At 41.0% G+C, this 56289-nt stretch overlaps 3 protein-coding genes across 3 annotated transcripts; all 3 read right to left on the bottom strand.

Moving 5' to 3' along the window:
* Nucleotides 1–1961: 1961 nt before the first annotated feature.
* Nucleotides 1962–14085, bottom strand: LOC134644784 (serine/threonine-protein phosphatase PP1-beta catalytic subunit-like). The gene is made up of 8 exons (XM_063497844.1): nucleotides 13985–14085; nucleotides 9926–10057; nucleotides 4956–5186; nucleotides 4777–4881; nucleotides 4582–4653; nucleotides 4150–4301; nucleotides 3298–3432; nucleotides 1962–3207 (listed from the first exon to the last, which is right to left on the bottom strand). Exons 1-8 carry the CDS (start codon nucleotides 14034–14036, stop codon nucleotides 3103–3105), a joined length of 984 nt encoding a protein of 327 aa, XP_063353914.1. The 5' UTR covers nucleotides 14037–14085; the 3' UTR covers nucleotides 1962–3102.
* Nucleotides 14086–15005: 920 nt separating this feature from the next.
* Nucleotides 15006–31898, bottom strand: LOC134644643 (phospholipase B1, membrane-associated-like). Its single transcript, XM_063497730.1, has 38 exons — nucleotides 31851–31898; nucleotides 30481–31320; nucleotides 25626–25691; nucleotides 25461–25526; nucleotides 25322–25377; nucleotides 25146–25203; nucleotides 24939–25046; nucleotides 24786–24827; nucleotides 24335–24403; nucleotides 24118–24195; nucleotides 23956–24016; nucleotides 23805–23863; nucleotides 23174–23247; nucleotides 23049–23092; nucleotides 22634–22742; nucleotides 22476–22527; nucleotides 21575–21655; nucleotides 21000–21065; nucleotides 20820–20920; nucleotides 20653–20734; nucleotides 19905–20009; nucleotides 19696–19791; nucleotides 19509–19580; nucleotides 19326–19403; nucleotides 19142–19202; nucleotides 19004–19062; nucleotides 18322–18389; nucleotides 18189–18232; nucleotides 17948–18047; nucleotides 17796–17847; nucleotides 17598–17678; nucleotides 16726–16791; nucleotides 16474–16568; nucleotides 16070–16151; nucleotides 15859–15963; nucleotides 15615–15710; nucleotides 15430–15504; nucleotides 15006–15340 (listed from the first exon to the last, which is right to left on the bottom strand). Exons 1-38 carry the CDS (start codon nucleotides 31896–31898, stop codon nucleotides 15083–15085), a joined length of 3753 nt encoding a protein of 1250 aa, XP_063353800.1. The 3' UTR covers nucleotides 15006–15082.
* A 10466-nt stretch (nucleotides 31899–42364) lies between these two features.
* Nucleotides 42365–52468, bottom strand: LOC134644964 (phospholipase B1, membrane-associated-like). Its single transcript, XM_063498166.1, has 18 exons — nucleotides 51833–52468; nucleotides 51668–51733; nucleotides 51529–51584; nucleotides 51353–51410; nucleotides 51146–51253; nucleotides 50993–51034; nucleotides 47464–47532; nucleotides 47247–47324; nucleotides 47096–47156; nucleotides 46945–47003; nucleotides 46638–46711; nucleotides 46513–46556; nucleotides 46099–46207; nucleotides 45941–45992; nucleotides 43206–43286; nucleotides 42713–42778; nucleotides 42533–42633; nucleotides 42365–42453 (listed from the first exon to the last, which is right to left on the bottom strand). Exons 1-18 carry the CDS (start codon nucleotides 51908–51910, stop codon nucleotides 42366–42368), a joined length of 1290 nt encoding a protein of 429 aa, XP_063354236.1. The 5' UTR covers nucleotides 51911–52468; the 3' UTR covers nucleotide 42365.
* Between the last annotated feature and the right edge of the window lie 3821 nt (nucleotides 52469–56289).

Raw genomic sequence — 56289 nt, 5'->3', positions numbered from 1 at the left:
AAGGAAAGTTAGTTAGTGCAGAGGATGAGTGAAGGGAAGCGAGGCCAGCTATGAAGAGGAAGAAGAGTAGGAATGATGGTTGATTCAGATGACATACTTGTGGAGGTATGAAGATGTCTTGGATAGACTTGGAGAGAGAGCAGTGGACTTTTTTTCCAGATTGTTTTTTGTTTGGGATGGAGAAGTGTGTTAGCACTGACTTTCAAGAAGAAGCACGATGTTCAGACCTGTAGGAACTAAAGAGGGATGATAAGCTATTTCATGAAGCCATGGGAAAGAGTTGATGAAGCTTTGTTAAGCAGAGGTGGTGATCAGTGAGCAGCAGCATGGCTTCATGCTGAGAAAGAGCACCACAGATGTGATGTTTACTATGAGAGTGCTGATGGAGAAATACAGAGAAGCTCAGGGGTTGCACTGTGTATTTTTGTAGATCTAGAGAAAGCATTTGATAGGGTGCCAATAGGAATTCGGGAGTGGCAGTGAAGTATCTGAGTGTGGTGGAGAAGATGTATGAGCACAGTGAGACAGGGGTGAGGTGTGTGGAAGGCGTGACCATTGAGTTCAAAGTAGGGTTGGGATGACATCTGGGATTGGCTCTGGAGGTTTTCTGGTTTGCAGCAGTGATGGACAGGCTGAAAGATGAGTTCAGGCAGGAGTGGACAAATATTAATGTTTGCAGACAACATTGTGATCTGTAGTGAGAGGAGAGAGTAGGTCTAAGAGAGACTAGAGAGGTGGAGGTATGCTCTGGAGAAGAGAAAGGAAAGTCAGTAGATGCAAAACAGACTACGTGTGTGAATGACAAGGAGGCAGGTGTAACAATATAGATGCAAAGAGCAGAGGTAGTGAAGGTGGAAGAGTTTAAATACTTGGGGGTCAAATGTCCAAAGCAATAGATATTAGACAAGAGAGGTGAAAAACAGAATGCAGCTAAGGTGGAGTGGGTAGAGATGAGTGCCAGGAGTGATTGGTGACAGGAGTAAGAGGAAAGGTTTACAAGAGGGTAGTGAGGCCTGCTATGATGCATGGTTTGGAAACAGTGCCCTTGACAAAAAAAAAAAAAAGATATACTGCACAAAGGATGTTGAATATTGACCTGCCAGGCAGGAGTAAAAGAAGAGGGAACAGACAAGATTCATGGATGTAGTGAAGGAGGGCATGAGACGGTTGGTGTGACAGAGGATGTTAGATATAGGGTGATGAGGAGGAGACAAAATGACCACGCAAATGTGGACCTTCTCTTATTGAAGCCAGGAGAATATAAAACACTAACTATATATTGTGACAAATAAGTGTACAGTGTGTAAAAACTGCTACTCCAGTCAATAATTTAAAAACGGCATTTAGGTTCCATCCATTTTATTGAATTTAAAGACTTTCAAACAAACTTGTACAAATTGCAAAACAGATTTTGGTAACACCTCATTTTATTCTTATTATCATTATTAGGAAATAAATTAAGTGAAATGAAAGAAAACAATGTGAACAGACAACATAAAAATACAACAAAGAGCAAAAGAAAGTAGAAAGAATGAAAGAAAAGAGGCAACTGTTTTTCACAAAATTTCAAGTGCACCTCATGTGCAGCACACTAAAGCTGATTCACCAACCAAGCTTATTGCTGGCCAGTGTCTAAGTACCTTCTTGTAGCAAAGGACACCCCATGTGTGGACTGCTAATATGATGAAGCTCCATCCTGAAATGCCTAATTTGAAATCATATAATTTTTTTTAAACTGTAGTACTGTATTTACACACCAGGTGGCAACACAATAGCACAGTGATGCTAAAACTGCCTGCTCCGCCACCCACTCCCAACTCTATCAGTTTATCCTGGACGGCTGGCATTTTCCCACAAAGCTTCTAAAAAGCTTTGTGTTTGTTTTCATTGTGCTACATGCACGTTGAACTAAACACTTGTAATATTGTGGGGCATTTTGTCAAGCTTTTTTTTTTTAAACAATGTAAGAGCTTATTTAGAATCCTGTGAAATTGCAGCCAGTGGTTTAACATTTCTTATCTTTATTCTCTCCATACAAAGATCCAGCTTTGCAGAGCACAATCTCCTTATATTAGCTGCTCCCATATAAAACCCACCACTGTCATAAATGCTTCTGCAAGAACTTAACCCACCACAGATGTTCAAACATTCAAAAAGTCTCTCTCGCTCACCTTTCACTATAAATCAAGATCTTTTTTTTTTAAATGAAGGCAAATTATCTTAATCAGAACAAATATTAAATACACCAAGGAAAAGGTTAATGCCAGCTTTCTGTGGAGAGCGGCATGTTTTTGTGTGGGAGTGGAGCTGTGGCGCAGGGAGGCATTAACAGAGTGGAGAAATTGATGCCCAGAGGGCGTTGTTTTCGGGTAGAGCGTGTCACTGCCAGCAGCATCTGATTTAGCCTCTATATTTCATTCAAGTCGGTCTGTTCACATTCTCTGCTACTCATTGGGAGTTGCGCTTTCTCATTGGTTAAATATATAAAATGTGCTTGTGCACAACAACCACAAAGTGCACTGCACATGCTGTAACGAGTTTAAGATGTTAAACTGGATTAAAAGAAATGTTATTTGTGTCTAGGGAACTATCATTGCACAGAAACCGCAGTCTGAACTGAAGCACACGGAAAAGATTCTCTCGGTTTTTTGAGAGGTCAAGGCAAAATAACGTTGAACCTTCATTTTGTTTTGAAAAAGATTTATGGTGACTTGGTCATGTTGCCGCTCTAAACAGAGAAGGCATTCCTTTACACAACACAGAAGCCCAGAAAACCAGAAAAGAAAGAAAACAAAAGAAAAAGCATTAGAAATAAAACCACCAAAAAAGATTATTTGTTAATAATATCAAAAATACCAACAAACAGGCAAAAAAAGAGAAAAAGATTGGTCACAGCAAATTTATGTACACGTACACATTAAGAAAAGAGCTGTCAGTGGAGTTGACGAGGGGTTGGTTGAGTGGGGAAGGAGGAGAAGAAAGATTCGGGCAATTAGATAAGCCCTGTATCTTCACTATACAGGGGAGTTACAGAGGGGCGCCATGATGGCAGACGGGGGTTGCATGAGGTGAGAAGGAGGAGGGAGAGCCACGGTTGTATGTTCACCTCTTCTTGGGGGCTTGGGTGGTGCGGGGTGGGGTGACGGGCCGGCCAGAATTTACACCACCGTACTGGTACTTGGCCTTCTTCTCTGAGGGTTTTAGGATCTTTAAAACACAAACACAGAGAAATGTGTCACTGTCAGTTCACACACACACACACAAACACCCGAAAAAGGCAAATGGTTTTCACACTACCTGGAAGGAGCACATGAGGGATTCATCAACACTCATCATGCCGCCTGCGTTATCAAACTCCCCGCAGTAGTTTGGAGCAGAGAAAAGTGTGACCAGTTGGCGTTTGGCAAAGAACTCGTATCCATCCTCCACAACCTGTTAAAAGAAAGATGACATTATTCCAGCGCCTACAAAAAATCAATACCAAGAAACAGGTCTTCAGCTAGTTTCACAATCCAAGTTTGCTATCAAGGTTGAGTGTACATAACCACCTACATCTGAAATCAATAAGAAAAACCAAATGCAGAGCTAAAATAACCGTGGGTAACTTAGGAACCAGTCTCCTGATTGTTCAGTTGTATGATCGGTACTTTGACAAAGTCTTATTTGTGACAATCAACAGGCAACAGTGTCATAAGTGGATAACTTTTTATACTACAAGTGTTGCTCGTGTTTACCTTTCTCCATGCACTCCACTCCACTGGTAGGAGATCAAGTTAAGCAAGAGACATCTATTCTATCTCCAGGCCATAAATGCATAAAGTGCCTCGTCATAGTTTGCATAATAATATTTTAAACAAGAAAAAATATTATAAACTGAGTGCCTGTATGTACAATACATGGGAGGAATACAAAGAACGAATGGGAGCAGGAAATTAGAGGCACCAGAGCTTCTATTAATAGATGTTTTCTGCTCTGTTTTCTGTGTCCTCTCATCAACAACATTAATTAAAATGGAGGACAGACATAACTGAAGCAAATGGATAAACAATTTTAAATCACTAAAAAAAAGGCTAATCAATATGCTAGCTTTGTGCCTACAGGGACTTTCATTTCACAATCAGACTCATACCCAATTCCACTCCCAATTACCTGGTGGGCTCTGCAGATGAGGTCCAGGTCATGCCGGTTTAGGAACTTACTGACCACATCTGCTCCGAAGGTGAAGGAGACCCCGCGGTCGTTCTCTCCCCAGCCTTGTACATCCTTGTCTGGATCTGACCACAACAGGTCACATAGCAGACCTGGGATACACACAGGTAGAAGATAGATGGACCCGAGGAACACAAAGCGGGGAAAAAAGCGGAAAGGAGAGAATAAACAGACAAATGGAAAAATCTGCTAAAACCTTGGCTGATGTAACAAAGATGATCTACTGATGAAACAGTCATACACTCAGGAAGAGAGAGGCTGTTTTTTCCATTTAAAAATAAACTTAAATTCCTGGGAGGAATCCAGAGGAAGTGAACATGTTCAGTGTCAAGTACGAGCATACATCTAAGAACACGCAGGTACACACAGTACCTGTGTCGGGCACGTCTGTGGGCCTCATGATCCTGCGGATTTGCTCCATCGACTGCAAGTCCGGTGATAGCCCTGGAAGAAAAAGGCAAAAAGATTGCTTTTGATTAAAGACACTATAGAGCTATTTCAAACACGGGTTAATAAAAAGCTGCAGTTCAGATTCAGGGCAGCGAGTGTCGACGGTAGCTCCCTCACCTCCATGGCAGCAGAAGATTTTCTCATCAATAATAGCAGCAATGGGGAGGCAGTTAAAGCAGTCAGTGAAAGTCTTCCACAACTTGATGTTGAACCTGCGCTTGCCTGGTGAAAGAAATCAAAAGATATTCTCAGAACTGAACTGCGCCTGTGTAAAGCCTCAGTTTATTTGTACTCACACTCGTCGTAGAACCCATAGATGCGGTTGATGGAAGCACACTCATGGTTGCCCCTGAGCAGGAAAAAGTTCTCTGGGTATTTGATCTTGTAGGCAAGCAGAAGGCAAATGGTTTCCAGGGATTGTTTCCCTCTGTCCACATAATCACCCAGGAAAAGGTAATTTGCCTCTGGAGGGAAGCCACCATATTCAAACAGCCTCAATAGGTCTGTGTACTGCCCATGAATATCACCTGAAACAGAGGTAAAAGGGATGAGGGGACAGGCAAGTAAGGGTGTTAATTTGACAATTTAAAGGCAGGATGTTGTAGTCAAACAGAGACAGGCAGGAGGAGAATTCTGCCTAGAGGAAAAAAAAGTGTAGAAATATTTTTAATGCTGTGTTTTTCTACCTCCTGACTCCTACATGCACAACTCACTGAAGTTGTTTGGATATTAAGATAAGATCTGCAAGACATGTAGTTTGGTTGGGACATAAGACTGAGCCTATATTAGGACTGCGTGAGCGAGCCAAACGACAGACACACACACACACACAAAAACCATTAAAACTGTCACCAGAGCACGCAAAGTAAGCTACTGAGGCAAAGAACGCTCGCAATCCACATTAATCACAAAAGGACATCCATCCAAAAATCCACACACACAAACTTGCTTTAATTTTAACCACTCTCTGAGGATTAACGCTCAATCTCCTCCCTCTTTGACATTTAGACAGGCAGTGATGAGCGGTAGTCGCTCTCACCAGAGCACAGGGTCTCTGCAGAGGAGACTCACTTCATCACCTAGCCAAGACCTGCTTCCTTTTATATCCTCTTGCACCAGCTAAAGAGATGCTCTAATTTGGGCTAAGTGCTCCAGACACAGATGACTACAGAGAGGCCTACCAGAAAAGCGTTGCAATAATAACAGGCTTTATTATGACCAAAACGGAAAGCCAATTCATGCACCACACTCATTACAACATGGCACAAATTACAATGAAATGACAGCCCTTGTTAAGCAGTCCAGCTGTCTGGCCTTAAAATAAAATGACCAATGAAAAAGTAAATTTTATATTGAAGTCATATTGAGGTTGGCTGGCATGATTTTTTCCCCTATTTCACGGTGCCCATCAGGCATCCATGCACCAAAACCCAAACCAAGGCTGGCACCAAATCGTATACGGCTACAGGCCTACACTTAGGACGGCATGCAAAGGCACATTCTTCCATGCAAATAAATAATTTATGGAATAGCTTTAAGTCTGGCTGTATGTTATTTTCTGTTTTTGGTGTTCTTAGCTGGTTGGCTTGTGTTTCACAGCCTCCTACTTTGTCTATTTATTTAAAGTTTTGCTCCAGACATGCAGCCCACAGGTCAAGATCTAAGGCATTTACACTGTAGTAACAACTTCATAATCCTTCACATTAATGTTACAATATTGAAACTTGAGCGAATCACATATTAATGCAGACATTAATGCACAAAATCCAGGTCACAAGCTGTCAGTATGAAATCAGCAAAGCTTCTTAAAAGTCCAAACTACCACTTTAATTGCTGTTTTTAAAGTGATATTTGGAGTTTAACCTGCTCATCAGAGAGAGATGAGGAGTTGGGGGGGGGGGGGAACAAGAGAGGGATCTGCAGTTTTTTTGTTTGTTATTTTCCCATTTTGAGTTGTGGAGGGTGGCATAGTGACATGGTGGTTAGCACTGCCTTTCTGGATGGAAATTGCATGTTCTCCCTGTGCCTGCATGGTTTATAACTGAGTTTTCTGAAGTTCCCAAACACATGCATCCTAGGTTTACTGCTGATTCTAAATTGGCCATAGGCATGAACGGCTGTTTGCCTCTGTTGTGTCTGTTTAGGGTGTTACCTCTTTCTTGCCCTATGACAGCTGGGATAGGCTCATGACCTTGGATTGGATAAGAAGAAGAAAAATGGATGGATGTCTGATGGAGGTCAACTATAGCTTACTATTATGTTAACTTTAGCTGAGGTGTGATACTATGGCAACTTTTTATATCTCCCTTCTGCACTGATGACGCCGAATATCCAGATTTGACCTGTTCAAGATATTTTAAATTACTATTAGTACAAGTCACAGCCAGTATTTGTTTTGCTCACAAAGGTCTGCCAGGTTCATTTCACACTCAGTATGATCAATTCCACACTAAGAGCTACTGCATGACTAACATACTGATATGAATATGAATTTGCAGGATTTTTTTTGGTTTGTCTGCTTTTTGTTTTAAAAAAAGGGCAGCCTCTGCCTGCCCTCTTACAAGAAACTGTAGGATGTCAGTGAGTGAATTATTTACTTGGCCTGTTTCTGTTCCGTCAAAACAAACAGACAGTAGAAGCACAGAGATTATGGGTTCAAAACCAGTGCAAAAAATGGAAAGCTAAAAACAAAACAAAACACAATGCAGAACCACAAATTAGCAGGATTTATCTTCCAAGAGGACGCAATATAAAAGTTCATAAAACATTTTTAGAAAAACAACAGTGCACAACAGCATGGCTATGTTGTCCATTTGTGGTACAAGCATTAGAGTACAGGTGTTTTAGGAATACTGAATAATACCGCTCAGAGTATATTTGTAAACACTAAGCTAACAGGGTTATTGTCTCGAACGATAGTACAGTGTGTTCAGGTAAGAATATCACCTTGGGGATCATGACGCACACGTCAAATTTAAAGAAAAACAACAAATGTAAATAAAACAGGTTCAGTACACAGATCAAGTTTTCTTGATCTTTAAAATATTACAGTAGCCTAATACAGCAATGTTTCCTCCTGCTTCTAGAAACACGCTTGCTCTTCTGGCTGAGGCCAAACCCTGTCACATGTTTTTTTTCCTTCTTCCTTAAGTTTGTCCTTTACCACTTCCCTTCAACAACAACAAAATAAACAGCTGTCTGGTTAAAGACTGACCTTGCCGAATTCTGTGATTTAACGATAATGATGGTAAATGCAAGAAAAGAATCTATTTTAGCGTCGCAGACAGACTTGCAATCAACTTACTCCAGGGTCTTTAATCAAGAAAACTAGAGACGTCTTAATTAAAGGAAAAGTTTACAATTGAAACTGATTTGTGGTGCAATCTTGTGTTCTGTTCTAACTAGCTATCAACACACACCCGCCTAATGTGCTCCCTACTGGGGACAAACACCACAGTCTCGTTAAGAGCAAAATTGCACCAAATTAAAGTGAAGTTTATATTGCACCTTAGCAGAATTTGTAAAATCTCAGTGATGTTTTGCAGTTCCAATAGCTTTAGGTCCTCTTTATGTTTCCATGGATAGTGTGTGAGTTTATTCTAGCTGCAGCAAAAGGATAATAAACTTACTCTATAACTAAACTAAACAGGGGCTCAAGTATCCTCTATCACTCTCATTAAAAACACACAAGGATAGCATGTCTTTGGGCAAGTATGGAAAAGAGAGATAATTATCGTAAGCAATTCTGTTTCATAGTTCATATCATTATACTTTCATATTATTCTCTTCAGTTTGTGAACTGTTTGTGCTGCTTCTCAATCACTCCTTGTAGTCAAGAAGTAATAAAAGGTATCTTATTTGCTAGGGGTATAATAATTCTGAAACTGAGGCTCATAATATAAACCAAGGATTTGGAGAATTGTTTCACATTTACGATTTATCTCAGGCCTTCTCATACACAGAGCACACAGCATTGATGTTTGTGGTCTTTCTTCAACTAATTCAACCGATTAACAAATCTAACCCTTTGGTTATTTTGCAGACAACTCTAATTACAAGATGGTGTTTTTTCATAGATTATTTTTTTGTAGCAAAAAAAAAAAAAATCCTCATCCTCATAATGATGGTTATTAGAAGTCTGTGTTTAAGTTTACACAGTGGCAAAGCTGCAAGTTTGGGAAACATTCACTGGTAGAATTACGATTAGCAGATGAGATCGAGTGCAAGTAAGTTCAGAACCTGATCCATGTGACCTAAGTAAATAATTGAAGACATTCACTGTTTGCTCTTTATACTCAGTGCTTGCCTGCCATCACAGCTGTGGGTTAAAGGCAGCTAATTAGCCTGAGGTTATAGGTTCAAGAACTAAACATATAAAGTTACAATTACAATTACAAACAGCACCATCTAGAACTCGTCAAATTTAGACCTGTATGGAGAAAGGCAGACACGGCCTTTGTAAAGCTAGCTGTACTGATCACTGAGATGTTAGACATATAGAGACCACCAATGTCAGCATTCAATTAAAATTCCTTACTGCTTCACTTACAATATAAATAGCGCCATCTGAGGCTGAGTGTTTAGGTGATATACAGTATTACTTTGAAGGACTGACACATGTAATAGACAGTTCAGAGTTGTTTGAAGTTGCTGCAATACACTGGAGGAATGAGATAAAGCATGTGGGAGTGTGCAGAGATATGCAGGAGCGAGTTAGACACAGCAACAGTGATGGCTATTTCAAATGCAGAAAGAAGAAGCGCACTTGTAAAAGTTTATTTCTCTGCTTGTCTTTCATTTATCTATAGTATGTGTGTAATCTGCGCATATGTGTGAGTGTATTCTCTGTTACATACATGGAGCAGCTGAGTCAAGAGAGTAACAGTGACTTAGTATATGACCCAGGATAAGACAGTGTTACCCGGTCTGGTTACATAAGTCTGAGCTGCATCAAAGAAATAGATTGCTGCTGTGGGCTATGCAGAGTTTGTGGTCTGTGCTTTGCAGAGTGGGGGTTTGCCATCAGTGCACCCAACCCTTTGCAGCCAGACTATAGCATTAAAAATTCAGATTATGTTGTTGTTTGACATTTCAAAAGGCCATAGAAAATAATCAAAACCTATAGAGTACGTGTTAAACCAATTATTGGACCAAAGGGAAAACAAATAGAGAAAACATCAAAGGTTCCCATGTTTTTAGGTTCCTTTAACTTTCTGTGTTCATAAACAATTTAATTGAGAGTTAGGTCAGGGCGGAAAACACTGACCACAGATCTTCAGGGGTGCTTCCAGCTCCAGCAGGATGGGTTGGCTGAGGAAGATCTCCCTGGATTTGATGCAAAGACCCCGCACCTCCGCCTCTGTCATCTGGACTATCTTCCCCGGGCGACATCCCCGCACTAAGGAGGAGACAAACTACACAGTCAGTGCTATTGTCAAGTGAGTGAGTTATCAACAATCAGTGTGTAAAAAACTCCCAAAAAACAAAACAACACCAGCAACACAAACTTTATTAAAATTAGGCCATGACAGAATAATGCTTCACCTAAGGGAAAAATACTTGTGGCAGTATCACAAAAGCCGATAAACTGAGGGCGTAATGATTCTGTAGCCTATAGCTGCTTAGTCTCAGCCATACTTTAGAAACACGCTGCTTATTCTGTGAGAGCAGCTTGCATCTGAGCACTGCTGTGGGTTTATTGGCTGTGTAGCTGCAGTAGCTTAAGCCTACTTTCTGGCGTTCCGCCACAGCTCTGGGTGAAGATTTATCTTATAACGATAAAAAAGGGGAGTGAGAAATGCAAACGCTGGTTATAGTCAGCAGCTGAAACAGACAAAGATATGAAAAGTGAGATTATAACTTAAGAACTACTTGCTTGTCATGTTATCTGGAGGCTGGAATAGACAAAAGTTAAGTTTTATATTGTTTGGAATAGTCTGTGCCTGATATATTTGACATTTTCAATTTCAGGTCTGGAAAACTTAGTGTAATATTTCTGAATATTTCTTAAAGATGGTCTATAAAGAGCACATTATCAGTCACACAGCATTACAGCTATGCAAAATCATACCAGTAATCAGAGTCATCCCTGGCTTAGAATCAGCCTTTGGGAGATGACTACGCACGACAGTAAGCGTGACTAGTCTATGTAAAGTAAAGGCAATGGGTCTGTAATGTCCTATTTGACAGAAATCTATGCATTTTATTCTTATTACTGACAATCTGATAAAAACTAAACTTAATTTAACAAAAGTAGTTAAAATTATTTAATTGCAACAGTGGAAGAGAGCATAAGAATGAGTTTGAGGGAGGCAGCTATGGTTAAATGAGAGTTGATGAAAGTCAAGATACAAAGTATTTAAGTGTACGTTCTGCTTGTTAAATGGTAATTTGCTGAACTGCTATACAGCACATGCAAAGAGGTTTTGAACTGCTATTTTTATTCTCAGTTCTTATCATTCTGGCGCTAGTCATGTTCCTTTGGCATTGGCTAAAAACCCTGTAGGCGAGGCAAACATTTCTTTACGCAGGAAAAACCACTTGTTATGGTAGTAACTGTGAACAAAAGCTGAAATGAATATAAATGGATAACAGACTCAATAATGATCTCATAATACTCGCTTTTAAGTCCTAGGTTGACATTACAAAAAGCAAATCAAAGCAAGGCATGAAAATATTCTCTGCATGGAAACAAAAGTGATGAACAAATCCACAACTGAGGAATTATGCAATAACTAACCATTTTGTTATTGCCTTTAAGCTAGACGCCCACAAAAGAGCCCAATAAAGGGTAGCTGAGCCTAGTGAAGCGAATGCATGTTAGTCAGAGAATGAGTTTCTATACCCTTTTTCAATGTAGCTTTTTCTGTTGTATTTAATGGATACCATTACAGAATGACCACACAAGGGAGCAGTTCAAATTGATGTGTTTGTGTGGAATTCCTAAAGCTTAGTGCCTGATGTTTCTGTACATATATAAACATTTATATGCATTCTGCTTACACAGTGTGTTCAAACTCCCTGACTCTCAGTGTTTCATTAGCTAAGAAATCCAACCAAATCTGAGTTTAAGCGAGTGAATCACAGGAATATAAACCAAATCCACAGTGTCAAAAACTGTTCAACGGCTCCTCCATTAATATTTCTTATCCTCCATCTACTGAATCAGCACTGCTACATTTCCCATCTGCTTCTCAGAGTGTGGAGCATGAAATCGCAGAAGTAGGGCTCTTTACTCAACAGCCCAGCCTCATCAGAGCAGAGCAAGTTAAGCTTGGATGTTTAGCCTGCTCAGCTTTAACAGTGAACCTTTTACTGTTCGCACTTGCACTCTGCAGGCTGGCACTTTTAAAAGAGATTATGTACTTAAGACTACTGAGGGGGCAAAGGCCAAACTGAAGCAATGACAAGGATTTTGCAACAATCATAAACAGAATCATTGTTTGTTTGTCTTGCTAAACTGTGCGAGCGTTCACATGTTTTATAAGAATGAATAAGCAGTCTCAATGACACTTTTTCTCACACAGAAAAACAAACAGTAAGCTACTTTGTTATGCTGGAATGCAGAATAAAGGCATTTCAAAGGGCTTTCTTCAGAAACTTGACACAAGACCATTATGAGTCTCTTGATACATAACTGGGAATCTGTGGTAAACACTGGGAAAACAGAGTTTGTGTTTTGTATTACTCTAGTATTCTAATCAGCTCTGAGGCAAAACCTTTGATTAAAGAAGATGTGTCATGTATTTATTGCTTAATTAATACTCAGTTATAACTATTTATGATGCTCACATCAGTAACTGAAAGGGTAACCAAATACTTATCTATGAGACAATAACATAATAATAAAATAAAAAACTTTTGTAGACCGCAAAGATTATTACCAAACTAATCACTTACGAAAGACGTCAAATGCCAAGTTCAACTGGCATTACAAATATGAGCAATGTAATCAACAAGTCACAGTTGGAGCTGAGTGCCAAGGAAAAGTGCGTCAGCGGAGGACTTTTGAGCCGAGATAAATGGTTGGCCAAAAGTCACACACACAGCTGTCTCAAAGTTACCTTTCTGTATTCAAAACAACTCTTTAAATCTGAAATGGTAAGAAACCCAGGGAGATGCAGTTACCACCAAGAATTATCCTAGCATCCTCTACCAGAGTCAAAGATAGCAGTGGAAAGTATGCCAAGGACAGCTGAATTCGCTGTAGTGGTCTGCTATGACTCAAAGGATATCTCAGGGGAACAGAAAACTCAGGGTCTTCTCTGAAGCAGCTGGTCAGCCATCATCCTTCTTTCTGCTTGGCCCAAATATCCTCATCCTCAGACATCACCAAAATTCCCCAAAGTATAAAAGCAAACAACGTCATTGTGAACACACCGTGACTTAAACATCTCTGTAGATGAGCCAAAGAAACACATATTTCACTAATATTATTTTATCACGTGTGTTTCTTAATTCTGTTGTACCTTTAGTGCGAACAAAGATATATAAAGGCAATGTGTGAGCATGAGTGTCCTGAATCACACCAACCTGCCCACTAAAAAAGACACCTCCAAACCAAGTCACCTCCAAAAAAGGTAACTTTATTTAAAAAAAACAACCCAACAGTTAACCAGCTATGATTCATTCAGGATCTAGTGATAAACGACACCCATTAAAGTAAGCTATTTGTGTTTTTTTTTTATTATTCTTTTACACTTATTTATAGAGCAGACTTAATAACCAGGTCACTAATACACAAAAAATTGTGGGGGCAGCAAATAAAATAATGACAACCGTCAGCACCGCGGATGTGGGGCAAACGCGTTTAAACCAAAGGGAGCTGATACTACTGCGTAACAGTACAACGATTCAACCTACAACAGTAACAATGACTTTATACTATGCACACAGGACGAAGCGGGGAAAAAAACGTCCCCGCCCCTCCTTCTTGACATCAGCCCCACATAATTTGGCAAATGGGGTAAAACGAAAAATGCCGCAAACACAGCAGACCGAAAGTTTAATTACACGCTAAAGTAAAGGCCACGACACGATACGTTATCTGCCAAACGTAACCGCAGATTATTGCTGCGCAAACACACGCTAGGCTTTCAGCGCTTGCAGTGTTTATAAACACGGCCAGCTAACGGTAACGTTAGCCGAAGCTAGCCGGGCATAGCGTTAAAATGGACTGACGTTAGCCCTACCAGCTAACACTTTCCTGCATTTTGCGAGGCAACCACGACAGTTACCGGATATTATTTAAACCCCATTTTTTAAACACCGAACCCTTCACCTGTTCCCCACAAAACACACAGTAAATATAACTCAAATTGTTCACCTTCCAACAGCCGAGAGATGAGGCTATCCACGTTCAATTCACCCTCCGCCATCTTCACACTGCTGTTGTACTGTACAGTGTTGGCCGCTTCAGTTCCCTCAGCCGACACCAGGGGGGGTTGTTGCTCACAAACCGGTTGCCAAAGACCTTAACCAGGGAGCAGATTAGTGAATAATCCACTTTATTTTTTTTATTTTTACCTCCTTTATATACATCCACCATCTACTATAGCTATACAAAAATATTAATAAAATTACAATTGTTTAAATAGAAATTGGGATGAAATCTAAAAACGTACGAAAAGTATGAAAGGTACAGTAGCATGTAAGCAGCCACCCCTGTATAGACCTGCTACATTATTACTGATTAAAAAAACAACAAAGTAAAGGTTACATCAGGTTTCATATAGTAAACTGATCTGGTTTGTAATTATGTCTGCAATCTGTCAAAAATAAATATGTATGTAAGTGGCGTAAAGTATAGTATTTCAGCTTGAGCTGAATGAAGGGGGAAACCGCAGAAATTGTTTCTCAATGCTTGAGTAAATGTACTTTTCACCCTGTCACAAGTTTGTGACATAATCAACAGAAGCTGTCGGCATATTTCATCACTCTAAAGAGATCATAAACCATTCCTGTGTATATTTTATCAGCAGGCTCGGCCTTTGGAGGTAATAATCAACCTAACCAATGTGAGCATGAGTAGTTTGTGTTTTGCAGTGCTTTTTCTCCACAAACAGGTGCATTAAGCTGGGTCAGGATTGAGCAGTCACACTACAGTACACTGTTTCATGAATTATTGCCAATTAACCCTCCATCTCCCACCACCCACACCATACAATCCCACTAGTATTTGTCTCAAAATGAAAACACATTACAAGTATACACAAAATTACCACAGAAACTTAATTCAGTGTTTATTTTACTGCATATATTTATATATACATAGATATATGTATTTAAGTTACAATATAAATTTATCAAAGCAAACAGGATCATATATAACATTGTGTAGTTTTGAAAAACAGCCTCATCGTCAGTGTTTGTGTAGCTCTTTATTTTTCCCCCCTAAATAGCCCCATGAAAAAACATAACAAATTTAAAATTCTGTGCCCTTCATCTGCCCCGAAGTCATCATCTTCTTCTTGTTCTTCCTGGCTTTGTAGGAGAAGAAGAGCCAGGTGATAGCCGAACCAATCAGAAGGCCAACAACAGTCAGCACAGCAGCGAGCCATGCTTGCACAGTGTTAGGGCACTTTGGATTGCCCGAGGGTTGTGGTGTGATGCCAGTTATGGGTGGTGTGGCTGTGACTGCAGGAGCCACACTGTTTATCTTTGTGAAGATGTAAGGATGTTCCTGGAACACATAAATAGGATGTCAAAGTTCAATTCCACAAACCTGTAAGAAAACTGCAATAAGAAGTGCTTCTGCAGCTGATTCCTTACCTCAGTAGGACACTTGATTCTATCTCTGCCATTTGAAAAGGCGTTATACGTCTGTTTTTCCCCCACTGGTTCCATCTAGAGATAAAACCACAAATGCATCTCTGTTCAGCATAAATTGCAGGGAGATGTTGTAATTATAAAGGCAAATACAGTTATCCTTTTACTACCCACATTAAAAGACTCACCATGTTATTCCATAGAGCTACAGCCATGTCAGCATGTCCCCGTTCACTGAAGTGGAAACAGTCCTGGGAGAAGTATGTGACATCAGGTTGGCCTTCCTGCAGGAGGGAAAACACACAATCATCCCTGTTTGTGGGTAAAATGCATCCTGAGGACTGACAGACTTGTTACTGTCCGCAAACTAAATGTTTATATATAAATACATGTAGAGCGTAGTGGAGGGTGATAGGCACACGGAAGACTTACAGCATTGAAAGGTAAGATGGTGCTTTTAAAAAAAGGCTGGAGAACCACAGCAAAATCCTCTCTGTCGTCATAGCGACCTCCATGCAACAGTTTTTCGGTTTCAGTCTGGCAGAAACAGATGGCTGATGTTATTAAGGTAATGTAACAATCCTGATTCATCAACACTTGTTCAGAATCAAACATTTTACTATCATGGCTCCAGTCTGCTAACCTGGTATTCCCGATTGATTCGTTTTGCTTCTGCCAGCTCTGGTGAATTCTCTCCCGGGTCCAAGAAGCATCGGCAGACAAACCTGGGGATACATAGGGAAAAATCACTGATTTCTTATTCTTTCTGGTATGAGGGAGTTGTTTCATATAATACAAATTATATCTGATATTCTAGTTTTTCTCAATAGACAGCGCAATGAAGAGGAGAGGATCTACAGGAAAGGGCCTCAGGTCGGAGAACCTCGGCTGTTGTATTTAGCCTTACAGCATATAGTCGCTTGCTCAATCTATCACCTAGACCTGATGTCTTATGACAGATTCCCTAGATATAGACGAGAAGTGATTTAGACTGCCTTGTAATCAATGATCTTATTCATGAAAAGCTGCTTAGATTGATGAACATACTGTTGCACCACACTGCACCCTAGGGTGTCCTTATTGATCTTGCGAAGACCTTCAATTTCCAGGATCCCCAGCACGTTCACAATCGTCCTGGGAACCTACAATAAAAAAAATAAAAAAAAATCATAGAAGAGTGGAGCTAAAAAACTGGATGAACCCAAATATTCTTTTTTGTTCAGAATCTCTTAAAAGTATTTTCACTTATGATCTTACTATATAATATTATTCTTTTTACATCAATAAAAATAGTCTCACCTCATTGTACAGTATGTTCAAGCTTGTCATCATATGATAGCTGTAGTTCTTAGGTGAGTGCATGGCCTGTAGTTTGGACAGATGCAATCAATAAGGCTATTTATTAACACATGAACTTAGTTCAGCCATGACTTTTTGCCCCCCCCCCCCCAGTGTTTTTTTCTTCTTCTTTTTGTTGTAGCCAGCAGCATAATTAAGGCAGATATGAGGGGAATATGGCCAAGTTTGAATCCACCAAGAGAGAGCCATGCAACATGTAAGAGCGCACTAGCAACAACTAACCCTAAGCTGTCACTATAGTCTCAGAGCTCATCTTAAATTGATGCTGCACTTTGATATTCTGCTTCAAAGCACAAACATTAAAAGAGAGACTACCCTGACAGCGGAGCGTGAGAGGCGTAATGGGAGAGGGGGGTGTGGGGTGGGTTTAAAATGAGAAAGGAAAAAGCGGGAGCGAGCAAGACAGAGACAGGAAGAAGAGAGTCTCGGTTGACTTCTGTGTTGTTTATGCCTCTTAGAGAACAAGGCCTGTCACTGTGTTCTGTGTGCTTGTTCAACGCAGACATAGGCCGGGGTAGAGGAGGGAGGGGGTGATCTGTGTTGCAGGGCTAAAGTGACAGAATGTGCTTATTGAAAACAAACCATGTCTGCTCTCATCCCTGTCTGACACAATAAAACAATAAAGGGGGGGCTCACAAGGCTTAATTATTCTGCTCCAGTGCTTAGTTCCATTTGGGGAGTGATGATATCTCGAGACAGCGTTTAACACCACTGGATGTTTAAGGACTACACTTGCAGAGGGAAATAATTTTCCCCCCTTAAAAATGCCCTTCAAACCACATTTCCCGTGGCGACTTGTTAAAGCAACTCACCCGATCGTTGCAGTACTGACACAGGTCATTCCCTCCGATGAAGAGGGTCACAAGCTTCCAGTCGTTCTCAAAATCCACGGCCTATTTTGATTGGTGGTGACAGATTCAGAGAGACAGATTTGATTACATGTGTTTTCCCGCAGAAAACGTGGCAAGGCTTGAGACAAGGCTACATTAAAAATCACATGTTAAACTCACTGGGTTCTCTTTCATGGCATCAATAAGGCGTCTGACCTGTGCCGGAATTTGTCTGTATGGAATTGCATATAATTAGCCCATGCAATGCATCCAAGATAGCATAGTAATAGAGCCGTTTATATATCTGATAATACGTGGACGTCAGAACTCACGATATTTTAGCGCCTGATACGGCCACATTGAAACCAGCCTCCTGTGTTCCTGTTCCCTTTGACATTCCTTGGACATCAGGATTAAACTTCTTAAGGATATCTAAAGTATACATTAAAAAAAAAAAGTTAGGGTACAGAGTTTACTCAGTTAAAGACAAAATACAGTTTTTTGTCAGACTATTTCTGCCATCTAGTGGTTCTTATGTGCACTACAGTTCAACACAGGAGGTTTCTGACTTACTGGGTAATGTTGTGACAGTCTCAAGAGTATCATCACCTCCAATGCTAATAAAAAAATAGGCAAACAAAGAATGTATGTTTACAATGCAACGTTTATAGTTTATAATGTGCAAAGTCTTGTTTTGGTCTCTCACCTCCACGACACTCCTCTGTACTCAGTACTTAGTTCCGCCAGACTTTGTGATTTAGCACCAAAGGCAGCCTACATTTGGGAAAAGGTGATTTTACAGCTGAATCATTAACAGACTTCCCCCCGTTTCAACCTCTATCGTCAATTAAGTTGATATTACTATCTCTGTTTATACATTAACTGATTTATAGGTACCTAAAAAAGGTGTGATGTGTAACACTATTATTACCATCATAAATTATTACAGATTAATCTACTCGCTGTGGGTCCCAGAGACCAAAAAATGTGCCAGTGAGTATTTTTCAGCTCTAAAGAACTTGAAAACAAAGAAAATCCGTCCTTTAGACAGTAACTCTGTCACATTTGTCTATTAGTGATGAGATTTATGAAATATTATAGTATTAATGGGTTTTTCTGGTATTCAATTTTTATTGTACAAGCAAGTACATTTGATTTATTTAGAAACTTTGAAATAAATTAGATTTGCAAGAACTGAGAACAAACAGAGAAGAAAAAACAAGACGCATAAACCACAGGCAGATAACTGCATAGCTGCCAAATAGTTGACTAAGGCTGTGAGAGGCAAATGAAGGATTTGGATGAAAAACAGTGAGCGGAAAATTTGGGGAGTTATTTAGAGGATTTATTCAGTTATGACAAAATGCCAGTCACGCTCTTAAGCTTACCGTTAAAGAGTCTCCTAGAGCAGCCACTACCTTGATGTCTGCTGGTCGCACCTTGTGAGCTATTAAAAAAGTCAACATGAGTATATTTGACATGTAATCATTGTATTTCAGAACTGAATTATAACACAGGATGAGCACCTGAAGTGGGCACAGAGTTGGACGGTGCCGTGTTTGAACAGGAGAAGTCACTCCCCCAGTTCTGTAATAAGATAAAGATATATTTCAAAAATAAGACTCTGTCATTTTCCATTGTGCATAATGTAAATAATAAATGTTTGCCACAAGATTTTGGGGAGTATGAAACACCTAAATTATAACCTACTGGGACTGGAGCAGGAGTGGGTGGTGGGCCTGGAAAGGTGTAGTCGCTATTAACAGCCGTCCTAATGAATGGGACTGTCTGTATTTGGAAAGAAAAATGCAAATAAAAAAACCAAAAAGCTAATAAAAGCATAAACCTAATAAAATAATAATGCAGAATGTTGAGATTGAGATTCATTTTTACCTCAGAGGGACAAATCAAATCAACGCCATCCGTGAAGTTTTGTGTAGCAGTCTTTTTGCCCAGTGGCTCAAGCTAAAAGAGCATGAAAGTCAGTTATTTAGTATCAGAGAAGTTAAATAACAAAACAAAACAAAAAACCCCATATGGGGCAAAATATTGATGTCATAATGGCCGTAGAAACTCCTACCATATTGTTCCACAGACCACGGGCCATGAGTGTGTGAGCTTTCTGGCTGAGATGAAAACAGTCAGGGGCAAAGTAAGAGCGATCGGGCTGGCCGTCCTTTTATAAAGAAGCCAAAGAAAGGAAGACTTTTTTTTTTCAAGTTAAACAAATTCCTAAATGAAAACAAAAATATTGTAAAAGTGTGGTGTTTCACATTTGTAAGACATTACCTGTAACTTGGGAAGAGAAAGCCCTCTAAGGAAGGGCTGTAGTATCACAGTGAAGTTATCATGCGTGTCATACCGCCCAGAGTCAACGAGCTGTTGCATGCCAACCTGAGAGGACAGACAGACATAACATGACCTCACAAGAATAAAAAGCAAATAAAGTTTTTGACTTTGCAGGTCCAATGATAATCAGTGGACAATGACATAATAATATCGCCATCTTTAGCCTTTAAAAAGTCCACTTATTTGTTGTAGCAAGCTTTTAAACCTCATGCTGCGTTCAGGATAAATTCATTATGACCTCATGAAATTGTTTAAAATACACAGGTGTCTTTAATTTTTAGTCATAATTATTCAGTTACTATTACAATACAGTTATTAAACCAAAGAATCTGTTATTATAACTGAAATCTACTTTCATTCCTTAATAGACTGACTGTAGAGTCAGTCTATTTATGCCCTTGAAAATGCTGCTGTCAGGTTAAGTAAGCTTGAGAAATGTTTAATGCACATAAGAAAGCACAGGTTCATGAGAGAATTGTAATTGTTTAGTTTATTTATTTTCTTTCTGTATTCATCTCTTATTTTATTACTTTACTCTTAGAGCCATTATTGTAAGCATTGGAGGAGTAAATTTTGTTTTTTTCTTCAATTTTTTTAAAAATTGTACAATGACAAATAAAGGAACCCTGAACCTTGACATGTGAAAATTATGGAAAATCCTTCTTTTTAACTTTTCTCTCTTTCACACCTGGTAGCCTGTGTTGTAGGTCTCAAGCATCTCGAGTTCAGCTGATCCGTCTTTAGGACTCAGGACACAGGAGCAAAACATACTGGAACATAAATGCACAGAGTGTCAATTAGTGGTTTACGATTTTTGGTCAAACTGTTTGTCCAACACAACAAAATATTGCTTACTTTGCAAGCCAAGTTGGACACCCCAAAGTTGAATTGCTGTGCAGATCACGCAGCTGTTTGACGCTAAACAGCTCTACCAGATTGACAACGGCACGAGGCACCTGGAAAGATTTCGACATTGAAAACATACAGGGATACTGAATGGCTGTGGCAGCAAGGTGCAAGAAGATGAGAACATACTTCACTGTGGAGTATGTCTAGACCTTCACTGATCCGACGGACCACATTCCTGGGTGAGTAATAGTTCTGTAGGGGGGAAACAAAATCTCTATTACAAAAGATCCCAAGCATAATAGTGAAAAACAAACATTTGGTAAATTATTGAATTAGTTATTCCACTGTAACGTACAATTAAACTATTTTGATTATAATTTGAATGCCGAATATTTTCTTCTAGCTTCACAAATCAGGAATTGGCTATGATTACTTGTCTTTAATGATTATTTTGGACTGTTAATCAAGTAAAGCAAGCAACTTTTCAGGCTTTTGTCTCTGAAAGATTGTTATGATAATGAGGATAATTTTAAGTTGTCATTAAAATAATAAAATATTTTGGATGACCAACATGAAAAATATCTCTAAATTTGATTTTGACCAAAAATGGACATTTGAAATTTAAACTATATTTATAACAGCTTTTTTTCTTCTTATTCAGCAGTTTATGGCAGTTTAATGGTATGAAACCGCCTGATTATAATGGCAAAGTAAGTAAGTACAATATATAAAACAACAAAGACAACATGTGGAGCGCTTACAGTGTCCTTGCAGTAGGCGCATATGTCATTTCCACCAATGAACATGGTGATAACTTTCCAGTCATTGTTGAAATCGATACGCTGCAGGACATAAGAGGTAAAGTTCTGTGTTTAATTTGTTCATTATTAACTTAAAGCTGTGACAAAATACACATGTGTCTGAATGTATACCCACCGGCCACTCTATTAGGTACACCTGTTCAACTACTTGTTAAGAAAAATATGTAATCTGCCAATCACATGGCAACAAATCAACATGTGGTAGGCTGGTATGAGTATTTCAGAAGCTGCTGATCTACAGAGATTTTTACACACATCCACTACTAGAGTTAACAGAGAATGGTCCAATAAAGAGAAAATATGTCGTGTTGATGCCAGAGATCAGAGGATAATGGCCGGATTGCTTTGAGATGATAGAAAGGAAAAAGGAACTATAGCCATTTGTTACAACCAAGGTCTGCAGAAGAGCATATCTGAATATACAACAAATCAAACCTTGAAGCAAAAGGGCTACAGCAACATCAAAAGATCTCACAAAGTGCCACTCTTGTCAGCTAAGAACAGGAAACGAATGCTAATGCTTTATGAAAACATGGATCCATTCTGCCTGGTATCGACAGTCTTGGCATTTTCTTGGGTCGGTTTTTGCTCCAATCCAATAAACCATCTTTGTGATGTGGTCAAGCAAGAGATGATGGATCATGGATGTAAACCAGACAACTCATGATGCTGTAAATATGGAGCAAAATCTCTGAGGAATGTTTCCAGCATCTTGTTGAATTTATGCCAAACAGAAATAAGGCAGCTCTGTTGGGAAAAGGAGGTCCAACCCTGTACTAGGAAGGTGTACCTAATAAAGTGCCCGGTATGCATATTTCTCCTGCAGTTATCGCTGACTTACCGAATCGCTTTTCATTTTGTCCACTAGGATGCGCGCCTGTCCTGCCATGTCACTAGAAATAGCAACAAATGTTATCTTTAAAACTTGCTGATTAATTTTTTTCATATAGCATGCTGCAAATCCTGCTAAGGCTGAAAGTAAGTACAAATGTGACTTACTCGCTCTTTGCTCCTGCAACAGCCTGATTGAGAAAGGCTTTATCATTGTTCTGTCCACTGATTCCTGTAGAGAATCCAGTCAGGGAGGGGTTAAACTCCCTCAGGATGTCTGAAAAAAAAAATGATTAGAAGTTAACACAAAAAAACCCTCAAACAATGATTTAATTGTTATACTCTTATATTGTAATTTAGTCGTTGTGACAGCATTTAGAGTTCTAAAGTATACAAAAGTGCCCTTTCATTTTAGCAACCAAACTCATTTTGTTGATTCAGGTCATTAGATTGCATAAAAGATAGGCCCTTTCAAGCCTATATCCTTTAGTGACGGTGATGAGAACCACAATTTAGTTTAATAAATGAAATACAACTACCATTTTTTAAACTTCAAAAAAATGCGTGCAAGAGAGAGACATACTGGCCAGAGTTGTCACAGTGGTTATGTTTTCGTCACCACCAATGCTGAAAGTTGCAGAAATTTAGTTAGTTTTATAAAGTAACTCTTCCAAAATGTAAACAAATTTGTATTTTAACTTGTCTTACCTCCATGACAATCCTCTGTACTGATTAAGCAGTAACAACAAGTTATCTGATTTTGCACCTACACCATTGGCTGCCTGCAGGAAACATCAGATGCAAGACAATAAAAAGCCGAGCTAATAAAACCCAAAGGAATGAACTGGTTGGTCCTGCAAGGTACTATGACATAGGTGTTAAACATATGGCTCCTGGGCCACAACTGGCCTGCTTTGCATCCTATTCTACCCACTAAATGTATAAAGATTGTAGAGAAGTCATTAATAACTGCAATTTTTCAAGAAAATCCAACGTGATTACAAAAAATTGTAAAAGTATGACAGTAAAAAAGTTCAAAACATAAAATAATAAAATACTTTTATGATTGTTTACTTCTAAAATATTCTTTTTATGAAGGTTTTATGCCTTTTTAGATCTAGTGGGTCGGTAAATTTAAGTGCAAATGAGAGATAGGGTTAATTATTTGCTCATCCTTTCCTACCTTTGAAATTATTTGTTTATTAAATTTCAATGTTTTTGAAAATTATTAGTATTATCATTATTATCATTACCAGTAGTAGTAGCAGTAGTAGTATTGATTTTACTGTTTGGACCCCCATTAGATGAAATTGGGCTGTAGGAGAAGGGAAACACTCACTGTCAGGGAGTCACCAAGCGCTGCCACCACCTTGATGTCTCCAGGTTTGAGCTCATTAACTGTACAGTGGAAAGAGCAATGTGACTGAGCATGGTTGGACTGAGAAACATTTCCCTCAGTGTATTAGTGGAATTTAAAAATCATTTCTCACCTGATGTGGGTATGGTGTTAGACGGGCTACGGTCTGTGCAAGGTATCTCGGTACCCATCTCCTAAAAAAAATATACTCAGGTCAGTTTATCTACAGATTTAAATCATCTTCTTTTCTTTCTTTCTTTCTTTCTTTGTTTTTTTTTACATATCTGACTCTTACTTGAACTTCTGCTTTGTTGTAAAATTCCTCCACTGTTTCAGGAGGGGAATTAATCTGTGTACGCAGGAAAGGATGCTCCTGGGATGAGAACAGAAAATTCACAGTTTTAACAGTTTAACATTGAATTTTATATCTTAAAAAGTCTGCTCTATGAGATGAAAAGCATTAACACATTAACACTTCAAAGGCAATTTTTCAATAGTCTGCAGTGGCTCACCTGGTTAGGGCAAGGAAAAGTTATGGCATTTCTGTCAGTAACCTTGGGCTCACTTGTCAGTGGCTGAAACTGGAGAAGAAAAGGTCAATGAGTGGTTCAGATTTGGGGTTATATGTGCAGCTGTTTTGCATCCAGCAGCCTACAAAGTACAATCCACTCATCTGAGCATTCAGAGTGAACAACTTTGAGGGGAATCATCCTGTAGATAATCCCATGAAGTAAATCTTTAAATCTCTTGTCAGGCATATTAACACTGTAATCAGTGTTTAATTCTGGCCTTATTTTAAATTGGGATGATTTTAATGTCAGAATAAAATGAATTTCTAGAGGTCTGCTGCTCTTTCACACTGCCTATACACTGCCTATACACTGCAATACATATATATATGTATATATATATATATATATATACATTTTCCTTTTCGCATCTAAGTGTGGTTTAAGAACTTACCAGGTTTGTCCAGAGTTGAATAGTCAACTGGTCAAGGCTAGACTGTGTGGAAGCATATTACATATACAAGGTACACATTAGTCAGCAATATTTCATGAGTTGTTAATAAAGGAAAGATTATGCAACGTAACTGATAGGAACAATGTTACTTACAGGGTCTGATTGGGGCTCAAGGATAGCTGGGGCTGAATGCAACATAACAGTGAAGTCTGCACCATTGTTGTTCCACTTTGGATTTTTGAAGACATGGCTCAGAGTATCCTGAAAACAAATCCCAAATAAAATGGTCAATTAGGCAGGAAAATATGGCAGAGAGACAAAAGGATACACATAAAATGTACTTATTTACAATTAGTTTACCTGCAGTGCTTTCAGGAGAGTTGCTTTATATAGGCGTTTGGCATTACACTCACACGTGCTACAAAATTAAAAACAATCCTATAACTATACATGCATAACACAGAACAAACTTGACACATGTTTTACATGAGTTTTTAACACGTTGCGTTTGGTAGATTTTTATGGGAAACACTCACTTATCTTGCTGATGATATCCACTCCAGGTGACCACATGAACTAAAGTACGATGCAGCTGTAAGCATACACCCAGAGTGTTATTTTTAATTGCCATTCCATATGTTCATTTAAAAACTGAATCCAAAAAAGGGACCATACCCGTTTCTGCAGTATCTGCAGAGCTGCTTCCACTTCCTGCACCGCAGCCTCAATATCTTCTTCAACCTGAAGAACAAAGAAATGGCAACATTTTTTACTTTTTCCTTTTCATCACATGCAGCACCAAAAACAGAGCCTTAGCAGAAATTAAACAAGAGATCTTACATGTGACGAACAGGCACATATGAAATCTGCGGGCACAAACAGCAGCACAAGCTTCCAGTCTTCCACCTGAAAGGACATGCAGTATTATGTAAGAGTGTCTAAGTTGTTTGTTTTTCATGCACAGTTTGCTAGATTTGATTTTCTCGAATAACTCAGTGCGCCTTAGTTGGGCGAATGCTTGCAGTTTATGAACTTAACCTGTCATTGTTCACGTCTACCCAGAGAAAACTTATATGAACATGAGGGAAACCACGACTTCCATACTGTGAGTATGACACAAATAAACAGTGAAACATCAAGACGCCCTGATTCAGTATCAGATAACTAGAAATGTAAAGAATTATTTCCATTGCCTACAGTACAGCTGTATCTACTGTGCAGCTGTATCTACTGAGTTCAACCACATTTACCATTCTGGCAGATTCAGACCACATTTAACATAACAGTTTCCATCAATCTCATGTTGACTTTCTGTTTCGTTTGATGCTTTTGTTCATTCCTCTGTGGTTGTGCTTCATAGAATTTTGTGTATGTATGATTTATTTTTATTCATAAACTAAAATGTCTTAAATGTCTACTTTAATATTAAAGTGGCCTTGTTTATTAATATGTTTTTATGCCTGTGAAGCTCTTTGAACCTCTGTATGTGATATTGGGCTATAAAAATAAAACTTAAAATTAGTTAACAACTGTGGGATTTTATTCAGAGACATTCCTGAATAACCATGACTCGGGTGATTTAAATTAATAAGTGACTATAGGAGTACCCAAGCACACCATGTCTCCTTGTTGAGATATCAATCTGAGATTGAGGTTTCATTTGTATTTATGTATATGCCATTGTATTTATAGTGGATAAGCTCATTCACTGTAAAGGTCACAGAAACATTCAGATGTTTAAAATGCATAAATTAATATGATAGGGGTTAATTTTACCTGATGTGAAAGGGAGAGTGAAAGGTCCTCGGCTTCTTCCAGTAAACTCCTGCAAACACATAAACTATCAAATAAAGAACCCTGCAGCAGTCTTCTTAAACAGTATTTATCTGTATAACAGACATAATGTGTTTTACCTGGACTGCGATGAGCTCTGAGCTGATTGTTGAGCAATCACCTTGGGGTTAAACATGGACAGCAACTCTATTCAAACCACAAAGACATTACAGTGAAGACTGTGGTAGACGTTAACACACAATAATAATGTACAGACAATGTACATTATGACATAGATGATAACTGATGGTAAAAAGAAAGCTTGCTTTCTTTTATGTTGCTAGGACACTTTCATGTGAAATCAGAGTCACTAACCGATGTTTATGGCCCCTATCTTATCCTTACAGATAAAGAAAACTATATGTTTATTAACCCTGACCTTGAACTGAACTATTAACTGTAAAAGCTTTCCAATACATAATCCCAAAGGCCTTAATGATTTGATAGGCATTTTTTAAAAAAAGCTTTAATCCACATGAAGTTGGCAGTGAAAGCTGAAATGATAAAGCAGGTTTATAGTGGTTCACTAAAACAAGATTAATGATGACGTTCTAGGCCTGATAACATAATAGGAGATTTAAATAATATAATAATAATTAGTTGGGAAATTATTAACTTTGAAAACATGAAACCGAAGTTCAGTCATAAAGTAACAAAGTATTTTGGGAAAACAGTTTTGTGATTACAAATACTACATGTAAAAGTAATTTCAAAGGTTAACAGTTTATAACCAATGGGATTATTTATATTAGATTGCATGGTACATTTTTAATTTTATAGATCCATCTCTTGATATTTGAAAATAGTAAAACTGGCTGTAAATGAGACTTACCGGCTAGTCTACTGATAATTCTGGAGGCTTCATCCCTAAAAATGAAGACATACACATTGTATAAGACTGTGGTTGTGTTCAGTTAAGTTTACTTTTAAAGCAGCAGTACATGCTGACCCATTCAGTGTTCATTCTTCAGTATAACTTACACAGGTTTGTGCTTTTTTTAATTTTTTATTTTGCAATATACCTGTTTGAATCTGGTATTCCCAAGGTATAAACAGTGGTGATATCAGTAGGTGTCAGAGCATGAACTGGTGTTGGAAAAGCAAGGAAATGAAATGTCAGCAATCTCATAATACAACACTAGAAAATATATTTAAAAGCAGACCTATTATAGAAGGATGAAAGTAGTGACTAAGCGCCTTCAGGCAACTGTTGTTGTGATTTGATGCTATAGAAATAAAATTGCATTTTAACTCTCTGCAGTCACTGATTATGTCTGCAGGGAGCATTACCTGAAGAAGATGGAGACAAGTGGGGTGGTAATGGTGAGCAAAGTATGGACATGTACATTTCCGTCTGAATCACACAAAAAAGTCTGTACATTAGTACATTACAAGAGCAATATACAGATGATAGTATAAAATATGAATGTGCAGACAAAAAGGTGTGATAACTGGCAAAAAGTACCTCTTCTGTTTTTACTTTTGTCTGGTCGCCACCTTCAACACCATCTAGATGGGACGTAAGTCAAAACTTAACACTTTTGAATTTCTAAAATACTGAAATTAAACCAACCCCATGAAATTAATCAGTAGAAGTTAGGCAGTTTATAAAAGTCTAAAATCTTAAATTGAAAAGAGTTAATTAGGTTAAAAAATATTAGCAGGTAACAATAAAAAAGTTGCATTTTTCTTATTTTAATTTTGTAAAACTCTTTGAAATTTTTAGTGAATAATCAACTGAATTAATGTTTACGCACTACTACTTTATTTAAAACAGGAAGATAAAGTATTAGCTTTGCTGGGATATACTCTCTCTGAGTGCCCACATAGATGCTTCTCAGATTTTAAAATTGCACCTTAACAAGACTTCTGTGTAAATTATTACATTTGCATTTTCAGCCCAAAGTTCCTGAACATTTATATCTAACGTTTTATACTCAGTGTATAAAGTGCACATCAGCAAACATGAGATAATTCTAGTATAAAACACAGCTTAAATACAAGGCACTCTGTAAAGGAAACAATGCTGTCAAACTGGTCAAATAGGCAAATCATGCATCAGCCAGCAGTGACCGCTCAGTCAAAAGATCATTCTGATTTCAGCTCATGCTGTGCCTTCTTGCCCTTAAAATTTGCTACATAACTGAGCACATTAAAGTAGTCCAACGTGTTCAGTATTTACCTGAAAATGTCATGCATAATCCAACAAGGATAGCCACAATCAGGAGTGCAGCTCGAGCCATGATGTGGTCAGATTGTTTTCCACAACGGGGGATTTGTGCAGTTCTTCCTCTTTTACCTTTGAAACTCAGAGAATGAAACTCTCACTCGCTGTAAAAGTGCAGCATATCAATAAAGAGTGTGGAAAAGACTGGGATTCCAGAGAGAGCAAAGTTTTAAAAGGCAAAGAAGGGAGCCAGAGAGGAAACCCTGTCAAATAGAAAAGAAAAGAGTCCTCTCTGCTATGTTTGTCCTTTACTCATCTGCACTTATTCTCTTTTATAACCCCTTCTTATCAGTTTATCCAAATAACAATCGATCGCATCCCTTTCTCTATCTCTACAGCTGTAATTGTGCTGTGTCACCTATTGAGACACATAAATCAGAGGACCATGAAATGAGTATCAGTTTTTGGACTTCTAAGTCAGAGATTAAATACCTTTATATAACAATCACTGGCATATTAGTCATATTAGTGAATCAACTGAATGAATAAAATCCATATGTCATGATTTTAGGTAATTTTTTGTGTGTAATTTGCTTATTTTAAACCAAATTACTATTCTGAAGTTAAAATTTTACCAGTTTCTGTTCCATTATGTCATGGAAGGGGTTTGTGGACACAATGGCACATCGTGATGATCACATTAGTGATTCACAGTAAAACTCACGTGGGTGTAAAGACACAAACAACTAAGAAAATTATTTGCAGGTTTATAGTTTTCTAGCTTTCAGGGATGATTTCTGTGTAACTATAAATTGCAGGGCAACTATAAACTGCCCTGCAATTTATAGTTGGACTAATGCTTCACTTTATCGGAAGGCGGTTCTTAACCAGTAATGATGAATGGGAGCTCCTGGTGTTGCATGTGTTTCACCCAGGTTATATAATTTTATGCTAACAACCAGCAAGCTCGCTTTTGGAGATGTTTTGAGATATGATTAGATTGCTAAATACTTTATGAGTTGTGTCCTTTGAGATGGCTGTGCAGATAGACCCGACCCTTGGAATCAGTGCAGGATAATCCATCAAGATATCTTGATGTTTTTGAGTTGTCAGGAGTTTTCCATCAAGCAAAACATTTTAGGTTTATAATGTTATGACATGTTGTATCAAAACAGGCATAAACAGACAGGTGATAAATAAGGACAAACTGAATAACTAAGCAGAAAAAGATAAGAAACAGCTTCACTAGTGATCGGGACTTTTTTGATCTATGAAAAATGGAGCCAGTCCAGTTAACTGATATCTTACTTACCCACACTCCATATGTGTTACTGTAAATGACCACGGCAGACCCGGGTGCACGTTCATGCTTTGCAGCATACTTTATTAACACTTTTACGGTTGCTGTACATCCACACCCAGAGCTGCAGCTCTCCCGCTGCCAGCTCAACATAACAACAACAACAACCCCAACCACAGGACCCAGTATAATATTTAAGTTGGCGGGGCGTGATTGCAGATGCCATGCAGGTGCGTCCACCCTCCCTGCACCGGAGGTGCGTCCGCCTTCCCTGCACGGCATCTCAGGCCACGCCCCCGCCACATACCCCCATCGCCCGACTGAGGCCGGGGAGCCATCCGGCCGAACCTACACCCCCCACCGCGAGCGGGAGAGGGGATCAGCCCACAGCTCACAGGTGGCTGGGCCGACATAGGATCAATTGGCGCGCCGACCTCTGGTGGAGATGAGGCCAGTCTGGCCAGCATGCCGCCCTCAGACTTGGCGGGGCCATCACACAGCTTGCCCTCCGGCCGAGCAGGCTTCCCTGGCACGGGGACCTTGGGCTCCTCCTCCGCCGCAGCTCCCGGCTGAAGCAACCCCTCACGCGGCACCTTCTCCGCCGCCACTCCAGGCTGGAGCAGCTCCTCCACCCCCATCAGGTGCGGATCCTCGCGCGCTCCCTCCACAAGCAGGCGCGAACCCTCCCGCAGCTCCTCCTCATCCGGCAGGCACGGACCCTCGCACTTCACCTCCTCCTCCAGCGACGGCTTGGCAGGTCCTTCCTGTGCTCTCCGCTCGCTGACCTCCCGCTCGGGCTGAGCAGGTGGGTGAGCTGGTGGTGGTGGACCCAGTGGTTGCTCTGTGGCCCTCCTCCGGGGAGCAGGAACAGGTGCAGGCCCTGGCCGGGTACAAGCCGCCCCCACCTGCGGAGTGGGGATGGGTGCGGTGGCAGGCTGGGTCCTGGCTGGTCGCAACCAGGGGGCTGGAACAGGCACCTGAACAGACCGGATCTTCTCCACCCCAGCGCCATTGGGGAGCGCCGGTGGGGGTGGCGGCGGTGTCGGGCAGGACTGGATCAGCGCCGCCAGATACTCCATCCTCTGCAGGTGGCGTTCAGTCTGGTCCTGCAGCTCTTCCCGCCGGCGGCGCCACACCGCCGCCTGCTCCTGCTGCGTGGCCGATTTGCACCAGCTTCTCCCTCTGCTGGCCCACTCCTGGGTCTGCCGTGCCTCCCGTCCTGGGTTTCGGCACCACTGTAAATGACCACGGCAGACCCGGGTGCACGTTCATGCTTTGCAGGATACTTTATTAACACTTTTACGGTTGCTGTACATCCACACCCAGAGCTGCAGCTCTCCCGCTGCCAGCTCAACATAACAACAACAACAACCCCAACCACAGGACCCAGTATAATATTTAAGTCGGCGGGGCGTGATTGCAGATGCCGTGCAGGTGCGTCTGCCCTCCTTGCACGGGAGGTGTGTCTGCCTTCCCTGCACAGCACCGCAGGCCCCGTCCCACCACAGTTACAACTGCTGATTTAAGGGTGTTGCATTTTGGAGAGCCTGAAGGTGTATTGGGAAGGAGCTGAAAGAGCTAAGGTCTACAACTTCAACACAACTGCCTTCTCTTTTCATGTTCACCCAGTTCCCTCGCTGCTGCAGCTTTTTATATTCCACATCAGTGGAATATTGTAGCTTTCGGATCTGCAGAAAGGTGCGACAAAGAAGGTGCCTAAGAAGTACAGCAAGCTGTCCATACTAGAGGCCTTGGAAAGACTCACAGCCTTGGCCAGCCGCTTGAAGAGATACACCAGAGAGATTGAAGGCATGAGAATAAACCAGCTGTTCTCCACAGAATACTAAAAGAGCATATGGGAGAAGGACACAACCCAATACTCAGTGGCTGGTGGATCTGAGAGTAGACCACATCAACCACCCTGAACAGGGTCCAGTAACCATCACAATGGCAGACATCCAAGAAAGGGTCTCCAGTATGAAGAGTTGGACAGCACCAGGCCCCAATATGGTTCATGCCTACTGGCTGAAGAAGCTGACTGCACTCCATGAGTGTATGGTAGCACAAATGAACCAGCTGCTAATTGACGAGAGAACCCCGGAATGGCTAACTGAAGGCGGGACAGTCCTGATCCTCAAGGACCCCCAGTATGGTCCGGTCCCATCCTAATACCGGCCAATAACCTGCCTCAGTACTACATACATGGAAGCTCCTGTTGGCTAAGATGAACAGGCACATGGGTCAATACGTAAGCGGGGCACAGAAAGGAATTGTCAAGAAAACCAGAGGCGCAAAACCTAGCAGTCAGCCAAGACTGCAAGACTAGGCTGACCAACCTGTGCACTGCCTGGATTGATTACAAGAAGGCCTATGACTCAATGCCCCACACCTGGATCCTGGAATGCCTACACCTATACAAGATCAACAGGACCCTAAGAGGCTTCATCAGGAACTGATGCACAATCCAGCACATAACAGCAGGATGCAATCTGCCAGCAGGCAGGGCATACATTGAACGCCATTACCAAGTGGCCGGCATAGTCGGCCACTGTCCTGAATTCTAAATATTGAGGATAAGAACAAACCAACACTGACCCAGAAGAGTGCAGTCAAACAATGATTTTATTGAACACACGCGTGGGAAGATGTACACTGCAACACATCAGCGTAGCTCTTCACCCAAGAATACACTTCAGAATGCTTTTAATATATCAGGGTTCCGCCCCTTCATGCGTCAAAATGAATATGACATGCATCAGTTATAGTAAATGGTCAATTAAAAAGCTAAAAACAGACAGAGAAGTTCCTCTTTCTATCACATTCTTCCATACATGGCAATTTGTTTCACCCTCCAGATGGTCCCTGTGAGCTTGCAATCTTCTCGACTCCTCTTCTGTCACCTGTTACTAGGCAAACTCAAATGCAGTTAGAAGCTAAATGAATTCCAGGCCTTTGACCTGGCCTATCTTTAAAATCATTTGTGTTTGTAAGCATGTATGCCTTTTAACCTTCTGCTGCTCCAAGTCACTTACACCATGGATCGTCGGGACATCGCGCCAAACGAAGCTTAAGACCTTGAATAGACTGAGCATCAACTCTTTCATGAGCACAATATGCAATGTGTGTATACAATGATTATAGCTGCACCTTTAATAAAAGTTTTAATCTGATGCCAGTAGCTTTAATAAACATTTTAATGCAATGTTAATGATGAAGGCAAAATGTGGCAGTAAAATATTTTCTTTATTCCCACAATACAGAAACATCTGTGCCGAATATAGCCTGGAAGTCCCGAGGTCAAAATGGGAGACGGCCCCAAGGGTGGTGGAGAATGGCCGAGCTAAGATCCAGTGGGACTTCCAGATACAGACGGACAAAATTACGGTGGCCCCTAGAGACAAAGCACATGCAAACTCCAAAACACATGCAAAATACAAAACACATGCAAACTCCAAAACACATGCAAAATACAAAACACATACAAACTCCAAAACACATGCAAAATACAAAACACGTACAAAATCCAAAACACATGCAAACTCCAAAACACATGCAAAATACACTGACAGCGTGCTCAGTGAATACCTCAGGCAGCAGAAACCCAAGAAAGAGGAGGAAGGTGAGGAACCATCATGGAAAGACAGGCCCCTGCACGGTATGTACCACCGGCAGATAGAGGAGGTGGCTGATATCCAGAAATCCTACCAGTGGCTGAACAAAGCTGGACTGAAAGACAGCACGGAGGCACTAATCATGGCAGCACAGGAACAAGCACTGAGCACAAGATCCATAGAGGCTGGGGTCTATCACACCAGGCAAGACCCCAGGTGCAGGCTGTGTAAAGATGCCCCAGAGACAATCCAGCACATAACAGCAGGGTGCAAGATGCTAGCAGGCAGGGCATACATGGAGCGCCATAACCAAGTGGCCGGCATAGTATACAGAAACATCTGTGCCGAGTATGGCCTGGAAGTTCCGAGGTCAAAATGGGAGACGCCCCCAAGGGTGGTGGAGAATGACCGGGCTAAGATCCTGTGGGACTTCCAGATACAGACGGACAAAATGGTGGTGGCTAACCAACCGGACATAGTGGTGGTGGACAAACAAAAGAAGACGGCCGTAGTGATTGATGTAGCGGTTCCGAATGACTGCAACATCAGAAAGAAGGAACACGAGAAGCTGGAGAAATACGAAGGGCTCAGAGAAGAGCTCGAGAGGATGTGGAGGGTGAAGGTAACGGTGGTCCCCGTGGTAATCGGAGCACTAGGTGCGGTGACTCCCAAGCTAGGCGAGTGGCTCCAGCAGATCCCGGGAACAACATCGGAGATCTCTGTCCAGAAGAGCGCAGTCCTGGGAACAGCTAAGATACTGCGCAGGACCCTCAAGCTCCCAGGCCTCTGGTAGAGGACCCGAGCTTGAAGGATAAACCGCCCGCAGGGGCGAGATGGGTGTTATATATATGTGTGTGTGTGTGTGTGTGTGTGTGTGTGTGTGTGTGTATAAGGGGTATTGGCAAAGAGGAGAGTGTTGTGATGGAGTGCTATGCCAGCTGAGATTTTTTTGGGACGAGATGGATCTCATATAAATATATACATATATATATATCTCACTGATCAGTGAGGTGCTTGGCTACAAGTTGAACAGCCACAAGGGGCAGTACCCTCCATGGAGAAGGAGGCTAGAGGGCAAGATCAAAGTAGCACGAAGGGAGGTTAGCCAACTAACGGAGTTGCAGAAAGGCGTGACAAAGAAGGTGCATAAGAAATACAGCAAGCTGTCCATACCTGAGGCCTTGGAAACTGCCAAGCAAAGACTCACAGCCTTGGCCAGCCGCTTGAGGAGGTACACCAGAGAGATAGAAGGCAGGAGAATAAACCAGCTGTTCTCCACAGAACCAGCAAAGGTGTACTCTCAGTGGCAGGGGAACAATAAGAGAACAGCACCACCAAGGCTGGAGATGGAGCAATACTGGAAGAGCATATGGGAGAAGGATGCAACCCATAACGGCAATGCTCAGTGGCTAGTGGATCTGAGGGCAGACCATAGTGACCTCCCTGAACAGGGTCCAGTAACCATCACAGTGGCAGACATCCAAGAAAGGGTCTCCAGTATGAAGAGTTGGACAGCACCAGGGCCCGACATGGTTCACGCCTACCGGCTGAAGAAGCTGACTGCACTCCACGAGCGTCTGGCAGCACAAATGAACCAGCTGCTAGTTAACGAGAGACACCCGGAATTGCTAACCGAAGGTCGGACGGTCCTGATCCCCAAGGACCCCAAGAAGGGACCGGTCCCATCCAACTACCGACCAATAACCTGCCTCAGTACTACATGGAAGCTCCTGTCAGGCATCATATCGGCTAAGATGAACAGGCACATGGGTCAATACATGAGCGGGGCACAGAAAGGGATTGGCAAGAATACCAGAGGCGCAAAACACCAGCTACTGGTAGACAGAACAGTCAGCCGAGACTGCAAGACCAGACTGACCAACCTGTGCACAGCCTGGATTGATTACAAGAAGGCCTATGACTCAATGCCCCACAGCTGGATACTGGAATGCCTAGAATTGTACAAGATCAACAGGACCCTAAGAGCCTTCATCAGGAACTCAATGGGGATGTGGGGTACAACACTAGAGGCCAACTCCAAGCCCATAGCACAAGTCACCATCAAGTGCGGGATCTACCAAGGAGATGCTCTGTCCCCACTGCTGTTCTGCATAGGCCTGAACCCCCTCAGTGAGATCATTAACAAGACTGGCTACGGATACCGACTACGAAACAGAGCGGTTGTCAGCCACCTCCTGTACATGGATGACATCAAGCTGTATGCCAAGAGTGAACGAGACATCGATTCACTGATCCACACTACCAGGCTATACAGCAATGACATTGGAATGTCGTTCGGACTGGAGAAGTGTAGTCGGATGGTAACAAAGAGAGGGAAGGTAGTCAGAACTGAGGGGATTGAACTACCAGAAGGCAACATTGCAGACATAGAGGACAGTTACAAGTACCTGGGGATCCCGCAGGCAAATGGGAACCATGAAGAGGCCTCTAGGAAAGCTGCAACCACCAAGTACCTGCAGAGGGTCAGGCAAGTCCTGAGGAGTCAGCTGAACGGTAAGAACAAGATCCGGGCCATCAACACCTACGCCCTGCCCGTGATCAGGTACCCTGCTGGGGTAATAGGCTGGCCAAAGGAGGAGATAGAAGCCACTGACATAAAGACAAGAAAGCTCCTGACCATGCATGGAGGGTTTCACCCCAAGTCCAGCACCCTGAGGCTGTACGCTAAGCGGAAGGAAGGAGGCCGGGGACTGGTGAGTGTCAGCACCACAGTCCAGGATGAGACAAGAAACATCCACGAATACATCACGAAGATGGCACCAACTGACAGTGTGCTCAGTGAATACCTCAGGCAGCAGAAACCCAAGAAAGAGGAGGAAGGCGAGGAACCATCATGGAAGGACAGGCCCCTGCACGGTATGTACCACCGGCAGATAGAAGAGGTGGCTGATATCCAGAAATCCTACCAGTGGCTGGACAAAGCTGGACTGAAAGACAGCACAGAGGCACTAATCATGGCAGCACAAGAACAAGCTCTGAGTACAAGATCCATAGAGGCTGGGGTCTATCACACCAGGCAAGACCCCAGGTGCAGGCTGTGTAAAGATGCCCCAGAGACAATCCAGCACATAACAGCAGGGTGCAAGATGCTAGCAGGCAAGGCATACATGGAGCGCCATAACCAAGTGGCCGGCATAGTGTACAGGAACATCTGTGCCGAGTACAACCTGAAAGTCCCGAGGTCAAAATGGGAGATGCCCCCAAGGGTGATGGAGAATGACCGAGCTAAGATCCTGTGGGACTTCCAGATACAGACGGACAAAATGGTGGTGGCTAACCAACCGGACATAGTGGTGGTAGACAAACAGAAGAAGACGGCTGTAGTGATCGATGTAGCGGTTCCGAATGACAGCAATATCAGGAAGAAGGAACACGAGAAGCTGGAGAAATATGAAGGGCTCAGAGAAGAGCTCAAGAGGATGTGGAGGGTGAAGGTAACGGTGGTCCCCGTGGTAATCGCAGCACTAGGTGCGGTGACTCCCAAGCTAGGCGAGTGGCTCCAGCAGATCCCGGGAACAACATCGGAGATCTCTGTCCAGAAGAGCGCAGTCCTGGGAACAGCTAAGATACTGCGCAGGACCCTCAAGCTCCCAGGCCTCTGGTAGAGGACCCGAGCTTGAAGGATAAACCGCCCGCAGGGGCGAGATGGGTGTTTTATATATATTAGGGGTGCAACAATACATGTATCGATATTGAACCGTTCGATATAGTGCTTTCGGTTCGGTACGCATATGTATCGAACAATACAAATTTTTTTCTTTATTTTCTCAACTTTTCTTCTGACGATGCTGTCTGTGTTGAGCGCTCAGTGGATCTGCGTTCGACTACTCCGCCTAGGCTGCACTGTCGAGTGCAGATCCACTGAGCGCAGTGCAAGCTAGCAAGACAGAAGCTAAGCTCGTTGCAACATGGCAACTGCCTCAACGCTACCCGAAATTGAACCTCCCCCACCCTCATTCAGATCTGGCCTTTGGAACTATCTTGGTTTTCATGTGAAGCATGACCCTGATGGTAAGCGCGTCATGGACAAAAGTAAAAAGTATGTCGGATGTGCCAAGCAATGCTCAATTGGTGGGAACTAGTGCGTTAGCGCAGTTAGCTTGTTAAGGCCGTCCAGCCCCAAGCACGGCTTTAACGTCATTTTAACGAGATTAACGCTGACAGCACTAGTGGGGACACAACGATTATGACTGCACATTTACGCCGACATCATCCTAGTGCAAAGACAAGTGGAAGCAGACAAAAACAACAAGCACGCATGCTACAAACTTTACCGAGTCATTTAGACAGCCGTTAGCACATGATTCTCCTTATGAGGACCTGATATGTTTAATATGTTGCTGAGAATATAGCCCAGAAGAAGTGTATAATATAGCTTTTATTTTGAAAAGAGCCAATTCCCTGTAATAAACTCTCTTTTCCAAAGATGACTGATTTCTCGATCAGATAGATTTATTTTTTTTATTATTTTGTTGTTTCAGCAACATTAAATTTAAAAACTGTACTTTTGAGTTAAATATATATATTTAGGATTTTAATAAATGACAAATTAAAAAGGCATGAACATTTTTTTTATCGAAAAAATATCGAACCGTGACACCAAAGTATCAAACCGAACCGAACCGTGAATTTTGTGTATCGTTGCACCCCTAATATATATATATATATATATGTATATATATATATATATATAATATATATATGTATATATATATATATATATATATATATATATATATATATATATATACATATATATATATGAAGAGTTCGACAGCACCAGGCCCTGACATGGTTCACGCCTACTGTCTGAAAAACTGCACTCACTCCAGGAGCGCCTGGCAGCACAAATAAACCAGCTGCTAGTTGACCAGAGACACCCAGAATGGCTGTGCAAATGTTTTAGGCAGGTGTGAAAAAATGTATTCCGCAGCAGGACATTGACCCGAAACATACTGCCAAAGTCAACTTTTGCACTGTGCATCTCTCTCTCTCTCTCTCTCTCTCTGTGTGTATATATATATATATGTATATATATATATATATATGTATATATATACATATGATCAGAGTTACCCTAGTTTAGCTTTTCTTTATTCATCTGGTATATTCATTTTTTTTGTTATATCCAGATTTTATGTTTTTTTTTTAAAATTAGCTTCAGTATTTTAAAGATTTTAATGGGAACGGAGCATATTTTTCAGAAGCTGAGGATAGATATTACATGCTGACACCTGGCGGAAAACCCGTATGTCGCTGCTGCAGAGGGAGCTACGTCACAAACCGGATGTTGATACTAGTTTGGAGCTCAGCGCAGAGGACAGGAACAGCTGAAAAAGAAAAACAAATCCACGACGACGACGACGGGTTAAACAGCAGATGTGCGACTGAAATTTACTTTAAAAAGTCGGTGACACCATCGCTGGGCAGGACATTTTGTGTCACCAGACCGAATTTGAAAAGGTAGGCAGCCGTCATTTGGAGTTTAGTAGAATTATCTGTTTTGTTGTCGCTCGTTGACTCTGTTAGCTGAACGGCTAACCTGGCGTTAGCTTCCATTCACTCTGGACCTCTTAGGGTCCTGTTGATCTTGGCACACACACACACACACACACACACAAACACACAAACATCTTCACACTGCTGTTGTACTGTACAGTGTTGGCCGGTTCAGTCCCCTCAGCCGACACCGGGGGGGGGGGGGGGGGGGGGTTGTTGCTCACCAACCGGTTGCCAAAGACCTTGACCAGGGAGCAGATTAGTGAATAATCCACTTTATTTTTTATTTTTACCTCCTTTATATACATCCACCATCTACTATAGCTATTCAAAAATATTAATAAAATAAAAAATTACAATTACAGTAGCATGTAAGCAGCCACCCCTGTATAGACCTGCTACATTATTACTGATTCAAAAAAACAAACAAAGTAAAGGTTACATCAGGTTTCATATAGTAAACTGATCTGGTTTCTAATTATGTCTGCAATCTGTCAAAATAAATACGTATGTAAGTGGCGTATAGTATTTCAGCTTGAGCTGAATGAAGGGGGAAACCGCAGAAATTGTTTCTCAGTGCTTGAGTAAATGTACTTTTCACCCTGTTACAAGTTTGTGACAGAAGCTGTCGGCATATTTCATCACTCTAAAGAGATCATAAACCATTCCTGTGTATATTTTATCAGCAGGCTCGGCCTTTGGAGGTAATAATCAACGGGAGCGTGAGTAGTTTGTGTTTTGCAGTGCTTTTTCTCCACAAACAGGTGTATTACGCTGGGTCAGGATTGAGCAGTCACACTACAGTACAGTTTCATGAATTATTGCCAATTAACCCTCCATCTCCCACCACCCACACCATACAATCCCACTAGTATTTGTCTCAAAATGAAAACACATTACAAGTATACACAAAATTACTACAGAAACTTAATTCAGTGTTTATTTTACTGCATATATTTATATATACATAGATATATGTATTTAAGTTACAATATAAATTTATCAAAGCAAACAGGATCATATATAACATTGTACAGTTTTGAAAAACAGCCTCATTGTCAGTGTTTGTGTAGCTCTTTATTTCCCCCCCCTAAATAGTCCCATGAAAAAACATAACAAATTTAAAATTCTGTGCCCTTCATCTGCCCCGAAGTCATCATCTTCTTCTTGTTCTTCCTGGCTTTGTAGGAGAAGAAGAGCCAGGTGACAGCCGAACCAATCAGAAGGCCAACAACAGCCAGCACAGCAGCGAGCCATGCTTGCACAGTGTTAGTGCACTTTGGATTGCCCGAGGGTTGTGGTGTGATGCCAGTTACGGGTGGTGTGGCTGTGACTGCAGGAGCCACGCTGTTTATCTTTGTGAAGATGTAAGGATGTTCCTGGAACATATAAATAGGATGTCAAAGTTCAATTCCACAAACCTGTAAGAAAACTGCAGTAAGAAGTGCTTCTGCAGCTGATTCCTTACCTCAGTGGGACACTTGATTCTATCTCCCCCAGTTCTGTAATAAGATAAAGATATATTTCATAAATAATAAATATTTGCCACAAGTTTTTTTGGGGTATGAAACACCTAAATTATAACCTACTGAGATTGGAGCAGGAGTGGGTGGTGGGGCTGGAAAGGTGTAGCCGCTATTACCAGCCGTCCTAACGAATGGGACTGTCTGTATTTGGAAAAAAAAATGGAAATAAAAAAAAAAGCTAATAAAAGCATAAAACTGATAAAATAATAATGCAGAATGTTGAGATTGAGATTCATTTTTACCTCAGAGGGACAAATCAAATCAACGCCGAAAACTGTGAAGTTTTGTATAGCAGTCTTTGTGCCCAGTGGCTCAAGCTAAAAGAGCATGAAAGTCAGTTATTTAGTATCAGAGAAGTTAAATAACAAAACAAAACAAAAAACCCCATATGGGGCAAAATATTGATACAATACAATACAATATAGCTTTATTTATATAGCACATTTAAAACCAAAGGTACACCAAAGTGCTTCACAACAAGGTTAAAACATAAGATAAAAGATGTCATAATGGCCGTAGAAACTCCTACCATATTGTTCCACAGACCACGGGCCAAGAGTGTGTGAGCTTTCTGGCTGAGATGAAAACAGTCAGGGGCAAAGTAAGAGCGATCAGGCCGGCCGTCCTTTTATAAAGAAGCCAAAGAAAGGAAGACTTTTTTTTTCCAAGTTAAACAAATTCCTAAATGAAAACAAAAATATTGTAAAAGTGTGGTGTTTCACATTTGTAAGACATTACCTGTAACTTGGCAAGAGAAAGCCCTCTAAGGAAGGGCTGCAGTATCACAGTGAAGTTATCATGCGTGTCATACCGCCCAGAGTCAACGAGCTGTTGCATGCCAACCTGAGAGGACAGACAGACATAACATGACCTCACAAGAATAAAAAGCAAATAAAGTTTTTGACTTTGCAGGTCCAATGATAATCAGTGGACAATGACATTAGCCTTTAAAAAGTCCACTTATTTGGTGTATCAAACTTTTAAACCTCATGCTGTGTGCAGGATAAATTCATTATGACCTCATGAAATTGTTTAAAATGGTAAATGGCCTGTATTTGTATAGCGCTTTACTTAGTCCCTAAGGACCCCAAAGCGCTTTACAGTACATTCAGTCATTCACCCATTCACACACACATTCACACACTGGTGATGGCAAGCTACATTGTAGCCACAGCTGCCGTGGGGTGCACTGACAAAATACACAGGTGTCTTTAATCTTTAGTCATAATTATTCAGTTACTATACAATACAGCTATTAAACCAAAGAAACAAAGATATGTTATTATAATTGAAATCTACTTTCATTCCTTAATAGACTGACTGTAGAGTCAGTCTATTTATGCCCTTGAAAATGCTGCTGTCAGGTTAAGTAAGCTTGAGAAATGTGTAATGCACATAAGAAAGCACAGGTTCATGAGAGAATTGTAATTATTTAGTTTATTTATTTTCTTTCTGCATTCATCTCTTATTTTATCACTTTACTCTTAGAGCCATCATTGTAAGCAGTGGAGGAGTAAATTTCATTTTTCCCCCATTTTTTAATTGTACAATGACAAATAAAGAAACCCTGAACGCTGACTTGTGAAAATTGTGGAAAACCATTCTTTTTAACTTTTCTCTCTTTCACACCTGGTAGCCTGTGTTGTAGGTCTCAAGCATCTCGAGTTCAGCTGATCCGTCTTTAGGATTCAGCACACAGGAGCAAAAACGCCTGGAACATAAATGCACAGGGTGTCAATTAGTGGTTTACGATTTTAACTGTTTGTCCGATACAAGAAAATATTACTTACTTTGCAAGCCAAGTTGGACACCTCAAAGTCGGATCGCTGTGCAGATCACGCAGCTGTTTGACGTTAAACAGCTCTACCAGATTGACAACAGCACGGGGCACCTGGAAAGATTTCGACATTGAAAACATACAGGGATACTGAATGGCTGTGGCAGCAAGGTGCAAGAAGATGAGAACATACTTCACTGTGGAGTATGTCTAGACCTTCACTGATCCGACGGACCACATTCCTGGGTGAGTAATAATTCTGTAGGGGGAAAAAGATCTATTACAAAAGATCCCAAGCATAAATGTGAAAAACAGATATTTGGTAAATTACTGAATTAGTTATTCAACTAAACTCTTGATTATAATGTGAATGCCGAATATTTTCTTCTAGCTTCACTAATGCAGGAATTGGCTATGATTACTTGGCTTTAATGATTATTTTGGACTGTTAATCAAGTAAAGCAAGAAACTTTTCAGGTTTTTGTCTCTGAAAGATTCTTATGATAATGAGGATAATTTTAAGTTGTCATTATGGACATTTGAAATTTAAACTATATTTCTAACAGCTTTTTTTCTTCTAATTCAGCAGTTTATGGCAGTTCAATGGTATGAAACTGCCTGATTATAATGGCAAAGTAAGTAAGTACAATATATAAAACAACAAAGACAACATGTGGAGCGCTTACAGTGTCCTTGCAGTAGGCGCATATGTCATTTCCACCAATGAACATGGTGATAACTTTCCAGTCATTGTTGAAATCGATACGCTGCAGGACATAAGAGGTAAAGTTCTGTGTTTAATTTGTTCATTATTAACTTAAAGCTGTGACAAAATACACATGTGTCTGAATGTACACCCACCGGCCACTCTATTAGGTACACCTGTTCAACTACTTGTTAAGAAAAATATGTAATCACATGGCAACAAATCAACATGTGGACAAGGTGATCTAACTGAGTATCAGAATGAGAAAGAAAGGTGATTTAAGTGGCTTTGAATGTGGTATAGTTGTTGGTGCCAGTTAGGCTGGTGTGAGTATTTCAGAAGCTGCTAATCTACAGAGATTTTTACACACATCCACTACTAGAGCTAACAGAGAATGGTCCAATGAAGAGAAAATATGCCATGTTAATGCCAGAGATCAGAGGATAATGGCCGGACTACTTTGTGATGATGGAAAGGAAAAAGGAACAATAGCCACTTGTTACAACCAAGGTCTGCAGAAGAGCATATCTGAATACACAACAAATCAAACCTTGAAGCAAAAGGGCTACAGCAACATCAAAAGATCTCACAAAGTGCCACTCTTGTCAGCTAAGAGCAACTCATGATGCTGTCAATATGGAGCAAAATCTCTGAGGAGTATTTCCAGTATCTTTTTGTGTCATGAACTAGCTGTGTGAAGGCAGCTGAGGACCCAAACGCAAAACTCTCGGAGACAGGAACTGAACTCAAAATCACTGCTTTATTGCAGGCCTTACAAAGAAACAGAACTGAACTGGCAAAACTAAACTAAGGACTAGGGATGCAACGATACCAATTTTTTCAAACCGATCCGATACCGATACTTGGATGTGAGTACTTGCCGATACCGAGTACAAAACCCGATACTTCTACCACACACAAGTTAAACTTAACCAGTAGTAAAGAAACGACCCCAGACAACTCTTTAACACAAACGAAACGTTTACTGAACGTAAGGGCAGAGACAAATACTGTACAACACCATCCCTTTTTTAAACTCAAATGATATTACAATTCCTTAACCAAATGAAATACACTGTATAAATGAAATAATTCCCTTTCAAATTATATTAAACAACCCAACTTATGTTATCACCTTTTGGTAAGTGACTCACTAATATACACTCCAAAACACGTTATATAAATCCACTAAACACACAATATTCACACATGGGCTCCACACACTCACATTCACACTTGTTGCAGGCCTGTTTGCTCCTCACGCCGGACGATGGAGAAAAATCCTTTTCTCCCCAGTAAGAGCACAAAAGTCTGACTTACAGTTCCGTTGCTCGGTAGATCGCCGTTCACCAGTCCCACACTAAATCCACTCCCTGCGGACCCGATGCTGTCTCTGCTACAGCACGTTAGCGAGTCACTGTCCAGCTCTCCGACAGTCCATAGCGGCTGCCTCCTTGGCGAAGCCAAGCAGTCCGGGCTAGCCTTTAGCCTCGGCGATCATAGCTGGAAACACAGCACGGTGGTGCGACCATTGAAACAAAAAGTCACTTCACCCACACTCTGTTGTGAAGCTCTCACACGGTTAGCTTTCTAGTCACACACTCTTTTGTGCTGGTTAACCTCAGTAAAACTAGCCGAGTCTCTCACTTTGGTTCAGCTAACCTCGTGCATCTCTCCATGCCGTTCTCTTCTCCTCCTCCATTGCAACAGATACACAGGTCCCGTTTTATGCTACCTTCACGGGCCTCCAGAAAATGAGAACTCTGAAAAATATTTTAACTCCCTTCAGAGTTACATACCATAAAATAATACTTTTATGATTAACATAACAGTTTGATTGCTCTAATTACCTGTATTTACCTTGTGACATATTACAGGGCAAATTACATTCAGGGTAGAGTTACATCACATAACATCAACTGTGAACACCTTATGTTACCGTGGCGTTTAAGTCCATGGGAATTATGAGTGTGCACTCCCAAATTCCCATCCGGGCTACATTAGTATCGGTTCATGGTATCGGTTAACTTTTACGAGTACGAGTACGCACACATTTTACAGTATCGGCCCCGATACCCGATACCAGTATCGGTATCGGTGCATCCCTACTAAGGACCGAGGGAACACAGAAAGGCACACAGGTTCGAGGAGGAGACATTGACGACGCGACACTGAACTGAGGGAGACATACACATAAATACACAGAGGGTTAACGAGGGAAGTGGGAGCACACGGGGAACACAGCTGACACAGATAATCATAATGAGACATGGCAGGAGTAAACACAACACTGACGGGAGACTGTCAAAGTAAAACAGGAAGTACACAGAGGTGCAGACAGGAGGAGAGAGAGAGCACTGGGAGAGCACAGGCATAATGGGCTGGGGAAACATGGAATAAAACACAAGGAGGGGAGACGAGGGCTCACAGACACACAGAGGGGCACACGGGGTAAAAGTCACAAGGGGAAATCAAATAAGGAACAACGTAACAGAGCAACCCAGGAACCATGGCCTAAATAAGGAACAAAATGCAAAAATACATGAAAACTAAGAATGCTGGGCCAACATGGCCCAGGATCATGACATCTTGAATTTATGCCAAACAGAAATAAGGCAGCTCTGTTGGGAAAAGGAGGTCCAACCCTGTACTAGGAAGGTGTACCTAATAAAGTGCCCGGTATGCATATTTCTCCTGCAGTTATTGCTGACTTACCGAATCGCTTTTCATTTTGTCCACTAGGATGCGCGCCTGTTTTACCATGTCACTAGAAATAGAAACAAATGTTATCTTTAAAACTTGCTGATTAATTTTTTTCATATAGCATGCTGCAAATCCTGCTAAGGCTGAAAGTAAGTACAAATGTGACTTACCCGCTCTTTGCTCCTGGAACAGCCTGATTGAGAAAGGCTTTTTTATTGTACTGTGTACTGATTCCTGTAGAGAATCCAGTCAGGGAGGGGTTAAACTCCCTCAGGATGTCTGAAAAAAAAATGCTTAGAAGTTAACACAAAAAACAACTCAAACAATGATTTAATTGTTATACTCTTATATTGTAATTTAGTCGTTGTGACAGCATTTAGAGTTCTAAAGTATACAAAAGTGCCCTTTCATTTTAGCAACCAAACTCATTTTGTTGATTCAGGTCATTAGATTGCATAAAAGATAGGCCCTTTCAAGCCTATATTCTTTAGTGACGGTGATGAGAACCACAATTTAGTTTAATAAATGAAATACAACTACCATTTTTTTAACTTCAAAAAAATGCGTGCAAGAGAGAGACATACTGGGCAGAGTTGTCACAGTGGTTATGTCTTTGTCACCACCAATGCTGAAAGTTGCAGAAATTTAGTTAGTTTTATAAAGTAACTCTTCCAAAATGTAAACAAATTTGTATTTTAACTTGTTTTACCTCCATGACAATCCTCTGTACTCCAAAGCCACTAACGGCCAGAAATTTAATTTTGCACCTACGCCATTGGCTGCCTGCAGGAAACATCAGATGCAAGACAATAAAAAGCCGAGCTAATAAAACCCAAAGGAATGAATTGGTTGGTTCTGCAAGGTGCTATTTGTGTTTGTACACTTCCATAAACAGTCATTATATATTCCTGCTTTAGATTTGTTGTGTTATTCTTTATACACGGATACTTGGTCCATATAAAACCATGGCATAATTCATCATTGGAAATAAAAAGTAGGAGAAGGGAAACACTCACTGTCAGGGAGTCACCAAGCGCTGCCACCACTTTGATGTCTCCAGGTTTGAGCTCATTAACTGTACAGTGGAAAGAGCAATGTGACTGAGCATGGTTGGACTGAGAAACATTTCCCTCAGTGTATTAGTGGAATTTAAAAATCATTTCTCACCTGATGTGGGTATGGTGTTAGACGGGCTACGGTCTTTGCAAGGTATCTCGGTACCCATATTCTAAAAAAAAATACACTCAGGTCAGTTTATCTACATATTTAGATTCTTTTCTTTTCTTTCTTTATTTAATTTTACATATCTGACTCTTACTTGAACTGCTGCTTTGTTGTAAAATTCCCCCACTGTTTCAGGAGGGGAATTAATCTGTGTACGCAGGAAAGGATGCTCCTGGGATGAGAACAGAAAATTCACAGTTTTAACAGTTTAACATTGAATTTTATATCTTAAAAAGTCTGCTCTATGAGATGAAAAGCATTAACACATTAACACTTCAAAGGCAATTTTTCAATAGTCTGCAGTGGCTCACCTGGTTAGGGCAAGGAAAAGTTATGGCATTTCTGTCTGTAACCTTGGGCTCACTTGTCAGTGGCTGAAACTGGAGAAGAAAAGGTCAATGAGTGGTTCAGATTTGGGGTTATATGTGCAGCTGTTTTGCATCCAGCAGCCTACAAAGTACAATCCACTCATCTGGGCATTCAGAGTGAACAACTTTGAGGGGAATCATCCTGTAGATAATCCCATGAAGTAAATCTTTAAATCTCTTGTCAGGCATATTAACACTGTAATCAGTGTTTAATCTGACACTTGTTATTTCTGGCCTCATTTTAAATTGGAGGGATGGTTTTAATGTCAGAATAAAATGAATTTCTAGAAGTCTGCTGCTCTTTTACACTGCCTATTTTATATCTATATCTATATCTATATATGTATATATATGTGTATATATATATATATATATATATATATATATATATGTATATATGTGTATATATATATAACAACACCCATCTCGCCCCTGCGGGCGGTTTATCCTTCAAGCTCGGGTCCTCTACCAGAGGCCTGGGAGCTTGAGGGTCCTGCGCAGTATCTTAGCTGTTCCCAGGACTGCGCTCTTCTGGACAGAGATCTCTGATGTTGTTCCCGGGATCTGCTGGAGCCACTCGCCTAGCTTGGGAGTCACCGCACCTAGTGCTCCGATTACCACGGGGACCACCGTTACCTTCACCCTCCACATCCTCTCGAGCTCTTCTCTGAGCCCTTGGTATTTCTCCAGCTTCTCGTGTTCCTTCTTTCTGATGTTGCTGTCATTCGGAACCGCTACATCGATCACTACAGCCGTCTTCTTCTGTTTGTCTACCACCACTATGTCCGGTTGGTTAGCCACCACCATTTTGTCCGTCTGTATCTGGAAGTCCCACAGGATCTTAGCTCGGTCATTCTCCATCACCCTTGGGGGCATCTCCCATTTTGACCTCGGGACTTCCAGGTTATACTCGGCACAGATGTTCCTGTACACTATGCCGGCCACTTGGTTATGGTGTTCCATGTATGCCTTGCCTGCTAGCATCTTGCACTCTGCTGTTATGTGCTGGATTGTCTCTGGGGCATCTTTACACAGCCTGCACCTGGGGTCTTGCCTGGTGTGATAGACCCCAGCCTCTATGGATCTTGTACTCAGAGCTTGTTCTTGTGCTGCCATGATTAGTGCCTCTGTGCTGTCTTTCAGTCCAGCTTTGTCCAGCCACTGGTAGGATTTCTGGATATCAGCCACCTCCTCTATCTGCCAGTGATACATACCGTGCAGGGGCCTGTCCTTCCATGATGGTTCCTCGCCTTCCTCCTCTTTCTTGGGTTTCTGCTGCCTGAGGTATTCACTGAGCACGCTGTCAGTTGGTGCCATCTTCGTGATGTATTCGTGGATGTTTCTTGTCTCATCCTGGACTGTGGTGCTGACACTCACCAGTCCCCGGCCCCCTTCCTTCCGCTTAGCGTACAGCCTCAGGGTGCTGGACTTGAGGTGAAACCCTCCATGCATGGTCAGGAGCTTTCTTGTCTTTATGTCAGTGGCTTCTATCTCCTCCTTTGGCCAGCCTATTACCCCAGCAGGGTACCTGATCACGGGCAGGGCGTAGGTGTTGATGGCCCGGATCTTGTTCTTACCGTTCAGCTGACTCCTCAGGACTTGCCTGATCCTCTGCAGGTACTTGGTGGTTGCAGCTTTCCTAGAGGCCTCTTCATGGTTCCCATTTGCCTGCGGGATCCCCAGGTACTTGTAACTGTCCTCTATGTCTGCAATGTTGCCTTCTGGTAGTTCAATCCCCTCAGTTCTGACTACCTTCCCTCTCTTTGTTACCATCCGACTACACTTCTCCAGTCCGAACGACATCCCGATGTCATTGCTGTATAGCCTGGTAGTGTGGATCAGTGAATCGATGTCTCGTTCACTCTTGGCATACAGCTTGATGTCATCCATGTACAGGAGGTGGCTGACAACCGCTCCGTTTCATAGTCGGTATCCGTAGCCAGTCTTGTTAATGATCTCACTGAGGGGGTTCAGGCCTATGCAGAACAGCAGTGGGGACAGAGCATCTCCTTGGTAGAGCCCACACTTGATGTTGACTTGTGCTATGGGCTTGGAGTTGGCCTCTAGTGTTGTATGCCACATCCCCATTGAGTTCCTGATGAAGGCTCTTAGGGTCCTGTTGATCTTGTACAATTCTAGGCATTCCAGTATCCAGCTGTGGGGCATTGAGTCATAGGCCTTCTTGTAATCAATCCAGGCTGTGCACAGGTTGGTCAGTCTGGTCTTGCAGTCTCGGCTGACTGTTCTGTCTACCAGTAGCTGGTGTTTTGCGCCTCTGGTATTCTTGCCAATCCCTTTCTGTGCCCCGCTCATGTATTGACCCATGTGCCTGTTCATCTTAGCCGATATGATGCCTGACAGGAGCTTCCATGTAGTACTGAGGCAGGTTATTGGTCGGTAGTTGGATGGGACCGGTCCCTTCTTGGGGTCCTTGGGGATCAGGACCGTCCGACCTTCGGTTAGCCATTCCGGGTGTCTCTCGTTAACTAGCAGCTGGTTCATTTGTGCTGCCAGACGCTCGTGGAGTGCAGTCAGCTTCTTCAGCCAGTAGGCATGAACCATTTCGGGCCCTGGTGCTGTCCAACTCTTCATACTGGAGACCTTTTCTTGGATGTCTGCCACTGTGATGGTTACTGGACCCTGTTCAGGGAGGTCACTATGGTCTGCCCTCAGATCCACTAGCCACTGAGCATTGCCGTTATGGGTTGCATCCTTCTCCCATATGCTCTTCCAGTATTGCTCCGTCTCCAGCCTTGGTGGTGCTGTTCTCTTATTGTTCCCTTGCCACTGAGAGTACACCTTTGCTGGTTCTGTGGAGAACAGCTGGTTTATTCTCCTGCCTTCTATCTCTCTGGTGTACCTTCTCAAGCGGCTGGCCAAGGCTGTGAGTCTTTGCTTGGCAGTTTCCAAGGCCTCAGGTATGGACAGCTTGCTGTATTTCTTATGCACCTTCTTTGTCGCGCCTTTCTGCAACTCCATTAGTTGGCTAACCTCCCTTCGTGCTACTTTGATCTTGCCCTCTAGCCTCCTTCTCCATGGAGGGTACTGCCCCTTGTGGCTGTTCAACTTGTAGCCAAGCATCTCACTGATCACTGCTGCCGTATTGTAGATCAGCTTGATAGTGTCGGTAATCGTGGTTGTAGGTATCATCCGTAGTGCTGCATTAACATCATCTAGCAGACCTTCTGAGGGTACTTCACGTAATCTTGGTAACCGGCTACGGGGGATCCAGGTTTCAAGCTTGGCCATGATCCTATCTTTCAGGTCAGTTCCTCTCGCACTCAACGATCCTTCTCCTATCGCACTTGGGGCTATGTACCCAATCTCGGGTGGGGGTGATGATATGATATGATATGTATATATGTATGTGTATATATGTGTATATATATATATATGTATATGTATATATATATATATACATATATACATATACATTTTCCTTTTCGCATCTAAGTGTGGTTTAAGAACTTACCAGGTTTGTCCAGAGTTGAATAGTCAACTGGTCAAGGCTAGACTGTGTGGAAGCATATTACATATGCAAGGTACACATTAGTCAGCAATATTTCATGAGTTGTTAATAAAGGAAAGATTATGCAACGTAACTGATAGGAACAATGTTACTTACAGAGTCTGATTGGGGCTCAAGGATAGCTGGGGCTGAATGCAACATAACAGTGAAGTCTGCACCGTTGTTGTTCCACTTTGGATTTTTGAAGACATGGCTCAGAGTATCCTGAAAACAAATCCCAAATAAAATGGTCAATTAGGCAGGAAAATATGGCAGAGAGACAAAAGGATACACATAAAATGCACTTATTTACAAGTAGTTTACCTGCAGTGCTTTCAGGAGAGTTGCTTTAAATAGGCGTTTGGCATTACACTCACACGTGCTACAAAATTAAAAACAATCCTATAACTATACATGCATAACACAGAACAAACTTGACACATGTTTTACATGAGTTTTTAACATGTTGCGTTTGGTAGATTTTTATGGGAAACACTCACTTATCTTGCTGATGATATCCACTCCAGGTGACCACATGAACTAAAGTACGATGCAGCTGTAAGCATACACCCAGAGTGTTATTTTTAATTGCCATTCCATATGTTCATTTAAAAACTGAATCCAAAAAAGGGACCATACCCGTTTCTGCAGTATCTGCAGAGCTGCTTCCACTTCCTGCACCGCAGCCTCAATATCTTCTTCAACCTGAAGAACAAAGAAATGGCAACATTTTTTACTTTTTCCTTTTCATCACATGCAGCACCAATAATAGAGCCTTAGCAGAAATTAAACAAGAGATCTTACATGTGACGAACAGGCACATATGAAATCTGCGGGCACAAACAGCAGCACAAGCTTCCAGTCTTCCACCTGAAAGGACATGCAGTATTATGTAAGAGTGTCTAAGTTGTTTGTTTTTCATGCACAGTTTGTTAGATTTGATTTTCTCGGATAACACAGTGCGCCTTAGTTGGGCGAATGCTTGCAGTTTATGAACTTAACCTGTCATTGTTCACGTCTACCCAGAGAAAACGTAACAGTTTCCATCAATCTCACATTGACTTTCTGTTTCTGTTTGATGCTTTTGTTCATTCCTCTCGTTGTGCTTCATAGGATTTTATATATGTATCATTGATTTTTACTCATGCGTTAAAATGTCTTAAATTAAAGTGGCCTCGTTTATCAATACGTTTTTATGCCTGTGAAGCTCTTTGAACCTCTGTATGTGATATTGACTATAAAAATAAAACTTAAAATTAATTAACAACTGTGGGATTTCACCACCAGAGACATTCATGAATAACCATGTCTTGGGGGATTTAAATTAGTCAGTGACTATAGGAGTACCCAAGCACACCATGTCTCCTTGTTGAGATATCAATCTGAGATTGTGGTTATAGTGAAAGTATCCTGTCATCTGTTTCATTTGTATGTATGTATATGCCATTGTATTTATAGTGGATACACTCATTCACTGTAAAGGTCACAGAAACATTCAGATGTTTAAAATGCATAAATTAATATGATAGGGGTTAATTTTACCTGATGTGAAAGGGAGAGTGAAAGGTCCTCAGCTTCTTCCAGTAAACTCCTGCAAACACATAAACTATCAAATAAAGAACCCTGCAGCAGTCTTCTTAAACAGTATTTATCTGTATAACAGACATAATGTGTTTTACCTGGACTGCGATGAGCTCTGAGCTGATTGTTGAGCAATCACCTTGGGGTTAAACATGGACAGCAACTCTATTCAAACCACAAAGACATTACAGTGAAGACTGTGGTAGACGTTAACACACAATAATAATGTACAGACAATGTACATTATGACATAGATGATAACTGATGGTAAAAAGAAAGCTTGCTTTCTTTAATGTTGCTAGGACACTTTCATGTGAAATCAGAGTCACTAACCGATGTTTATGGCCCCTATCTTATCCTTACAGATAAAGAAAACTATATGTTTATTAACCCTGACCTTGAACTGAACTATTAACTGTAAAAGCTTTCCAATACATAATCACAAAGGCCTTAATGATTTGATAGGCATTTTTAAAAAAAGCTCTAATCCACATGAAGTTGGCAGTGAAAGCTGAATTGATAAAGCAGGTTTATAGTGGTTCACTAAAACAAGATTAATGATGAAGTTCTAGGCCTGATAACATAATAGGAGATTTAAATAATATAATAATAATTAGTTGGGAAATTATTAACTTTGAAAACATGAAACCGAAGTTCAGTCATAAAGTAACGAAGTATTTTGGGAAAACAGTTTTGTGATTACAAATACTACATGTAAAAGTAATTTCAAAGGTTAACAGTTGATAACCAATGGGATTATTTATATTAGATTGCATGGTACATTTTTAATTTTATAGATCCATCTCTTGATATTTGAAAATAGTAAAACTGGCTGTAAATGAGACTTACCGGCTAGTCTACTGATAATTCTGGAGGCTTCATCCCTAAAAATGAAGACATACACATTGTATAAGACTGTGGTTGTGTTCAGTTAAGTTTACTTTTAAAGCAGCAGTACATGCTGACCCATTCAGTGTTCATTCTTCAGTATAACTTACACAGGTTTGTGCTTTTTTTATTTATTTTTTTTGCAATATACCTGTTTGAATCTGGTATTCCCAAGGTATAAACAGTGGTGATATCAGTAGGTGTCAGAGCATGAACTGGTGTTGGAAAAGCAAGGAAATGAAATGTCAACAATCTCATAATACAACACTAGAAAATATATTTAAAAGCAGACCTATTATAGAAGGATGAAAGTAGTGACTAAGCGCCTTCAGGCAACTGTTGTTGTGATTTGATGCTATAGAAATAAAATTGAATTTTAACTCTCTGCAGTCACTGATTATGTCTGCAGGGAGCATTACCTGAAGAAGATGGAGACAAGTGGGGTGGTAATGGTGAGCAAAGTATGGACATGTACATTTCCGTCTGAATCACACAAAAAAGTCTGTACATTAGTACATTACAAGAGCAATATACAGATGATAGTATAAAATATGAATGTGCAGACAAAAAGGTGTGATAACTGGCAAAAAGTACCTCTTCTGTTTTTACTTTTGTCTGGTCGCCACCTTCAACACCATCTAGATGGGACGTAAGTCAAAACTTAACACTTTTGAATTTCTAAAATACTGAAATTAAACCAACCCCATGAAATTAATCAGTAGAAGTTAGGCAGTTTATAAAAGTTTAAAATCTTAAATTGAAAAGAGTTATTTAGGTTAAAAAATATTAGCAGGTAACAATAAAAAAGTTGCATTTTTCTTATTTTAATTTTGTAAAACTCTTTGAAATTTTTAGTGAATAATCAACTGAATTAATGTTTACGCACTACTACTTTATTTAAAACAGGAAGATAAAGTATTAGCTTTGCTGGGATATACTCTCTCTGAGTGCCCACATAGATGCTTCTCAGATTTTAAAATTGCACCTTAACAAGACTTCTGTGTAATTTATTACATTTGCATTTTCAGCCCAAAGTTCCTGAACATTTATATCTAACGTTTTATACTCAGTGTATAAAGTGCACATCAGCAAACATGAGATAATTCTAGTATAAAACACAGCTTAAATACAAGGCACTCTGTAAAGGAAACAATGCTGTCAAACTGGTCAAATTAGTTAAATCATGCATCAGCCAGCAGTGACCGCTCAGTCAAAAGATCATTCTGATTTTAGCTTGTCAATAGAAAATTGTACTCAGTAGTCAGTATAAGCTTTTAATGATATAAGTTTACATGTGATAGAATACTGCATGATGACCTTTTTATGACTTAGACTGTTGTCCACTACAAGACTTTCTGTTTTATAAATTCTTTCCCACAGCGATAATAGCTGAACAAGCAGTTTCACTCCTGCCAGGAAGAGGAGAGCTGGACACTTTTATCTGCGCTCCCTAACAAGAAGAGGGGCCGCGTCCTTCAGAATCACACACACACACACACACACCTGCATACGCACATATATACGCACTAACATTCCTCTGTCTACGAACAGACGTATTCATTATTGTATTACTTTGTATATAAATAAAGACCAGGGCAGTTGCAGAGCGCGAGTCCCTGAGCCCTCACTCTCGTGCGAGTGCTCTGTGGCTGCCCTTGCTTGCAAGTAAAAAACTGCAGTGTGTGTGTCTTCACTCTCAGCTGAAGAAGTGTCATTTAGAATAAATCTCTTGACACAGCTCATGCTGTGCCTTCTTGCCCTTAAAATTCGCTACATAACTGAGTACATTAAAGTAGTCCAACCTGTTTAGTACTTACCTGAAAATGTCATGCATAATCTAACAAGGATAGCCACAATCAGGAGCGCAGATCGAGCCATGATGTGGTCAGAGTGTTTTCCACACCGGGGGATTTGTGCAGTTCTTCCTCTTTTGCCTTTGAGACACAGAGAACGAAACTCTCACTCGCTGTAAAAGTGCAGCATATCAATAAAGAGTGTGGAAAAGACTGGGATTCCAGAGAGAGCAAAGTTTTAAAAGGCAAAGAAGAGAGCCAGAGAGGAAACCCTGTCAAACAGAAAAGAAAAGAGTCCTCCCTGCTATGTTTGTCCTTTACACATCTGCTCCTATTCTCTTTTATAACCCCTTCTTATGAGTTTATCTGAATAACAATTGATCACATCCTGTGTAGTGCTGTGTCACCTGTGTCACAATAAAATCCATATGTCATGATTTTAGGTAATTTTTTTGAGTAATTTGCTTATTTTAAACCAAATGACTATTCTGAAGAAAAAATATTACCAGTTTCTGTTCCATTATGTCATGGAAGGGGTTTGTGGACACAATTCGCAGGAAAACTCACGTGGGTTTAAAGACACAAACGACTAAGAAAATTATTTGCAGGTTTATAGTTTTCTAGCTTTCAGGGATGGTTTCTGTGTATTTTCAATATGCTGTCCTGTAATTTATAATTGGACTAATGCTTCACTGTGCAATTATGAACATCTGTGCCGAATATAGCCTGGAAGTCCCGAGGTCAAAATGGGAGATGCCCCCAAGGGTGGTGGAGAATGGCGGAGCTAAGATCCAGTGGGACTTCCAGATACAGACGGACAAAATGGTGGTGGCTAACCAACCGGACATAGTGGTGGTAGACAAACAGAAGAAGACGGCCATAATGATAGATGTAGAGATTCTGAGTGATAGAGACATCAGGAAGAAGGAGCACGAGAAGCCTGAGAAGTACCAAGGGCTCAGAGAAGAGCTCGAGAAGATGTGGAGGGTGAAGGTAACA

This window comes from Pelmatolapia mariae, linkage group LG16_19, assembly GCF_036321145.2.
Source record: "Pelmatolapia mariae isolate MD_Pm_ZW linkage group LG16_19, Pm_UMD_F_2, whole genome shotgun sequence".
NCBI lineage: Eukaryota > Metazoa > Chordata > Actinopteri > Cichliformes > Cichlidae > Pelmatolapia > Pelmatolapia mariae.
Note: the sequence above shows the minus strand (reverse complement) of the source record. Positions and strands in the feature narration are given on the sequence as shown.

Coding starts and splice junctions, on each gene's coding strand:
- LOC134644784 (XM_063497844.1), bottom strand. CDS start 14,036: ATGGCGGAGGGTGAATTGAACGTGGATAGCCTCATCTCTCGGCTGTTG. Junction 5,187..9,925: donor AGCACCCCTGAAGATCTGTG/GTCAGTGTTTTC, acceptor CCTCTGTTTCAG/GTGATATTCATGGGCAGTAC. Junction 3,208..3,297: donor CCCTCATGTGCTCCTTCCAG/GTAGTGTGAAAA, acceptor TGTGTTTTAAAG/ATCCTAAAACCCTCAGAGAA.
- LOC134644643 (XM_063497730.1), bottom strand. CDS start 31,898: ATGCCTTCAATCTCTCTGGTGTATCTCTTCAAGCGGCTGGCCAAGGCT. Junction 24,828..24,938: donor TTGAGCCCCAATCAGACCCT/GTAAGTAACATT, acceptor GCTTCCACACAG/TCTAGCCTTGACCAGTTGAC. Junction 18,048..18,188: donor GACTGTCACAACATTACCCA/GTAAGTCAGAAA, acceptor TGTATACTTTAG/ATATCCTTAAGAAGTTTAAT.
- LOC134644964 (XM_063498166.1), bottom strand. CDS start 51,910: ATGTCCTTTCAGGTGGAAGACTGGAAGCTTGTGCTGCTGTTTGTGCCC. Junction 47,157..47,246: donor ACAACAAAGCAGCAGTTCAA/GTAAGAGTCAGA, acceptor ATTTTTTTTTAG/AATATGGGTACCGAGATACC. Junction 42,454..42,532: donor TGTCCAACTTGGCTTGCAAA/GTAAGTAATATT, acceptor TTTATGTTCCAG/GCGTTTTTGCTCCTGTGTGC.